General features: G+C 43.9%; 1 protein-coding gene across 1 annotated transcript; it reads left to right on the forward strand.

The window, feature by feature from the left end:
- The first annotated feature begins 5,145 nt into the window (after positions 1-5,145).
- Positions 5,146-44,549, forward strand: LOC113406167 (lanC-like protein 3). The gene is made up of 5 exons (XM_026649222.1): positions 5,146-5,691; positions 37,920-38,043; positions 38,696-38,893; positions 42,450-42,657; positions 44,390-44,549. The coding sequence occupies exons 1-5, from the start codon at positions 5,146-5,148 to the stop codon at positions 44,547-44,549; spliced, it is 1,236 nt and encodes a 411-aa protein (XP_026505007.1).
- Positions 44,550-66,058: the final 21,509 nt, after the last annotated feature.

The following is a 66,058-nucleotide window of genomic DNA, read 5'->3' on the forward strand; positions in this document are numbered from 1 at the left end:
GCGCTCGGCGGGGGGGCGGGGCGGCGCTCGGCGGGGGGGCTCGGGGGGCGGCGCTTTTTTTTTGCTGCTTGGGGCAGCAAAAAAGCTAGAGCCGGCCCTGGGGGGCAGGGCTGCGTACTCTGGTGTATCAAAGCAAGTTCGATATAACGCGGTTTCACCTATAACACGGTAAGATTTTTTGGCTCCCGAGGACAGCGTTATATGGGGGTGGAGGTCTATTTCATGTTATAGCAGTCCTGGATGATGACCCAGCACATGTTGTTCATTTTAAGAACAGTTTTTCACTGCAGATTTGACAAAACGCAAAGATTTGAGATTTCTAAAGATAGCTACAACACTCGACCCAAGGTTAAAGAATTTGAAGTGCCTTCCAAAATCTCAGAGGGCTGAGGTGTGGTGCATGCTTTCAGAAGTCTTAAAAGAGCAATACTCTGATGTGGAAACTACAGAACCTGAACCACCAAAAAAGAAAATCAACCTTCTGCTGGTGGCATCTGACTCAGATAATGAAAATGAACATGCATTGGTCTGCACTGCTTTGGATTGTTATCGAGCAGAACCTGTCATCAGCATGGACACATGTCCTCTGGAATGGTGATGAATCTTTAGCGCATCTGGCAGGTAAATATCTTGCTACGCCAGCTACAACAGTGCAATGTGAATGTATCTTTTAGAAAAATATCCAATTTTGATTTAAAAATCACGAGTGATAGAGAATCCACCACGACTCATGGTAAACTGTTCCTGTGGCTAATTATCCTCCCTGTCAAAAATTTACACCTTATTTCCGGTTTGAATTTGTCTAGCTTCAACTCCCAGCCACTGGATCGTATTATGCCTTTCTCTGCTGGATTGAAGAGCTGATTATTAAACGTTTGTTCTGGATGTAGCTATTTATAGACGGTAATCAAGTTACCCCTCAACCTTCTCTTTGTTAAGCTAAATAAATTGAGCACCTTGAGTCTGTTATTCTAAGGCATGTTTTCAAATCCTTTAATCATTCTTGTGGCTCTTGTCTGAACCCTCTCCAATTTATCAACAACTTTCTCAAACTGGGGACACCAGAACTGGACATGGTATTCCAGCACCCATGGCATCAGCGCTAAATGCAGAGATAAAATAACCTGCTATCAAGATTCTCCTGTTTATACAGCCAAGGTTGCATTAGACTTTTTGGCCACAACATTGCACTGGGAGTTCAACGTTCAACTGATTCACCAGGACCCCCTCCCATCCTGCAAGTATGGCCTATGTTCTTTGTTCCTAGACATACACAATTTCATTTAGCTATATTAAAACAGCTTGCTTGCTTGCACCCAGTTTATCAAGTAAAAACAATGAGGAGTCCTTGTGGCCCCTTAGAGACTAACAAATTTATTTGGGCATAAGCTTTCGTGGGCTAGAACCCATTTCATCAGATGCATGGAGTGAAAAATACAGGAGCAGGTATAAATACATGAAAGGATGGGGGTGCTTTACCAAGTGTGAGGTCAGTCAATCTGTTTCTTCACTTCACCAGGTGGGTATTGTAGTTTTAAGAATGCTTGATAGAGATCCTGTAGGGACAAAGCTTGAAAAGGTGAAGCAAGTACAGCCGAAAGTCTCAGAAACCAGAAGACAATTTAAAAAAAAAAACCTACACATTTTATTTTTTAAAAAGAATTCATGCTATTTAAGCCAATCTCGTGATTTTTTAATGCTTGAGGTTGGCAATACTGAGACTATTTATATTTAGGAATTGCAGTAAGTACATATAAACAAAAGTCTAGTAAAGCTAAAAGCAGCATGAACCATGTACTATCAGAACAATATAATTTCTGTTTTCAGAAATGACATTCAGAACAAGTGTCTTTATTAGCTTATATTAGTATGTGATTGATGTCACCTTTTGTGGTCATCATACTTACCAAAAATGAATCTAAAAGAGATGACCCACTACAAAATATACTCTGATTTGTATGTTATTAGTTGATATCTGAATTATGAAAATCTCCATGAACTTTGGAGAATGAATAAACCTTAAAAAACTTAGTGAGATTTAAAACAAACTCTTGTTGGTAAATGTTAGAAGCCAAATAACTTTGGCATTGTCCTTTCCTGATAGGATATTTTAAAAAAAGAAAAAAAGACACGGGCCCTGATTCTGCTTCACTATACCTTATACGTTCCCCTCTTCAGCCAGCAGAAATTATGCTGGAAAAACCTGCATTGGTTAACATAGCTTTGATCACCAATAACTTAGGTTACATACGCTGAACCTCATAAAAGGACTTGCAGAATGCAGCAAATGACAACATGACAGCATCTGAGGCAGCCTTGCTACCAGTGCCAGGAATGAAACCCTTAGAGCAGTGGTGCCAATTCACTTAATCAACCACTTAATCTTAACCACCCCGCTTTCTTGGCAGGGGGAGGAAATTCCCTCCCCAGCCAGCCCTTCACCCTAACTGGCACCACTGCAAGAATGTGATGGCAGTAAACGACATGTTAATTCCGCGATTTGGGGTGGTGGTGGTTGGTTTGGCTAGTGGGGGATCAGCTAAATGTAAATAAAAGGGAAGGAAAAGGGGGCATGTAAGAGGAGAAGGGTGAGAGGGACAGGGCAGGTGAGAAGAGGGGCAGATGTGGAGTGAAACTGAGATGAGGAGACTGTGAGGGAGGAGTATGGGGAGGGTTGTAGGAAAAGGCCAATCCGCACAGGGTAGAGAAATTCCCATAAAAACGGTAGGAAGTTCTTTGAATGTGTGAAAGTCCCTGCTTTGGCTGCTTCTGCAGGCCCCATGGCAGGAGGGAAGGGAGATACCATCCAGGCTGTAGCTTCCCCAGCGCATGTGTGTGTGGGGGTAGGGGGGTCTCCCCTGCACAGTTCTGGGTCCAAGAGTGGTGAGGGCTGGGGTGGCCCCAGCGGGGCTCCATTTTACACTGTCTTCCTAATGCAACAGTCTTTCCTTTGGCTGCTTCTGCAGCTGCTCTTATCTCAGGCCTGGTCTACACATAAAACTTCAGTTAATATAGCTACAGCACTCAGGGGTGTGAAAAATCCATGCCCCTGAGTGCCACAGCTATGTCTGGCTACCATTGCTTGGGTAGGTGGAGTTCCTACAGCAATGGAAAAACCCCTGTCACTGTAGTCCGTGTCTATGCTACGGGGTTATAGCAACATTGGTATGCTGCTGTAGTAGTGCCCATACTGAAGTAGACATAGGCTCGGCTTTCCGTGTGGAACAGAGACCACAGACTACGATCATTCCATGCCATCACTAGCCCCACCTTCTGCATGGGAGATCAATAGGAGGACAGAAGTCACGTATCATTGAAGGTAAGTGCATTCATGTTGTGCAACTTTACATAGGAAGGGAAAGATATGGCCCTGACCATATATAGTATTTGGTACTACAGCTGTTGAGAGCTATATTTTTAAAACTTGGAATCTCTACAGTATTGGTGTAAATCAGGATGAGTTACTCCATTGAAAATAGGTCAACATCTCAAACTCTGCATGGTGCAGGAATGAGGAAATGAGTGTCAATGGGGGCTTTTGCCACATTTGCATCTCCTCTCTACCTTCTGTTCTGATGGATGCCTGCTTGGCTTCCAATATGCTCTAATTTATGTTTGGCTGCAATGGCCCCTTAAGGGCTGTTCCACAGCCAAGAACAGCTGCAGCCAGGGGTGAAAGTAACTTACAGAACTTAGGGGTACTGTGGAGTCCTGAGGGGGGGCGTGGTCTCATCCGGAAAAGGCGGGGCCTCAACCGGAAGAGGTGGCACCTCTCAAGATTTAAAGGCCCTGGGGCACCGGCTGTGGCTGGGAGCCTCAGGGCCTTTACATCAACCCGGGGCTCCCAGCTGCAGAGGTGGCTGGGAGCCCCCGGGGCTCATGAGCAAATTAAAGGGCCCAGGGCTCCGGCTGCTGCGGAGCTCCGGGCCCTTTAAATCCCCACTGCAGCTCCAGCTGGGATTTAAAGGGCTCGGGGCTCCCGCAGCTGCGGGGAGCCCCGAGCCTTGCCAGGCTGGGGCCGGGATTTAAAGGGCTCTTGGTTCTCCGCAGCGGCATGGAGCGCAGAGGCCTTTTAATCCCGGCCATGGAAGCCGGTGCGGTCCGGCACGGCGTACTGGCTCTTGCTGGTACACCGTACTGGACCGTACCGGCTTACTTTCACCTCTGGCTGCAGCTCAGTTGCACTCTGACCACTCACCCCTTCCTTGGCACACACCCCAAGGCTAGAGGTTATAAGGAAGGGTAATGGAGAGTGCAGGGAACCCCCTTAGGGGAATTCCCTGGGAGCTGTTTCTGCTGGCTTACAGCCCCTTTAGACAGCTGCAGTGGGCAAAGAACAGAGCCCGGCCCAGAACCTTCTTGCCCCTGCAGTACCACCATGAGGGAGATCCACCGTGCCTCTGCTAGGATTGCCAACCCTCCAGGATTGTCCTATGGTCTCCAGGAATTAAAGATTAACCTTTAATTAAAGATTATGTCATTTGATGAAACCTCCAGGAATAGGTCCAAACCCGAGTTGGCAACCATCGTCTCTGCGGGCGGAGACACAAGGGAAAACACCAGGATTATCCACAGGCCTGTTGGGAGCAGGAAAGAAGAAAAGAATGGCCATCCTCCTGCATTTGTGTTAGCCAGGCTGTAGGGCTGGATCAATCCAAGCCACGCTCGCGCTCCCCTTTCTTTGCCGGTCGTGGGGAAGCGCTGAGCGGGACCAGCTAGGGGCTGCAGCCTTCCACTGGCCTCCCTCCTCTCTCCTCGCCCGCCCTCCGCTAGGGGTGCGGAGCGAGGCTTCGGCAGGTGATGCGCCCTCCCGCTTGACAGCCGCATCTGCAGCCAAGGACGACAGCAGGTTGGCGGGGCCGGGGCGAGGCGGCCTCCTGCTAGCGCAGATTCTCTCTCTGGGCGAGCAGCAGCAGTAGGCAGCGGCGGGGTTTCTCTGAGCCATTTAAACCAAGGCTGGAGCCAGCCTCGGCAATCGGCTCGCGAAGGGAGCAACGCTAAGCTGCGGGGACGGGCTTTTACTCTTAATCAAAGCCCCGCTCCGATTTCGGTGCAGCCGCCGGGGGCTGCTCGCCCAGCTCCTCCAAGGCACTGAAGCGGAAGCCGCGTCCCTGCGCCCCCTTTGCAGCCCGGCCCGGCGGGGGCATGGAGAGCAAGCGCTGCTTCGCCAACCGCTTCGATGACTTCGCGGGCAGCCTGCCGGCCGGGCAGCGCCACGAGGCGGTGGTGCCCTGGGTCGCCTCCACCATCGAGCGCATCCTGCAGCAGGTGCCCCCGCTGGAGGGCGGCGCGGCGGCGGGGGGCGGCCTGTACGGCGGGCTGGCCGGGGTGGCCTACATGCTGTACCACGCCGCGCGCTGCCCGCTCCTGGCCCCGGCCCGGGACACCTACCTGCGGGCGGCCCGGCGCCTCATCGACGCCTGCGTGCGCTACGAGGAGGAGTGGGGCGAGCCGGACGCCGACACGCGGGCCGCCTTCCTGCTCGGTGGGGCCGGGGTCTACGCGGTGGCCGCGCTCGTCTACCAAGCCCTGGGGCTGCCCGACTTCGGCCGGCTGCTGGGCCGGTTCCGGGAGCTGAGCCAGATCTGCGCCCCCGTCACCTTCCTGGAGTGCGGCTCCGACGAGCTCTTCGTGGGCCGGGCCGGCTACCTGTGCGCCGCCCTGGTGCTCAAGCAGAAGCTGGGCATGGAGGTAAAGGCAGCCGGGTCGCTGGCTCCCGCGCGTCGCTGTCCCCTTCCCCGGCGGGCCCCTGGGCTTAGCCCGGGCAGGGCGCTGGCGGGGGAAGCGGGGGGCTCGCACTAGCGCTGGGCTCTGGCTGTTGTTGGGCCGGGTCCTCCTAGCCAGGGAACCCCCCGATGTCAGGCTTGGTCCCTCCCCGAGTGAAGGTGCCTGTCTGTCAGCCTGCTCCACGGCCACTTCAGTCAGCGTCCCTTGCAGGCAGGGTCTGGAGCTACCAACAGGACCCTCTCCCACCAGGCCTGGGGCTGTAGATGGGAGTCCCTAGTTTCCTGTCCAGGATGCCAAAGTCAATTGGTTTTTACTGAATGGCTGTTGGACTGTCACCCAAGACTCCGAATCTTTTCCAAAGTGAGGGCATGGGCTATATCTCAGGAGCCTTTGCCCTTTGTGTCCCTGGTTTAAAGGCAGCCTAGAATAAGGATGCAGCGTTCTGGAAAACTAACTGGAAAGAGAGACCGCTGAGGACCAAAGCAGGTAGAATATGGTCTTTCTCCTTATAAGGCAAATAAATCTCAAGGCCTTCACAGTGCAGGTCCTGATCATTTGCGGGGAGGGGAATTCCTGGGTGTTGAATGAACTGCAGGAATTACTTTGGGCTTCTCAGGGAAGGTATTCATAATATGAAGCAGATATTAAAACAGTATGTTGGTTGATATGGAATAATAATAGTTATGATAATTAGCAATGATATACTTTGGATTGGCTGGGCCAGATTTTCAAAAACACTCAGAATTGAAAAGGCTTAGTCGCTCCAATTGTGAGACTTTTCCAAAGAGCTCAGAATCCAATTTGCAAATGCTGGCAATTTATTTTGGTGCCAAAATGGGAGATGAGTTTTTGAAAAGCTAGGGTGTAATTGTGATTGTCTTTGCCATTGACTTGAATAGAAATAGCATTTTACCTCCGGGCAGATCCTCTACTGGTGTAAAAGGTCATGACAATTTGGTGGGCCTTGGACCTTATCCTGACCACTGCTGAGCACTCACAGCTGCCACTGAATAAATAATAATAATTCCCATTTGCAATAAAGCTTGTCAGAGAGTAGTCAGTATTGTATCTAAACAGATATTCGATAATTCTTTTTCCAGTCCTCTTGTGAGGTCCGATTTTTGTTTTTGTTTTTTTCTATGCTCTGGCTTTTTTTCTCTTGGGAGAGGAAACAACTACTGCGAAATAGAATGTAAACATGAGCAATCCTGCCTTATCCTATACCAGTCACTGCAGTGGCAGTTCAAGGAAATTCACACAATGGAGGATTCAAGGGACATCAGCATAATTAAGCAGCCATTAAAGGCAACAAGAATGTTAAGCCAATTGAATTTTTTGGTTGAAAATTCTTGCAATAAGAGACACGTACTGTAGTATACTGTACATGTTTAAATGTTTTTTGTTCTTGTACAGCTTATTAACCAGAGATATTTAACAACAATAATACTGTGCACTTCTATAGCACCTTCCATCTGAGGATGCCATATACAGGGCCAAAGGGTGGTTTGTAGGCACAGCACAATACTGGGTGCAGCACAGGGCAGTACCACGCTGGGGGAACCCAGGAGGGATCGTGCCTCAGAAAGGTACAAGCCATTCTGGAGCTTCAGGGTGCACAATGGGAGTGTGCACGCTGCTCATACCTGTGCTTATGATGGTATAGGGCAGGGGTCGGCAACGTTCGGCACGCGGCTCACCATGGTAAGCACCCTGGCGGGCCGGGCCAGTTTTATTTACCTGCTGACGCGGCAGGTTCGGCCGAAAGCAGCCCCCACTGGCCGCGGTTCACCGTCCCAGGCCAATGGGGGTGGTGGGAAGCGGCGCGGGCGAGCGATGTGCTTCTCGGTATGGGAACTAGCAGTCCCCTCCTTGCAGCTAGAGTATAGACTGCAGTTGCTCCTGCCATTCACCGTGTTTAGTTCAGCACTCGCTGTCCTGTTCTTTCCCAGGGGCTACGCCAGGGTTAACCAACCAGCCTTCATAAAGCAAAGTATTTTATTTAGAACAAAAGCACTCCAAAGAAAACATATCTTGAAAACAATAAACAGCTTATATGCAAGTGCCTTTCCAGGTGTCATTTTCCACATGAAAACCCTGGTAGGTTTCAAAGTCCTTCAAACCCCTTTTGTAAGGTCGGTCCTACTTGGTCCCAGAGTCAAATCAGTACTTGTATAGAGTGAGAGTGACCCCATCTCTGTAGCAGGCTGCCCATTTTATACAAGTCTTAGTTCTGTGTTTGTTGGGCCTTTTGAACCTGGTGAAAACCAGGATATGCAATTTCCCCCTTGGGGCAGTACTTTTATTTGCCTGTCTAGTGATTTACATTAATTGCCTACTAGTGATGTTAGTTCTTGATAGTTTATCCTTAGTGACTTCCCCTCAGTCATTGCATTGCTTGTCTTGTTTCAAGAAAAAAAATAATTCCTTCCCACCTGGCAGGTAACATACCAGGTGAGAAGACATACTGAGTCTCATGTTTTTTTCATAAAAATAAATCAGTTTTTCCAATTCTGCACACTTTTTATGCTTCTTCAGTAGTTAGATATCCCACAGAATGCATGTGTCCCCACAGATGCCCATGGAAACAGTGGTAAAAGTCCATTAAACTGTTAAAAGAACAGGAGTACTTGTGGCACCTTAGAGACTAACAAATTTATTAGAGCATAAGCTTTCGTGGGCTACAGCCCACTTCTTCGGATGCATTAAACTGTTGTTTGTATTCCTTCTATTAATGATATAACATTTTCCCCTCCTTTCCTTTTATTGTGGTGATGTTTCTGTCCATTTCCCTATTTAGGAGGCATGCCACTAGCTGATCTGGCTTATTCCCCTATACCTTCTTTTAGTGGTGTTATTGTCACTATCAGAAGATAGAAGAAAGGACAAAGAAATACAGATTGTTGTGTTACCAACCCCTTGAGATTTTTACAGCCTTTTAAAATAGGTTGAGGTTTTCTCTCAATAATCTGTACACTTGTAACATCTACTGACTTGATTAACCTACACTGGCAGTGGGGGGTACCGGAAGTGACAGTAGCGACCTATAGCAGTATGTTATGGGAGAAAACAAGCAGGGTTTGTGCTTTTGCCCTCTCCCGAGGTTTCCACAATGGGGTGGTGGCTTTAAACTGCTTTTGAGGCACCATAGGAATCCCATGGGAAGAGGCTTAATCAGCATTTGCTCTGAGCAACATAGCCACATCACTTCCCTGGTCTGAACCATCCATTTCTGGGGCTGGTTTGGCTGGCCAGAGGTCCCCAAGTGGTGCAGAGGTTGCAGAAGTCTCTTGCTTCCTCAAACCCATATCTGGGTGAACTTTCTGCTGCTGAGGCAGAGTCCAGTGTACTCCATGAATGAATCAAACTGCATGTTATATGATCTGAAATAATACCTCACTCTTATATAGTGCTTTTCATGAGTAGACCTCAAAGTGGTTTACAAAGGTGTCAGTGTAGTGAAAAAGCTGTTTCTGCTGCTCTTCTCCAATTCCCCAGGCATCTCTTGCTGGTCTACCTCCTTCCACGGACTCTTTGTGTACCCAGAATTTAAAAGAGCTTCTGTTTGCACCCTTCTGTTCACATCTTTCATTCTCTCCCCCCCCATCCCCCACTCCTTTTTGCTCTGTTCTTAAACATTCCTGGGATCCACAGGTCTATGACAGTTAAAAATTAAATACAAATGTGTTTATAGTGAATGTAAGGATTTTGAAAGATCTTGGATGGATCACTCTGGAGTCTGTCATCATCCATTTGTCTTCATAAGAGATACAGAATGGGCCCCTGTTGTGCAGACCTTCCCCACACTGCTCTTCTAATGTAACTCAATTCTGATCTAACTAATTTTGAGGTCAGGGGTTGATTCAATTTCCATGCTCATTCAATATTTACTCTTTGCTTAGACTGCTAAGTACTGTAAAGTATTGTGGTGGTTTTCTGGACACCTGTTGTAACAATACTTCAATCATCACTCATTTCATACAGGCTACTACACACCTTTGATGTCGATTTTTGGTCACATGGACTAGGATTGGTTTTAAAGCAGGTACCTACAGAGGTGAAGGGCTTTCCCTCCCACACTAGTCCCCTGAAACATATGCTCTCCCCTCTCCCTGATTTTCCAGTGCACCTATTTAGACTAGATTTTAAATTTAAATGTTTTTTAATAGTGAAGTTAAACTGAGAGTTTAAAGTGGGAGGTCTAACATACAAATAGGCCTAAACAAATCCCCTGGATCTGAAGGGTGGGTGTTCAGATCAGAATGCAGTTAAGATCTGAGTTCAGACCTGATCCCTATCTCTATAATGGACCAAAACAAAGCCACACTTCTTCAAAATCAGGATGCAAATTCTGAGATTGGGATACATGTCTAATGTTAGATAAACTTCAAAAATCTCAGTGGTATCACAGGTGCAACTCAGCATGTATGAAAACTTCATTATCTGCTTTAAATATAAAAGGCAGAATTTTGTTTTGATAATGTTGATCTTCAAATCTATTCCTACCAGTGAAATGCTTTTGTCATACACGGATCTCACAGCACAGTCATTCAGGATTGGATATTTGATTGGCACACAAGGTTGTAAGGCACACAGACAATCACACATCCAGTAGTAATAAGGATTTTGATAGCTGATATCTTGAATAATGATAGTAATCTGACAGTTGTTTATTACAGAAACAGGGTCAGTGAGGTAGTATCTTTCATTGGACAGACTTCTGTTGGTCCAATATTACCTCATCCACCTTGTCTGTCTGATATCCTGGGGCATACATTCTTGTATTATAAAAGGAGAATCTCACACAAAAGTGATGTCAGGTGTCTATATATTTCTTTATGCTGTTGAAAAAAATGTCTGTACTCCACTGTCTTTTAGCTGAAGAAGCAACTGAGTTTATGAATAATCCAAATTACAAAGTCATATTTAACAGATAGTTACTGTTTTCCCCCCAAAAGAAGTCTCCTGTATCCAGAGTGGAGCCCTACATTTCCATCCCTCTTCTTTTAACTCCACATCTTGGAGGGCCTATGCTATGGATACTGTTCCTCTGAGTCTAGCACACTGTCACTCAACAAATACATCATCATGGAGAACTGTTCTGTCTCTCTTTAAAATCAGCCAGTGTCACTCCTTAAACTGCTAGAGGGGCGGCTGTTGCATGCAAAGTATTCCTCTCCTCTGCATAGCTGAGTGTTATGTTCCCAGCCTAGGGGATGGAGCGGAACAACAATGGCTGTGAGCTTGCCTGCCTTCTCCCCCCCCCCTCCATGGGAAACAGTGCAGAGGGAGCAGAGATCCATCTGACAGAATGCATCAGAAAGGGTTGGAGGAAGATGTGCTGTATTGTTACATGTAATACAAAGGCAAACCTTAGTCCTGGAATAATCAGTGGGCAAGGCTAAAAAGTCCTTTTAAAATGAGCATTACCTATAACATGTCATCTTTAATGGCAAGCCACTGTGCAAACACTTAGAGACATTGCAGGCATGTGGGGTCAGGGCATGGGTCTGAACCCGTCTCTGGAGACTGTTACATGTATGCCTGAGTGGTAAGCAGTCCCTGTATGCATCCAGAGCCAACAAAACATTTGAATCCAAGGAACTTTGACTCAAGGTAGTCTGAGGTGTGCATACTACTGTTGTTCAGATTATCAGAAATTTATGATCACTTTGATGCAGTAATTTAAGCAGTTTCTTAGGGAGCAACATACAAAGTAATTGTCTCCAATTTCCCAAATTCTTATGACAATTTTTTGTAAGAAAGTCCTTTGCCATTATAATACTTCTTTATATACCTATATTTGTTACCCCTATGTACCGCTCCTTGTTAAACACTAATGTGAATGCAGTGTTTTGGCCTGATTTTCCTCGCTACATGAAGTTTCATCCTGTCTTACAGGGGACAGAATGGGTCCAAGGTTAGGAAATTAAACAGTGCAAATGAGTATGGGTGTGTGTGTGTGTGTGTGTGTGTGTGTGTGTGTGTGTGAGAGAGAGCGAGAATGTAGCAGAGAGTGTGAAAGAGAGATGGGAGGGAGAACTGGGAGGTGAGAAGAAGGGCGGGGGTTGATGGAATGATAGAGTGGGGAGAAGAAAAGAGCAGAGAAAAAGTGAGAAAGAAAGACAGAGAGCAAAACAGGATAAATATATAAGAACCAATATCCCACATGGAGTAGAATTCAGAGAGAAAGAGAATAAGAGCAAGAAATAAAATAGAACTTGGAGCAGGGTACAGTTTAAATAAATGAAAGCAGGTCCTCTTGCAAGCTTCTTAGCTGGTGTGAGTTGGCATAAGTCCACTGGTGGCAGTGAGGGCTATGCTAATTCACATCAGTTAAGAATCTAGCCCAGAGGCTAGAAAATACAGTATAAGGGCTGGGACTGTGAGAGCCCCCCCCCCCCCCCAGAGGTACAGTTAGAGAGGTAAATCCTAGAGCTGCTTGAAAAATATTTTTTGACAAAAACAGGGTCAAATTTTAAATGAAAATGTTAATGAAAAATGTCCCATTTTTCAGTCAGCTCTAGCAAACATTGTTTTCTCCAACTCTACCCTTTGTTTTAACTTTATCTGTCCAGGATTTTATTGAGAAAGAGGTGATGGTTGGGTAGGAAGGAGGGTTGCTTGTTTGAAGAAGAGGAGAAGGAGTAGACCTCTTTCTCTCCCACCCCCCCAAGCTCCAAAACCCTTCTATCCCCCCACTGAACCCACCTCCACTAAAGCTCTCATTCTTTTTCTCCCCCCACAAGGAAAGGTGTCCTGTTTTCTCACTTTGCAAATCTGATCACCCTAGGCCATTGTTGCTGAACTTCATCCTTTGGTCTAATTACTAGCTCACAGGTCCAAAACCTCAATGGTTTCCTTACACACAATGTTCGTGTGGATCCCCAGGGCAATTTACAGTCTGTGTTTTACTGCCTCTTCAATTGTCTCCATTGGTTCTTTTTTCTCTTTGCTTGTTTGTCCTCCTGTCACCATTTTCTCTTCACACAAATACACAGATACACATGGAGAAGTCACTATTATTGTCAGCATTTACACACACTGGTATCTGAGCAGCCACAGATTCTGCTTACAGGAAATAACTATGATAACTCTGGTGTCAGTTGGCAAATATTGACTTTTTAATGGTGATCACTATACTCCTTCTAACATTGACATTTTTCATGTTACGTACCTGCTACATTATATATAATGTACTAACCCCTCTCGAGGCACTCAAGGTGTTGCTTGAATAATTTAAAGTACAATGCAGTTAAAAACCATCACAAACCAAGCCATATAAATGAGGATTAAAAAGCCAAAGGATGTGCTGCCAGTAAAAAAGGGAGCAGGAAGGGACTGGTGTCTGCCATAGGGGCCAACAGTGAATACAAACAAAAACATTTTCTGAAAAAGTAACACTTTCAGATGTTTTAAAAGTGAGAAGAGATGAATTGAGCCAGGTATTCCAGGGGACTGAGTACTGTACATGAAGAGTTGTTATAGGAATCTAAGATTCAACATTAGAACCCTTGAACTATGGGTGGATCTGAGCACAGATATGTACCATGACTAGGGTTCCGTATCTGTCATGGAGGTCACGGAAGTCACTTCCATGACTTCTGCAGGGGCCAGGGTGGCTGACTCCACAGATGCCCAAGCAGCTGGATCCGGGGCCAGCTGCTCACGTGGCTCCCAGGACAGCCATACCAGCCACTGCTGGAGCGGCCCTGGGGACAGCCACACCAGCTGCTGCTCCGGCAGCGGTCACAGCGTGGCTGGAGCAGCTGCAGTCCGTGGCCCTGGGCAGTGGTCCCTGGCCATCCAGCCCCAGACAGCCCCCCCAGCAGTGCCCCCCTAGATTTCCCCTCTCAGCAGTATCCCCCCCCCATGGCCCTCCAGTGCAACCCCCCTCCAAGATTTAATCACAGGTATTTTTAGTACAAGTCATGGACAGGTCACAGGCCATGATTTTTTGTTTATTGCCCGTGACCTGTCCATGACTTGTACTAAAAATACCCATGACTAAATCATAGCCTTAACCATGACTAGGAGGTCTCAGATATAGAGATTCCTCCCTATTAGATCAACAGGGCCAGCTTCCTCTCTGTTAATTCAACAGGGCTGGCTTAAAATCAATCCCACTGTATAGGCAGCTAGTATAAAGAATGCAGATTTACTTCTGGGGGAATTCTGTGCCATTGCGCACATGCAGAATTCATGTTCCCCCACAGATTTTTTTTCTCTGTAGAAAATACATTCTGCCAGAGAGACACTGCAGTTATGCCTTTTGTCCACCAGGGGCTGCTGTGGCACCTGAACAGATGGCAGCCATCTCACAGCCTGGAGCAGCCAGCCGCTGATAGGGAGGAGAGGCTGTGTTCCTCACAACACCCTGCCCGCAGGGCGAGGTGAGGAGGCACACGATATGGGGGAGACAGAGCGGGGCATACGGGGCTGCTGGAGGGTCACATAGACTGTGGGTCAGAAGGGCTAGTGGGGGGATAGACTGGGGCAGGGGCTGAATGGGAATTGGGGTGCAGGGCCATATGTGGGTAGGGAGGGGCAAGGCCACATGGGGACAGGGGAGTTGGCTGAGTGGGGGTACAGGGACACATGGGGATGAGGAGAGGGGGTGAAGGTACATATGGGGACAGGGTCTGAATGGGGGAGGCTCCCCAACTCCCTAACAATCATTTCCCCCCCCATCTCTCCCCAAAAAAACCCTGTTCCATACTTCTCCCACCCACAACCAACAAGCCTCCAGGTTCACTCCCAGGCTCCTTCTCAGCAATTACTTCCCTGTCCCTCAGCTCCTCCATTAAACCTGATTCCCCCAAGCCTTTGTCAGAAATACGGTTCTGTATTGTAGTTTAAATAAATTATTACTCAAAGTTCTGTATTAATATGCCTAGTAAGGAACCTATTTGTCAAAAAACATTTCCCAAATCTTTTTTGTTGTCTACATTGGTACAGACATACTTGCTGACAGGTATTTTGAAACAAATTACCAAAATAATTGAAACTGGTGTGATTATATTGTATTATTCTGACAAATGAAAAATGCAGAATTTTAAAATATTGTATGCAGAATTTTTAATTTGTTGGCAGAGAATTTTTATTTTTTTGGCCAGAATTCCCCCAGGAGTAAGAGCAGGTGCAGTGTGCTCACGGCTCCTCACTCCAGCGAACAGGGATGCTGCTGAGTTCAGCACTATCTGCAAGTGGTGGAGGTGGTGTGCTGGAAGCAACTGGGAGGGATTTCAAATAGTTAAGTCTCCTGATTCCATGGGCCTACATTGCTGTTGTGAGGTTATTGCAACAGATGAGGTATGTAGTCACATTGTTTAAGGCATCCACCATAAATTGGGAGCTTGTTTTCCAGCTGATTTGAATATAACTTTTTGTATCAGAATAACGGTGTATTCAATCAGGTGACAATTTCTGATGCAGCTGTACGTCAAATTGCCTTTTCACCTGCATCTGTCACGAGATACTTTGAATGTTGATGGGAATGGGACGTAACATTGTGTGGTGAGACATAACTTCAAGTCCAGTCCAGCAAGATGGAATACAATTAAAATATTCCCCCAAAGGCAGTTATTTCATATCTGTAGTGTAAGATTATTTTCAGGTAGTAACTACTGAACTGATTATTTTTCATCTGAGTAGCAGTGGCAAAAGAATTGGAATAGCTGTTTCAGTGTAGACAAATATATCATAAAGTATCTTAATAGCAATCCAAGCTGTTGCTGAGTCATTTGCTGTTTCTCAGGTCAGAATACTCTGGTGTATGAGAGAAGAAGTGTAAATTAATTCTTCTTGCAGTTGCTCAGCATCCCTGATATTAATGGTTTAGTATCTCTTGCTGAAGAGCAATGCATTGTGAACAAGATTAACTGACTGTCAGATAGCATTTCTGACCAACAAAAATAAAAAGTTTGAATCATGACAGTGAATTTTAAATACACCCTCTAGCTGTTCAAGGCATTTAGCCATCTGGTATGGCTGATTTATCTCTTCATGTCTTCCCTCGCTAACTCAGTGGCTTTACATGTCAGGGGTTTAATTGTAACTAGTACACTTGAGGGTAGTGATTCAGTCCCTAGTGCACTGCAGTCAGGAAATGTAAGCATGATCATGCTTAGATTTTGATGCACAGGAAGTAGAAGCCATTCTTAAGAATATTTGGGCCTGGGGATAGAAAAAACATAAAGAGATTATTTAGTCAGTGCATCATTTAGTGGCAAATGGTAGGTGTTCAGTGTTCTGCACTGGTGGTATTCTGCAGTTTACTTCCCTAATACTAGTAGTTAAAATTGTGCCATCTAAGTACCCCACTTACAAGTAAGTGATGCTGGGCAAATATATGAAGTATAACAAGGGAATCATTACCAGAAGAGCTGTGGACTGGTATCCAAAATTACAGTTTACCAACTTCTACAACTCAAGAAGCTTCTTTTCAAATAGGCCAAATAATCAATCTCCTTACTTTTTGTTTCCTGAATGCTCATGTAAGCTTCTTTATTTCTTGATTTGGCAAAGCTGATTGATTAAGAGCCTGTCTACCGTACAATGCTAACCGAGCCAATCCAGGTTTGTCCGGCGCAATTCAGGGCATCTGTGTTGTAACACTTTACTTTCTTGGTAGTAAGATGGGACAACATATTTTATAGAACTTCATTGGAGTACTGTATCACGACAGTTTGTCATGATATGTCATCCTGGCCCCACTATAAACTAAAACAGGAGGTAAACAAGTGGAGTTCCTCCCAGGCCTCAGTGTAAGCACTCCCCAGACCCATTGTTTATATGGTTTGTTCTGGAGGACCCTTCTGTTCCTGCCTCTAGGTCCTTCTCCCTCAAAGAGGGATGCCCTGTATATCCTGGATAAACTAGTAGGACCCACCTGCCAGCATGAGTCAGCAGAAATAATTCTATCTTTTTGAAAGTGTCTAGCAACATAGTCCAGCATAATCAGAGGTAGTATTAGGGTCATTAGAATTGTGTTCTCATAGAAGCAAGGATGATCTTGTTGTAAAGGCACTGGACTGAAACTCAGGAGATGTGGGTTTAATTATTGACTTTGCTACAGATGCATGTGACCTTGAACAAGTCATCTATGCTCCAGTTTTAATTAATGGGAGCATCAGTGCCCAGCACCTTTGAAAGGCTAGTCCTTAATCTTTGTATGCTTAGGCTTCCCATCTATAAAATGGGAATTATACTGCTTTCTTGTCTCAGGAGCTAATCACTTGTAGTTGCATTTGTAGTGTTGATGGGGGCCTAATATGCATATGGCAAATTCAATATTTTAAATTCAAATCAGATGCAAGATCTTCAAGTACAAAAGCATCTGAAAAATTCTTAACTGACAAAACAGCAAAAAAGACTTTCCTCAGCGTCTTGAACTAAGTATTGATTTTGTTTTTTCCTGTTCTTAGAGAGCTGAATCAATATTAATTTTGATCTAGAGCTTTCTCAAACTGGCCCATCACTGTTTGGACAGTGGTGAGGATATCATCAAAGATATCTGTGAATAATATTTGTTTAACTGCTACAGAACCAGAAGACAAAACCTAAATGGGGTTATACTAGGGATGACTTTGTAGTATTTTTGATCTATAAGTATTACAAAAGTGGTCATTTATTTTTTAAAATTTACTATTTAGTGGTAGAGTTAAAAAAATAAAAACACATAGCAAATAGTTAGGGTCAAATTCAGAGTTAAGTCTAAGGGAATCTAAAATACTGAAACTTGCACCTTTTGGCTGATCAATTTAGACTCTTGACATACACCCATTACATGTGACCCCTGAATTTCTTCCCCAGAGTCTAAGGGATTCTAAGTTACTGTGACTTGAACTCCAAGGAGGGCCAAAAGAAGGGGTAGATTATACTAAATTAAACTCTCTAAGCCCCACTCACATCCTTCCCCATGTCTACGAACCCTTTCTCCAAACTCATCTCACTCTCTCCTTCTCACCTCCAAGCTCTTCATTCTCTCCTCACTTTCCCTGGTGCCCCTTCCCAAATTCCTCCAATCTCTTCTCCTTTTTCAAATGTACTCTACTTTTTTCTTTTCTCCCTCTTTCCAAACCCTGTCTCTCATATCTCCTTCCAGAATCCTTCCCTGCCAATAGTGTTCGTTCTCTCTCGCCTCAAAATTCCCCTCCTCCAGCTTCCCAAACACAACTTATTCTCTTAGGCCTGGTCTACACTAGGAACTTACAGCTGTATAGCTACATCTCTTAGGGGTGTGAAAAGTCCACTCCCCTGAAAGATGTAGCTATACTGACCTAACCCCCAGCGTAGACAGTGCTAGGTCAATGGAAGAATTCTTGCGTCGATCTAGCTACCGCCTCTCGGAGAACCCCTCTCGTTGACATAGGTACTGTCTGCGCTGAAGCGCTACAGTGGCGCAGCTACTGTAGCATTTTAAGTGTAGACATAGCCTTATCTTCCTTTCTCCAAATCTCCCAGTCTATTCCCTCCCTCCCTCAAATCTTCTCCTCTATGTTTATTAGTTGTAGTACACAAGAAATCAGCACATGAATTATTTGCAATAAAAGGGGCATTGTCACAGGGTGAGATGGGCCTTTAAATAAATAAATAAATTAATGGAGATATCCTATCTCCTAGAACTGGAAGGGACCTTGAAAGGTCATCAAGTCCAGCCCCCTGCCTTCACTAGCAGGACCAAGTACTGATTTTGCCCCAAATCCCTAGGTGGCCCCCTCAAGGATTGAACTCACAACCCTGGGTTTAGCAGGCCAATGCTCAAACCACTGAGCTATCCCTCCCCCCAGGAGTGAAGGTGCAGGGTCCCACCTGCGATGAGTTTTGTCCCTTGGCATTTGACTGGGAAGGACCATGTGACTGACCATGTGAACCGCATTCAAGCCTGCGGGGGAGGGTGTATTGAAGAGACAGGCTGTTGCTCACTTTGGGAGAGATGAGACCTGCGTGGTAGCTTGCCTCAGAAGCTTAGGTAGCAGCCTGGTCGGAATGGAGTCTGTGAAGGACTTTACCTGAGAAACTAAGAAGAGAAAACTACAAGGACAACAGACCCAGGCCCTGCTTCAGGGCTGTAGCCTCTGATACAAGAGGAGAGGAAAATCCCAGGGTTTTCCCCTCAGTGCACTTGGAAGGGCCAAAGGGCCTAGAACTATGGAGTCTTGGGGAGGGCTGCAAGACTTTTGTTTGGGTTGGACTGTAAGTTGTATGATAATAAACAAGGTGAGGAGACTTTTTCTTTTCTTTTCTTTCTGAGCACTAAGCATGTGACTGATAGAAAGGGACAACTAGGGTTATGGAGACTGCACGGCTATCTAACATTCTAACTGCATAGGGCAAATGCAGGGAAGGGGGAAACAATGACATTAACTGGAGACTAGGTGCTGCCAAGACACACTAACGTATATTTACACACACATACTCTTCTTTCTATTTTATTCATAAATTGTTCTTCCTCTTCTTTGTGGTCCTGGAAAAAAAAGAACAAATTTTGCTTTGTCTCTGTGTGATTTGTGAATCTGTCTGTCTGTCTGTCTTGTCTGGCTGGAGCAGCATTTCCCTCCTGGTTCTGATTGATCCATTTTCCTCTTGTTTGCACTTCCACACCATGCCTGGCCTGGTGCCTCATGCATTTTTCATTTGTTTTTTTCTGTACCTCTCTTTTTCTCCTTTATCAATCTCTAGCCTCTGCTTCCTTCCCATTTGTGATAATCTTTCTCATTCCCTGGTCAAGGTTTTCCTTTGCATAGCTCCAGTCCACTCTGGTGACTGTGCAGCAGATCTGCAAATTGAAATTGACCAGACTTTTTGGTAAGTTTCACTTGGCAACGGACAGTGTGCAAAAAAGGATGATGCTGAGCAGCCATGCTAGTGCTTGCTGTGGTTTGCTTCTTTCCCTTTGTGCTGTGTGTGCACCATGTGCTGCAAAGTGAAAACCTAAGAGCTTAATACATTTCACATGACAGGCAAGGGGTACAGAAAATGGGACTGCTCACAAGTTCAACTGTGCTCAAGTGCTTTCCTGGACTGGGGCCACTTTGCTGAGCATCACAACTGATCAGAAAATGGTAAATATTCTCTCTGAGAAACTCTGAAAGAAATAATTTCATGTGGTTTGCAACTTTGTGGAAAATATTCAGGTATGTGTGTGGGATTTTTTTTTTATTTTTTTTACCAAAATTTTTCAAGTAACAGTTTTTGTTTTGTCAACAAGAGAAGAATTTTACCAAAAACAGATAATTTAGAATTAAATAGCAATTTTCCTTGTGGAAAAAGGGCCATTTTTTGTGGCGACGACACAGGAAAGGAAATAGAACACCAGGTTTCTGGTAGCTAGAGAGCTTTAAAAGCCTGAAGCAAAAAGCCTCCCAGGAAAACTTTTCCTGGGGTTTTTATTCTTCTCCTTACTTTGTTTACAACTCTTCTTAGTGGTTACATTTCTGCGCATAGAGAAGCCAGGCAATATACATGCACACAAGATAACGGACCCATCTCTTGAGCGCGTGAACACCAGCTGCGAGGGTGATGTCAGGTTGCCAATAAGTTTCCCAAATACAGACACTGGGACAAGGTCACTCCTGCCTCGTTGCCAAGGGAACAGTTTGCCGTTCTCGTGGGCATACGATTCGGGAACAACACATTCCTACAATTTTTAATAAAAAAGAAATGTTGATGGAAAACTTTTAAACAGATCTACTTGGCACGCTTTAGGACTGAGCCAATAGAGCAGATATTCAGGCCTGCATGTCATGTGGTGCTGTCTGAAACTGTGATTTTTTTTCCCCCCCTGTAGAGCACAGGCTTCAGAGGGCATCAAAACATTAATATGTAGGCATTGGAATGTTTAGAAGAGTCATAATGGAAATGTCTTAAATGAACAGTTGTAGTGTGGCTCACCTGAAGTGACTCAGAAAACACAAATGTCATCATCATGTCCATAAGTGGCTGGAAAAGCCTTCTTCCTCCCAACTACGAACCCACTGGAGGTGGAGCAGAGAATTTAGTGCTACCGGGACAATTAGTACCATGCAATCAGTAGGCAGAGATGATGGTAGCACTTCTAGATTCTGAGATGACAGGTCATCTATAAATGCAGTGGGTTATTATGTATTAGTGCTGGTGGTGCTGTGACTTGTTCTGGGGCTGGTACTTTCCCCCCCTTCTTTCCTTGTAAAATATGAGAGGTTTGTTTATGGAAACCTGACACAGCGGTCTCATTTTCCCAAGGTGTACTTAGCTTCTGTGCCCTAACAACTGAGAGTGAGTTGCAAAAAGCAAAGAATTACAAGGCTTTCACCTTGTCTGTATGCAAGGTTCAAACATTTCACAAGGAGAAACCACCCTTCCAGTTTGTTTTACTACTCCATATTAACTAATTTATGTTTAAAAAGGTGTCACCCACTCTTCTTCCTCAATTGAATCCCTGATCCTAATGATGTCTGAATTGTCTTTATTTGAGACTGACTTGAATTATATTTATATTAATGAACACAGTTGTAGTCTTCTTGCCACAGAAGACTCTCTCTTGTTGCTCTGTTATGTTTCAGAATTGTCTTTGTGTCAGTATCACTTATGCATAGGAAAAGCTTAGCTCTAGCATCCGGTCAAAATTTCTACCATGGTTTAGAGCAGGGATTGGCAATTTTGGCACGTGGCCTGCCAGGGTAAGCCCCCTGGTGGGCCAGGCCGGTTTGTTTACCTGCCCCGTCTGCAGGTTCGGCCGATCGCGGCTCCCACTGGCAGCTGTTGGCCGCTTCACGCCAATGGGGGCGGCGGGAAGCAGCGCGGGCCGAGGGATGTGGGAGCCGCGGTCGGCCGGACCTGTGGACGCGGCAGGTAAACAAACCGGCCCGGCCCGCTAGGGGGCTTATCCTGGCGGGCCGCGTGCCAAAGGTTGCCAATCCCTGGTTTAGAGTGAAATAGTAGCCTAAAATTCACATGATTTAGAGGACTGTATAACCTTCATCTAATCTTTCCCCCTTACCCTATCAGCATTCTTTCCCTAGCTTCTGATGGTATTTCTACTCAATTGCTTATATGCATGGCACAAATTGCAAATCAGTAAGCAAAATAAAAATGGCATAGTGCGCAATGTGGAGTTATCTTCTATTGTTTTTGCTTCGTATTGCTGACACCACCTGAAAATGATTCACTTAAGATTTTATTACTTTTGAATGAGTTTATTTTGTGGCTTACCTCATTTAACCAGACCTTTTTGGGGGGTATCCTCTTCCTCATCAGTGACTACTTAGATATACTGCTAGATGTCATTCTTTCCATAAATATCAAAAGAATAATAGAACTGTGAATATAAAGCAGCATGACTTACATAGATACATAAATATTGCAAGACAAACTTTAACTTTTTGTTAACAGAATTAGTAACGGATGGAAAAGCAGTAGATGTTCCCTGTTTAGATTTTAATAAAGCTTTTGATGCCATGTCAAATGTAATCTTCCTTGAAAACTGAATCCAAGCTGATTTGGACATGAGCATTGTCATGTGGATTGGAAATTGGCTGAAAGACCATATTCAAAAGTAATGATAAATGTAATATGTAAAGTTGAGAGATGATCTCTAATGGGCTCCTGTAGATTGATGTTGGGTCTGGTCTAATTTGTCGTCATATTAGTGATCCAGAAGAGGCAGTAAGCAGGATGAGACTTGCATTGGCGTCTAAGCTGAGACAAGCAACAAATACCCATAAGGACAGAGGGAAAAGTACAACGAGATCAGAAGAGATTAAAAATAGAGATAAAATAAGATTCAATTTTGAAAAGTGCTGATTATATCTGGGGAAAATACACACTATCTGTGTTGCAGATTAAGGGCAAAACCTATGTCCAAGTAATGCTGGAAAAGCCCTTCTGAATACATACTGGAACCTCATTTGCCGGTGCCTTATACCTTGTGTAGTCACTTGCACCTGTGCCAGGTAGGTATAAAAATGTGTCTATGAAATCTACGCTCTCTTATACCAGTGCTGATGTTTCACAGGTGCTTTGCACTCAGTCTGGGTAGGAGTGAATAATTATAGTAGATGCAAGATTGTGGAGAATCAGGCCAATAGGCGTGAGTTTGCAGTGCAGTATGGCATCAAGAAGGCCAATGCTACCTTGGGCTACATATACAGATATGTCATGCAGTACAGTGATCATGATCACACTGTATATGACTCATAGGAACACTGACATTGCCCCTACAGAAATGCCATAATAGATTAGACCATTGGTTCATCTAGTCCAGTATCCTGTCTCTGACAGTGTGGCCAGATGCTTCAGAGGAAGGTGCAAGAAACTCTGCAGAAGGTTGTCATGGAATGCATTGTCCATAAGGAAAGCTTCTTCCTAAACCCCGTTACTTAGGGCATGTCTGCACTACGAAATTCGGTCAATTTTATAGAAGTCGATCTTTAGCATCCGATTTTATGCAGTCGATCGTGCATGTCCCCACTAAGCGCATTAGGTCGGTGGAGTGTGTCGTCAATACCGTGGCTAGCATCGACTCACGGAGTGGTGTACTGTGGGTAGCTATCCCACAGTCCTCGCTGCCCATTGGAATTCTGGGTTAAGCTCCCAATGCCTGATGGGTCAAAAACATTGTCGCGGGGGTTTTGGGTACATGTCGTCAGTCTCCCCTCCCTCCTTGAAAACAACGGCAAACAATCATTTCTCACCTTTATTCCTGGGTTATCCATGCAGACGCCATAGCATGGAGCCCACTCAGCTGCACACTGCTTTTGTGAGCATTGTAAACACCTCGTGCATTATCCTGCAGTATGTGCAGAGCCTAGCTAGGAGCCGCCAGCACGAGGAAGATAGGAGGACATGGACACAGATGTTCCTGAAAGCATGGGATGTGGCAATTGGGATATCATGGCGGCATTGGGCATGTTGATACAGTGGAATGCCGATTCTGGGCCCAGCAAACAAGCACAGACTGGTGGGACCGCATAGTGTTGCAGGTATGGGATGATTCCTTGTGGCTGCAAAACTTTCACATGCATAAGGCCACTTTCCCCACCCTGAAGCGCAGGAATACCAAGATGAGACCTGCCCTGACAGTTGAGAAGCGAGTGGTGATAGCCCTTTGGAAGCTTGCAACGCCTGACTGTTACTGGTCAATCAGGAATCAATTTGGAGTGGGCAACTCTACCGAGGGGGCTGCTGTGATCCAAGTAGCCAAGGCAATCAATAACCTTCTGCTAAGAAGGGAAGTGACTCTGGGAAATGTGCAGGCCATAGTGGATGGCTTTGCTGCAATAGGGTTTCCTAACTGTGGTGGGGCGATAGACGGAACCCATATCTCTATCTTGGCACCGGAGTACCTTGCCAAACAGTACATAAACCGCAAGGGGTACTTCTCAATGGGGTTGCAAGCACTGGTGGATCACAAGGGACATTTCACCGACATCAACGTGGGATGGCCGGGAAAGGTGCATGACGCTCACATCTTTCGGAACTCCAGGCTGTTCAAAAAGCTGCAAGGAGGGACTTTCTTCCCAGACCAGTTCAACTATAGGCGAGCAAGTGCAGAATGGTGGTAGAATGTGCCTTTGGACATTTAAAGGGGCACTGGCGCTGTTTGCTGAGTAGGTTAGACCTCAGCAAAAACAATATTCCGATTGATATTGCTGCTTGCTGTGTGCTCCACAATATCTGTGAGAGTAAGGGTGAGACACGTATGGTGGGGCGGGAGTTTGAGGCAGATCGCCTGTTGGCCAATTTTGAACAGCCAGACACCAGGGCAATTAGAAGAGCACGCATCAGAGAGGCTTTGAAAAACAGTTTCATGACTGACCAGGTTATGGTGTGACAGTCGTGTGTTTATCCTTGATGCAAAGCCACCCCCTTTGGTGAATGTACTTCCCTGTAAGCCAATCCCCCTACCCCCCTTTGACCACAGCTGGCACAGGAAATAAAGTCACTATTGTTCTGAATCGATTGATCCTTTATTTATTAAAAAAACCTTGAGATCACTGACAACGCTGACTAGTAAAAGATAGCCCGGGTGGGGTGGGGGAGGAGGGAAGGGCAAGGCCACATTGCTTATTGTAGCAACACTACAAATCAAAGCTGTTTGAATGACAGCCTGCTGTTGTTTGGACCATCCCCTGGAGTTGAGTGGCTGGGTGCCCGGAGGCTGCCCCCCACGTTCTTGGGCGTCTGGGTGAGGAGGATATGGAACTTGGTGAGGAGGGCAGGTGGTTATACAATGGCTGCAGCGGCGGTCTGTGCTCTTGTTGCCTTCCCTGCAGCTCCACCAGACACTTGATCATGTCCATTTGCTCCCCCATTAGCTTCAGCATCTCCTCCTACGTGTTCCGATCACACTCACTGAATGCTTTCCTGGCCTCTGCCACCGAATGCCTCCAAGCATTCAGCTGTGCCCTATCAGTGCAGGAGGACTGCATGAGCTCTGAAAACATGTCATCACGAGTGTGGTTTTTTTCACCTTCTAATCTGCGATAACCTCATGGACAGAGTTGATACGGGGAGCATAGAAACATTTGCAGCTGCAGGGGGGGAAAAAGGAGAGTAGAATTTAAGAAGATACATTTCTGAGAACAAAAGGGAGACTCTTTCACAGTGAATCAAGCAATTCACAGCAGACCGCACATGTGTTATAGGTACAAGGTCGCATTTTGCCTTTTATATTGAGCGCCTGCCAGTATGGTGACACATCACACATGGCTGGGCAACAGAATTCGGTTTCCAGGCAGCCATGGTAAGCCAAAGGGTACGTGGGGTCAGGGCCGGCTCCAGGGTTTTGGCTGCCCCAAGCAGCCAAACAAAAAACAAAAACAAAACAAACAAAAAAATCTGCGATTGCGATCTGCGGCGGCAATTCGGCGGGAGGTCCTTCGCTCCGAGCAGGAGTGAGGGACCGTCCGCCGAATTGCCACCGAACAGCTGGACGTGCCGCCCCTCTCCAAAGTGGCCGCCCCAAGCACCTGCTTGGTAAGCTGGTGCCTGGAGCCGGCCCTGCGTGGGGTTGGCTTCTTCCGCGTTCATAACATGTGGGAATGGTTTCAAACTGCAGCGCCCTCCATTCCCATAGCAACCAATGCCGGTTGGGTTTGCTGTTTAAAAGGAGGGGCTGTGGTTTTGGGGTGGATGTGCAGCGCGCGCGCACACACACACCCCTCCAGGATGATCCCTTTTAGCCAAGCGCAAACAGCCCAGCATGACCGGGGTCTAATGTGCCAGGAATCACCAAACGGAGTGGATTACTGTTCCCTTACACAAATTTCCCTATTTCAACCAGGTGACCATGAATGATATCACTCTCCTGAGGCTGACACAGAAAGATAAAGACCGAATGTTGCATGAATGCGACCAAAACCCAGGACCAATTGCTGCCATGCTTTGTACTGCAATGATTCCAGACTACTTGCTACTGGCTTGGCATGGTAAAGTCTCCTACCATGGAGGACGAAATAAGGCAGCCCTCCCCAGAAACCTTCTGCAAAGGCTTTCAGAGTGCCTCCAGGAGAGCTTCATGGAGATGTCCCTGGAGGATTCCCACTCCATCCCCAGACACGTTAACAGACTTTTCCAGTAGCTGTACTGGCCGTGAATGCATCCCAATTGTTTAGGGTAAATCAAACATTAAACACAATTGCTTTTAACCCCTGTAGTGTAGTTACAAATGTGCACTCACCAGAAGTGCTTTCTCCACCTTCAGGGTCCGGGAACAATTCGCCCTGGGAGGGTATTGGCTCCAGGGTGAGGAAAAGGTCCTGGCTGCCGGGGAGAATGGATTCTATGCTTGCTTGCTGCACATTCTCCTCCTCCTTCCTCATTCACAAAATCCTCCTCCGTGTTGCGTGAGGCTGCCACCTTGCAGGTGTCCACGGACAGTGGTGGGGAGTGGTAGGGTCCCACCCTACCACTGGCATTCAGCTGATCATAGAAGCGGCATGTCTGGGGCTCTGACCCTGAGTGACTGTTTGCCTCCTTTGTCTTTTGGTAGGCTTGCCTGAGCTCCTTAATTTTCATGCGGCACTGCTGTGTGTCCCTGGTATAGCCTCTGTCCACCATGCCCTGTGCGATTTTGGCATATATATCAGCATTTCTTCTACTGGATCGGAGTTCTGCCTCCACAGATTCTTCTCCCCATACAGAAATCAGATCCAGTGTCTCCTGTTCGCTCTGTATGGGGAGACTTTGGCAAACGAGTAAAGTGCCTGAAACCACTATGACTTATTGTTAAAGACAGCCTAGTCAGCAAGATGTTAAAAGCAAGTCTTAACCAAGGCAGGAGGGGGTTTTGGCGTGCCACAGAAAGGGCAGCTTGGCCCCGCGTCCTTCCTGATAAGAATTGTGTTGAAGTTGCTGATACATGCGTTTTAAAAGAGTAGGATATGCCTCAGGAATGTCTATTGAGGTCTCAAGGATGCAGGCTCTGGAAAAACCCACACCTGGTTAATCAATAATCAGAAGGAACCTCTTGCTCGATCATTAAAACTGCTTACTTAATAAGGTTTCTGTAAGGGACGTGTCATTGTATTACTAATGTATAAATAAGGGGAAAAAGCTTGAGATAGGGGGACTCCTTTGTGGGGGGGACTCTTCGGGACTGGTCTCTCCCTCTGGATGCATCTTGTGTTCCCCGCTGGCAGACGGGCTGCCACTGTGCCACTCAAGAGCCACACTCAGCTTTGGTAATTATCAAGGGTTGGGTGTTTTACTAATGCTGTTGCGGACGTGTGTAAGTGCTTGAGACTAGTAAAGTTTCGCTTTAAGTGAAAGCACTCTTGTGTTGTCCTGTTTGTGCCAGCCATCTATCAGTCAGATGGCCGTGTCTCCCCTGATTTATTTCCTGACACCTCCTCGCACAGAGTAAAGTTACCAAGAGTTTTGGGTTGAAAGAACCCCAGGTAACAGCTCCATGCTGGAGCTCGTTTGCGATTCTGGGACTGCATGGTCACCTGTTCTGCTGAGCTCGCCATGCTGACCAAACAAGAAATGAAATTCAAAAGTTCCCGGTGCTTTTCCTGTGTACCTTGCTAGTGCATCGGCGTTGAAAGTGCTGTCCAGAGCGGTCACATTGGAGCACTCTGGGATAGCTCCTGGAGGCCAATGCCATCAAATTGCACAGTGCTGCGACCAGGAAGGTCGATTTTAGCACTACTCCCCTCATCGAGGAGTACAGCAGTCGATTTTAAGAGCCCTTTAGGTCAGCGGAATGGGATTGGTTGCGTAGACGCATTCCTTATAAAATCGACCTAATGCAGCTAAATTCAACCTAACCTCATAATGTAAACCAGGCCTTAGAGAGACTGTCTTATGCCCTGAGGCACAAGGGTTTACATTCATTCCAAAATTTTCAGAGCTGATTGGGAGATTTAACTCCACAACTTCCATTGAGATTAAGGAGAGTTTGGCTAAATTCCCAATGGCAAGACATAGAACTGCAGAAATTTAGAAGGATCAAATGATTGAATTGAATAGTAACGCTATTTTGTTAATTTGGTTAAAGAAGTTTCACTTTGGAGATTACCAAGCAAATTATTTGTCAACTCATAGGAGCCAGTGGAGTTACTCCAGATTTACATCAGCGTTTGTGAGGTCAGAATCTGGCCTGTGAAGTTGAAATATTTTTGCAGCAGGTGTATATGTTCCTCTGAAGAGTTGCAGTGTGAATGTTTTAACATAAGTGCTGAAGTAGGTTACATAGTGTTTGCCAGCACTAAGGGACCAAATCCTGATCCAGTTAAAGTCACTGAGAGTTTTGACATTGACTCTAATGAAACCAGGTGTTGGCTCCAAATCCCTAATTTTGGTCAGTATTATCAGTCTAAATTGACCTATGAATAGAGATTGTATGGGGTGCAATATCTTCCCCAAATAATGCTATTAGTTGAGCCATGAGTGTATTAAGCAGATATTCCTAAAGAAGTATCAACAAAACCTTAGCACTCCTCACCTATCGTATTCATTATGTCACTTTATTTTCTTCCAACTTAATCCTTTCTAAAATAGTCCCTCTGTTTGTCCCCTTTTGAACTATCATGGTTGTTATGAGGAAAAATGATGGGCAAAGCTTAATGACATACACAATTGCTGTGTAAAGTTGATGTATACAATAAGCTGGAACTATGTTCAGTAAATTGGATTATTGTATAATTTTTATAGAGTATTTCAGCAGGCACTTAGATACCATAGTGATTGGTGCAGTACTGTACAAAAACACATTCATATATACCTATGTGCTCTGAGAAATATAGATGTTTGAATTATTATTGTCCATGTATCTGGTATAAATTAAACTTTTTGTTGGGTAAATAGTGAAACTCCTAGGACTTTAATAGCTCTTCCCTGTATTTCTCTGCAGAGATGGAGTAAATCAGATTCCATCAATTACATTTGAAAAAGCAAGTATGTAATCTGCTAACAAGTCATCCTAAAAGCTACCTTGATTTAAAAATGATCCCTAGTGGGGATTTTATCTTTAGAGTGTGTTATTACTGCTCTTTATCTTGGAGCTTTATCTTCAGAAATTATCTTTTCATTTGGTTTTGTTTAGTAGTTATAACACAACACTACTGTTGTCTGTATAAAGCGTTCTCTTTAGTTCACAAGCTGACAAATTCTGAAGGTGAAGTCCTGTCAATTATGTGGCTATTTTTTAAAATCCTGCTTAAGTGTAACTCCTTAGAGCACAAAAGACTACCACATTATATAACATCATAAAACAACCCCGCCATCCTCCCCTGTTCGGTGTTAAGTTGGCAATTCACAATACCATGGTAATTTACCATCTGCTAGCATATGGTCTGTTGCTGTTTTCTTTACATTTGCAGTTAACAATAGCATCCTGTTTGTTGTTGGAAAATGTAGGCGTACTTGAGCAGAGGTGCTGGAACAATTTGTATAGTGGGGATGCTGAGAGCCATTGAACCACACTGTAAACCCTGTATATAATGGAAACCACTTCAAGCCAGGGGGTGGAGCAGCACCCACAGTACCCCTAGTTCAAGCACTTATGTACTTGAGTATGACAAAAAATTAAAGAGCTGCTTATCTCCTAGGTTTAATATGTTCACTTGTTTTCTGGACTCTGTCTTTTATTTCCCTGGAGAGATGAGAAGAAGAAAAGATGAAAAGTATGCTACAAATCAGGCATATGAAAAGAGTACACAATATTTTGTCCCATTGCTTTTCCCAACCAAATGTCATCTTGGAAGAATGTTGAGAGCATTATCATTTGTCTAATAGATGGCTAGAATTCCATGTTAAATCCCTTAGAGATCAAATGCATGTACACATGATAAAATATATTATACTTCCTCTTTTGTTCCTGTTCCTTGACGACAATTTTCCAATGCCTAATTTTACTCTTATACTTTATTTAGTGGTACCTTTGAATTTAAGTGTGTATTTGTGAAATAGTCAGTAGTCTAGGGCAGTTCCTTTACAGAAGCGTACATTCTTCTTTGTATGAAAATTTCTCTGAAAACATTTATACTCTACATAACCAAACAGCATATATTTATATCTCATTGGACCTGGTCCTGTGAGATGCTGAGCAGGGGTGAAAATAAAATTGAACTCTTACAGGTATGGGTGCTGGCTCTGCCTCTCCCCCGACCCATCCCCCGGAAGGGGCGGGGCCTCAGGTGGAAGGGGCGGGGATGGGAGGGGTCAGCGTCCCCCAGCCATCCCATCAGCGCTGCCCAGGGCTCCAGCGACGATTTAAAGGGCCCAGGGCTCTGGCCCCAACCCCCCTATATCCACCTTCCCTCAGTGGCTACTCCCAGTCTTCATCGAGCCTCTTTACTCAGAAGCAAACTGGCCACTCATCATTGGCTAGGGGGTTGGACCTGCTGCCTTTTCCTGTAGCTGCAGAACCTCCTTAGGCCTTCCTGCCAGGCCTCAGCCTGGGAGGTAGCCAGGGCTGAGCTCCCCAGCTCAGCCTGCCCCTTCCCCAGCACTGCTCTGTCGAAGGTACCTTTTTCTCCTTCAGGCAGCCAGGTCCATCTCTCTCCAAAGCTGGAGAGAGACTGACTGCCATCTGGCCCTGCAGCCCTTTTATAGGGCCCAGCCTGGCCCTGATTGGCTGCCTCCCAGCCTTCTCTGATTGGCTGTCAGCCCCAGCCCTCTCCAAGGCCTAACTTTTAACTATTTCAGGGCCAGAGTGGGGCTGACTGCCCCGCTACACAAGGCTATAGCTGTGTCTCTGTTAATTTGCAAATCTTCCATGCTTGCTATTTTTAGACATGCTTTTTCATCCATCCCAGAATATTTTAATTTGGGAGCGTTCTCAACCATATGTAGTTAAAATTGAGCTCTGGATTATATTCCTGATCAGTGCTCTGTTGTAGCATTTTCTGCAGGAAAAACACTGGGTAGGTATGGTATTTGGAGATGGTTAGTCTGAGACTACACGGCTCTATTAATTAAAGCCTATAGCATCGGGGCGTGACAGAGGGATAGAAGCCAACTCCAGAGCCCAGAGGCACCTCACACCTCCGGGCTGCTCCATTTGCAGCATCATTTCCCAGCCCCAGTAGAAGAACTGGGAGCTATGCTTTGCCACTTCCCTTGGTTAGGAAGGGAAGCTGGAGCTGCTGGGACCTTCTATTCCCTTCTTTAGGCCTAGGGAGTGCATTGTTAGAGCTGGGTGGCTACAGGCAGCCATAGGAGGAAGTTGCGGGGCAGTAGAACAAGAGTATTCTGGATCTGGCCTTCGTCTAAGTGGAGGACTGTGTGAGGAACGGAATGGCCTAGGAGAGGGGAGGCTGGAGGAGCCAATGATGTTTGTTCTCTCTCCCTTAGGATGATCCAGGATAAGGGGAGTTTGGAACAAGGTGACTGTAATTTTTCCTTTACTTGCTCAAGTGTTGAACTCTGAGGCAGAGTAAATGGATGGAGGCCATCCCTATAGGCCCAACTCACTACTCTCACACTCTCACCCCATGGCGTGTAGCCATGGCATTAGTTATGCTCCTTTCATGTTTTTAAGGCTTTGTTTGCAGCCCTAGGTCCTGGAAATTTACTTTTTGTTTTTCTTTAAAGGGCAAGTTTGAGTGCAGAAGATGATGACTTTGGTGCTCTTTGCCCCAGGCAAGTGAGATATGCTATCATAGCATGCTAGCAGTTATGAGAGTGTTGGACTGTCTTCTTCAGCAATTATCTGGTTCCCTCACCAGGGATAAAGTGCAGCCTGTGGTTTCAGGTTGGAATCAGGATTAGTGTCTCATAAAAGAGAGTGGCCCTCTTGTTGTTGTATTGTTGCCAAGACAAGGGACGTGAGTCAGAAGAAAAGAAAAAAGGGATCTGACATTTTTTTAAAGAAAAAAGTAATGTTGCCCCTTTTCAACCTAAGCAGCTAGTCAAATTGTGGGGCTCTGGGGATTTTCCAGATAGAAATAGAAATTGATAGTCGGTTACTCTCTTTGATGCAGTCTTGTTTATTTACAAGAAGTGCACAAAGTTCTGCTTCTCTGAATACAGGAGAAATCAAGAACAAAAAGAGTCGTATCTGAGCTTTCAGCCTCTGTAATCAGCAGACCCAGAAACTCTCTCTTTAGCTTTTTCCAGGGTCATACTGTGCTCACAGGCTATTGCTTGGCTTTCTTGTTTTTTTGCCTCTCCCTCTCTTTGTCTGTTATCAGTTTGTGTGTTCTGCCTTTCTCTTCTTAGTGATGTTACAGCATCAGCCAATCTGCATTAGCAACAGTGCAGTGCCATTCTAGACGGTATCACTTGAGAATCAGTACTTCTGGGAATGGTGTCAAAAATGTGATGTGCCTGCCACTGTTTGGAAGGGATGCAGATAGCAAAATACTTCTACTGCACTAAAATAGTTGTATACCAATCAAACGGAAGTAACATTGTGGAGAATTAGGCCCTTGCCATCTTTGTAACGGTGAAGCCTTCCAATCCAGACAGGAGGCCTCTGGTTTCCTTGGAGAACCCACATCTCACACCCTTTCAATTATGGCTTCTGTTTTGGGATCACCTGAAAGACAAAGAGTGAGCAGTACATTCCATGAAAAGGTTCGTGAAACATTCACAGCTGCTGCTGGCCTGGCAGTAAGAGACAGGGCTTACGAGGCTTGAGAACTGAATGTTGGTGTTCTGCAATGCAGCACACTGTCATTAGACTACTGGGCTGGCCCCAGCCCATCTTTATGCTGGAGTCAGCTGGCCTCCTTCATACAAAAATGTTCTTCATTTTACAGCTAGTGTGCATGCGATAGCTGCGTCAAAAGCTCCTTCTGCTGGGTGTTCAGAATACTTCATGATGAGATTTCAAAACAAAGCCTTTTGATAGTACGGCTCAAATTTCAATTGCTATTTTTGACATATTTCAAGAAATATATGGTTGAAATCATTTAGATCCCTTTATTAGAGTAACATCAGGGAGAGATTTGATCTGTTAAGTCTATAGCCAGTAACTTTTACATGCATAAAACAAGGCTTCTGGTATCATGCAATAAATGCAAATGTTACATTCTAGAACAGTGGTTTTCAACCTTTTTTCATTTGCAGACCCCTAAAAATTTTTGAATGAGGTGCGAACCCCTTTGAAAATCTTAGACATAGTCTGCAAACACCTAATGGCCCATGAACCACAGGTTGAAAATCACCATTCTAGAACTATGATCACACAAATTATTAAATAATAATACTTGGCACTTACATAGTACTTTTTGTCATAGATGTACACAATGCAGTACAACAATATAGTTGTAACAAAACAAATCAGGCAGCAGGTATGGTACACAGTACTATATAGTAGTGTTTCTCAAGGGGGGAGTCAGAACCCCTAAATGCAGTCATAAAGGTCATGAGTTGTTGAAAAGTGTATTATAATCTTAAGCAAAGCAAATCTCTCTCCCCCACTCCCCACACACCCTTACCCTTCAAGGTAAGTATTCTCTATCAAACTCTATGCGCGTGCAAGCGCACACACACAAATGAGATAGGCTTAACATTGTCCTCACTGATACTTTTTTTTTTTTTTTACTCTTTTATGGTAAATGTATAAAAGAATCATGAAAATGTTTGACTTTGAATAAAGGGTGTCCAACCTGAAAAGGATGAGCAATTCTACCATGTGGTAATGAACAGCCAGAAGGGTTAAATGGTCATTATAGACCAAACACTTCCCGGTGGGTTTTTTAGTAAGGTTTTATTTATTTACTGAATGAGATGCTTGGCTTAAATTAGTTGGGAACCTGTTGCTAAACACAGGGGGTGTCTTCATGAAAGGAGACAGGTACTCTGGACTGACAAAATAGACAAATGGAGAGACTATGGACCGAGCGTAGTTAAGTCCTTAAATGGTGTATTTAAGGGTGATTGAGAAAGTAAGAGCTCTAGGAGATCACTTCATCCATCACCAGAAAACAGTAGCTGTTTAACACCACACAGCAACATTACTCAATGTTTCAGAAGAGAAAAAAAGCCTTTCCTACTCAACTGAAATTGCAGGGAAAATGTAGGCAGGCAGATTGTAATGATCTGCATTGAAATGTAGTGAGGATATTAAGATTAACACGTCTACTGTTATTAAAGATCCCATAGAACTTTTTATATCCACATAAATCTAATCTGAAAAATAGCACTTGCAGAAGTGCAATGCTTCTCACTGCCATTCAGCTATTGCCTTAAAGGGAATAATGCCACCTACTGAATGACCAACGTGTATTAAATCTGACAGCCTTTGAAGTGGCCTGGGAAAAAACAGTTTACCAGAATTACAGCTACCTGAAAGACAAGGATTTGTATGGATTACGAGAGCATTTCCCTACTGGCCTTATTTTTTTCACCATCAAACATCTCACAGATGGTTTGGAGTTGGTTGGAGTTGGTATACAGTTTATCCTTCTTAACAATTTGCAGTTGGTGCTTCTGTCTATTTTTTTGATGGCTCAAAGGAAAATCACAAATAAAATGCAATACTACAGTAATTTCCAGGGAAAAAAATATTAAAATGGAGTTAAGATTGAGAGCATATATCAATAATTTAGGATAAAAACATTACAGAGAAGTCATTTTCCCAGGCAACTGTGAGCCGAGATTAAATTTAAAAGAAATCCAAGTGTGTTTATGGAAATGCACATTAAATAACCCAAGCATGCTTAATTCTGCCCTGTAATAATACCATGCAATGATCATATGGTTGTGTTTGAGGTCCAGGATTAAATGACACTGTTTTTTTGTTTCTTTTTGTTTTTTTAAAGACACTGTGATGGAGGATCTGAGGACAAGCCCCTAATTCATATTTCTTTTCAAAAGAAAAATTGTTTAGGATTCTTAACACAAGCCTAACTGAAACTAAGAGTAGTTATCAATGGTTTACTGTTGAACTTGGAGGACATATCCAATGGGCTCCACAGGGGTCAGTTCTGGGTCCAGTACTATTCAATATTTTCATTAATGACGTGGATAATGCAGTGGAGAGTATGCTTATGAAATCTGCAGATGATGCCAAGCTGGGAGGGGTTGTAAGCACTTTGGAGGACAGGATTAGAATTCAAACCTTGACAAATTGGAGAATTGATCTGAAATAAACAAGATGAAATTCAGTAAAGCCGAGTGCAAAGTACTTCACCTAGGAAGAAAAAAATCAAATGAGCAGCTGCAAAATGGGGAATACATGGCTAGGCAGTAATACTGCTGAAAAGGATCTGGGGCAGGGGTAATCAATTAGTTTTTGTCAAAGTCCAGATTTCTTGGTGAAGGCCTAGATTCCAGAGAAAATAATAAAAAACCCCAACAATAATAAGTAAATTTAAAAGATTTTTGGGGTCCGTTCAAAAGGGTCTGGCAGTCCAGATTGGGCCCGCGGTCCACCTATTGACTACTCCTCATCTGGGGGTTATAGTGGATTACAAATTGAACATGAGTCAACAGTGTGATGCAGTTGTGAAAAAGACTCATATAATTTTGGGGTATTTTAACCAGGGTGTCAGGGTGTTAGACCAGGGAGGTAATTATCTTGCTCTACACTGCACTGGTGAGGCTTCAGCTGGAGTACTGTGTACAGTTCTGGGCATGACAGTTTAAGAAAGATGTGGACAAATTGGAGAGAGTCCGGAGGAGAGCAACAAAAATGATAAGAGGTTTAGAAAAGCTGACCTCTGAGGAAAAGTTAAAAAACCTGGGCATATTTAGTCTTGAGAAAAGAAGACTGAGAGGGGGAGCTAATAATCTTCAAATATGTTAATGGCTGTTACAAAGAGTACTCTGTGTCTACTGAAGGCAGGACAAGATGAAATCTGCTTAATCTATAGTAAGAGAGATTTAGGTTAGAGATATTAGAAAAAGCTTTCTAACTATAAGCATAGTTAAGCTCTAGAATGGTCTTCCAATGGTGTTTGTGGAATCCCTGTCATTGGAGGTTTTTAAGAACAGGTTAGACAAACACCTGTCAGGGATGGTTTATGTATACCTGGTCCCGCCTCATTTCAGGGGGCTGGACTAGATGACCTCTTGAGGTCTCTTCCAGCCCTCCATTTCTATGATTGTATGATAATCACAAAACTGAAAAGAATTCAGAGCCATTGGTGCAAACGCAGTGAACCTAAGGTGACTAGACTAAGGTGATACTAGCAATAAATGAGTGAAGTCTATGATTATTAATAACCTTATTCGTTTGTATTGCAGTAACACTAAAAAACTCTGATCAGGGTTCTGTTGTGCAAGGGGGTGTACAAATATCACAGTCACTTTGAGCAGTTTGTAGCAGAGAACACTTTATTTGGGTATAAGTGAGGTAACAGAGAGAGATTTTCCAACCGTTTTCTTCCTGTCAAGGCCTAAATAACACCAACTACATTCGCCTCATTTTGCTCATCCGACAAGGGTGCATAACTTTTCAAGAACATTGCCTGCATACTTGACAGTTCAAAAAACATTCTTTAAAATGAAGAGCTCATTATAAGTCCTATAGCACAAGTAGTTTATTTGAGACTGTTTGAAAGGAGCAATGGTAAGGTTATCATTAATTTTTATTTCTGTTACTAGTCCTGTCAGGATTCATTATATTCCTTTTTTATTTCTCTGCCTCCTGATGTCACTTTTCTCTTCTATTTCTCTCTTCACAAGAGGGGAAAAGGGATTATTTGTGAAATGCTTTTTTCCTACAGACTACACCTGAATTAATGATTCAGGCAATTAAAATGCCTAGAAATGAACCTCTCTCAGCTTCCTTAGTGAAGGTCAGCCAGTAACAGATGTGAGTGGTAGAGAGGAAATTGCTAATGAACACAGGAAAGTGCATATCATTAGAGCCCTAATTAAGAAAATGTAAAACAGATTCCTAATTGACTACTGAGATACAAAGTCTGTTCTTGAAAAAGTACATCTCCTATGAAACAAATTAATAGGTAGCCACCTTTTCCTTCTAATGCTGTAAGGTGGGCCATCATCCAATTATTTACCAATCAATAATCACAAAGGCAGCTTTGACCTGTTTGTGGTGATAAAGCATTGCAAACAGCTACCCTCTAACCAGCTGTACAACCACTAACCACTTTATTTTCAGAAATGTTGCCTTGAGATAAGAGGTATGCACCCAGACATGTAGTGTGATAGGCTGTTCCTTAACCCAAGTGTCTCCTATACCAACACTTAATCCTCAGCTACAACTACAAATGAAACAAACAAGAAAATGTAATGCGCCTTCCTCCAATTTAATACCTTCTCCCTTTCTTCTCGTGTTATGTTGCTTAAAAGCTCCTTACATGTTGTTCCTTATGCCTGGAACAGCCTGTCAGCATTCATCCACCAAGCCCCCGGCTCCTCCTTACAATCCACTTTTTCTAAGAATCTCTCCTTTCTCCTTGTCATTAGTAACTGCACACTCTCCATTCCCTGAGCTGTTGTCTTGTCTCTCATCTTCTGCTTGTTTATCACATTTCACTTAGACTGTAAAATCTGTGGAAGAGAGAGCATCTCTCTTTCATTGGGCCTTACTCTGATCCCATTGAAATCAATGGGAATTTTGTCACTGACTTAGTTGAAGCAGGATTTAGGCCTGTATGTGTGAGACGTTGTGTAATCCTACCACACTATATAAATGATTGTTATTGTTAATAACATTACAGCATACATTCTAGCATGCACACAGAGGCAATGCTCTAATATATGTGCCAGGATGAAAAAGAGGGAGCTGTATAACTTTTAAAAGGGAAAATTGTTATAACAATCTGTCTCTTTTGGTGTTTTCTGCTTAGATGTTGACCCCAGTGCAGATCAGATCAATTTGCCAGGCTATATTAGAATCTGGGAAGCAGTATGCTGTGAAGAAGAGGAAACCATGCCCACTCATGTACTCTTATTATGGAACAGAATACCTTGGTGAGTAGAACATACCAACCACTTAGAAACCAAGGCATTGCTTTGACACCAAGATAATAGACCACTTAGAAACAAGACATTGGCAGGCAAACAATGTGTATAGTCTGCTTTTCCTAACAAACAAATGGTCATACAGGTAAATGGACAGATATTGTTTGTGGGCCATCTAAAATGAATGCAATGATTAGTGCTAGTTATACACTGCATATTCCACTAGGCTCCAATATTTCCCTTCTGCAGAAAAACTTGTAATAAGGGAAAAATCCATAAACTTTGTGAGACTCCTCACTGGGTTGGGGCCTTTGCCTCTTTGAAGCGAGGAGTTTGCAGCTGTTATGTATTTGTGAAATGCAGTAGAGAAATCTTTTATCTGCGCTTTAATTTTCATTATTCTCAAATGTTGCCACTCTATAGTGAGAATGAGTGAATTCATACTGAGTTTTTCTTTAAATGTAGGAATCTGAAAGATGTAAGTGGTAACAAATCTTTGAGTTGCATGTATAAGACCTTTACTCAACACAATATTATAACTGTCAAAACAAGACAGAACACCCATTTGCACCACACAGAAATTATTTGCAGTAGAAAGAGGCAGTGTGATGGATCTGTGATCAAAAATAATAATTCTTTTAACCATTTCTATTCTTTACAGGTGCAGCCCATGGCCTTTCATCCATCCTTCAGATGCTGCTGTCCTATTACGAGTACCTTCAGCCTGCAGATCAGGAGCTTGTATGGCAGAGCATTGACTTTCTTATGGACCAAGAACAGAACAGCAACTGGCCTCCTGAACTGGGAGAGACAATTGAGCGGGAGAATGAGCTTGTGCACTGGTGTCATGGAGCTCCAGGTCCTTTTCAAATTGATGCTGTCAAGTAGCCAGATGTTACCAATTACATGCTTTTCACACTAAATGATTCCATTGAGAAAATAACGTCAGGTCAAATTTTACTGATTTTACCATTTATGTCAAGCAGGAAAATTGTTCATGCTTTTTTCAGTTAAGCTTTTTTGTTTATTACTGAAGTAGGTGGAAGATCAGGCAATGAAGGAAGTTCCCAAAACTCTTTGAGGTACTTTCAAATATGTTGTTACAAAAGCCATTAAAATCCAATAGTACAATATGTCACCTGATGACCTAGCTGTAGTGCCCTGTACTCTGATACAAGGAGCCCAAGTATGATCTCTCTATTCCAAGCCCTTGCTCCCATGCATAGCAGGGACTTCAGTGCATGATATATACGAGTTACAAGGCAAGTCCTGGTTGGCTGGAGGATGAAGGTAGCCTTAGTGTACTGAAAGGGGCACAGCCAATACCAGACTTTAGTATTTATGGGTGGGCCTGGAAAAGTTTTTTGCCTCTTCCCCTCAAACATAGCCTATTTCTGTTATTGCTATTGTACACTTATGCACAGATCTGACCTAAGGATTTTTTTATGGGAAGGGAAGTAGCAAATATGTCCAGTGGCTGGAGATGGAACACCTACATGGGGAGGGCTCTGAGTTGCTCTAGAGAATTCTTTCCCAGGTATCTGCCTGGTGGGTCTTGCCCACATGCTCAGGATCTAACTGATCACTGTATTTGGGGTTGGGAAAGAATTGGCAGAGACCTGGCCGGGGGGTGTGGGGGGTGTTCACCTTCCTCTGCAGCATGGGGCACGGGTCACTTGCAGCTTTACACTAGTGTAAATGGTGGATTCTCTGTAACTTGAAGTCTTTGAACCATGATTTTAGGACTTCAGTAACTCAGCCAGAGGTTAGGGGTCTATTACAGGAGTAGGTGGGTGAGATTCTGTGGCCTGCAATGTGCAGGAGGTCAGACTAGATCGGTGGTTCCCAAACTTTAATAACTTGTGAACCCCTTTCAATAAAATGTCAAGTCTCGCGAACCCCCTCCTAAAAATGAATATTTCCAGGGATTTTCTCCTTCATCTGAGTATAAATTATAAAAGCAGTGATCTTGGAAATATAAAATGTGTTTTTATGACATGCTTATTACACACTATTAATTATTAATTATTATTTATCATTACAGAATTTGTATTACATTATGAAAATGGCAACACTCTTCCAAGATCTCACTTTCGTAGCTTGTATCACTTTGAATAAGCCTGTTATAAGACAAGGCTCCTATGTTTCATCAAGGAGTATCAGATGTGAAACAGCATGAACGTATTTAAGAAGACAGCTCAAAGAGTTCCTCCTACACAAGCATTCAGGTCTTGAGCAGTCCAGGCAAACAACGCACGTTACAACAAAGCTTAAACTTGTTCTTCATAATAATTTTAAAAACCATACTAGCTGCCTATTTAATTTTAAAAACAGCAAAAAATATCCACCTCCCTTTCCATTTCTTATAAGGAATCTTGACGTTTAAATCTCCTCAGTGTGATAGAAATGCTTGCTTTGATCGTCTTAGCTCTTGGATGTTCAGGGGCTTCGGGCAGCTGGCCCTGTGCTGTCTGGGGTCCCTAGGGACAGCTCTGTCCGCCATTAGGGAGTTTTTTCCCGAGAACCCCCTGTAACATTTCGTGAACCCCCAGGGGTTCACGAACCCCAGTTTGGGAACCACTGGACTAGATGATCATGATGGTCCCTTCTGGCCTTAAAGTCTATGATCTAGGAGTATGCACTAGCAAAATGTTAATTGTGGAATTTCCCCAAATTTAAGAGCTCTGGGGAGGAGGGGAAGCTTCTGTCTGAGTTCCATGCTGACTCCAGTTGAGGCTCTCACTCTTGCTTTAGCAGTGTTGCTTGTGCTGTTATATATTGAAATTACTTCCCACCAGGACATAGTGGCTAACTGTTCTTACTGGCTTTGTAACCTAAACCTAGGAGATAGCAGCAAAAATTGACACAGTGCTCCAGTACCATTCATTTTGTTAAACAAAGTTCAGGAGCAGAGATCCATGTATTTTAAATATCTTTTTTTCAAAATTGCAAATAGTGCAACATGATTAGAGCCCTTAACTGTGCATTCTGCGGAAGCTTTATCTTTTTCCTGACGTGTAGGGAGTGAAGGTCCCTCTTTCCTGATCCTTCCCTGTGGGTGAAGGGAAGTGAAACCAGCTTTGTTCAGTTAATTTCTCTCTTGGAAAGAAAGAAATTTAGACTCCAATGGGAGTTTGGCCCACTGTGTGTGTGCTGGTGATATCTGTGTGGCAGAGGCCCCTTTGGTAGGCTCACCTGCCCTCTGCCCACATCTCCCGGCCAGTACTTCTAACACTATAAACCATGAAGAAATTTCAAACGGCCACAATCTCTCATTACGGAACAGCCGACTGGATGAAAGTTTCTTGCTTCCTCCTCAAAGGCGAATATTTCCCCACAAAATTATACGAGTTTGTGGTGCAGGATGGGCAGTATTTAGTCCTGTCCCAGGGATCGATTGATAGTCTGCTACCTCACAACACAGCAGGGCTAGAGCTGGATGATTTATACCATTAGAAAACAGGGGCTTTCCAGTGGGATACAGCACTTACTCTTAGCCCTCGGAGCACCAAGATATCAAGTGGTTAAAATTGGGATGTTTAATGGAAAGTTATTTGAGGTAATTTTTAGAGCCTTCTAAATATTCTGATTTTCCTTTCCCTGCGAGTCCTCTATGTTGTGCGCTTCATCAATCATGAGTAATGCAGCCATTACTCAATACCACACCACTATATAGTTTGTATATGTCACTGAGAGCTATTTTTAAGTTTTTTTGAGAACTTGAATTTTTTTTAAAAATTCAGGCTGTATTTGTATCTCTTCTCATGTAGCATCTGTCTTTTAGTTACTGTGAATCCAACCGCACAGTGATCACATGGAGATTATAACTAATAAAACTGAACCCCCTCTAAAAATTACTTAAAATGGCTTTTTCATACATAAAAAGGACATTACTGACAGCCAGCATCTCAGGATCTGCCAGGGCTAGAATAAAGTGCAATGTGTCCCATTGGAAAGGGGGTTCGTTCTCATTTCTAGCTCTGTAGAATTGAGAACTACTGGGTCTTAAACCGGTCATTGTTGCAAGACTGATTATTGCCCATCCTTGATCTTGGGTCAATGTGATTTGGTGGGGGAACTCCACATCTTTGGGAGAGAAGAAAATGTCTTGTCTTGTGGCTGGCTGATTTAAACACAAAAATGTGGCTGCTGTTTTAAGCTGCTCGGGGGTTTGGAATGTTAGTCCTGGAATGAGATCAGCTAGTGGGGTGATTGCATGTGAGACTTTTAAAGGTGCATGATAAATGCAACTTATCACATGACTCTGCTACCACCCTCACATATGTGGTGTGTACACTCAGGTGAATATATATCATAGATGAGAATATCCATATTATTATGTATTGATCATATAACATTATACCAGCTGGACTGTACTTATAAAAACAAAACTGATTTCTCTGCTGTTTCCCTAGGTATTGCATACCTGTTTGCTAAAGCTTATCTGATTTCCAAGAAGCCCCAGTATCTAGACACTTGTATCCGCTGTGGGGAACTGACATGGCAGAAGGGCCTGCTGAAGAAGGGACCTGGAATTTGCCATGGAGTGGCTGGTAGTGCCTATGTGTTCCTACTTCTATATAGGCTTACTGGGAACTCTAAATACATCTACAGAGCACAAAGGTTAGTATTCTCACCATTCAGCAACACCTCACTTTGGCTTTGGAGTTTATTATTATTATTGAGTTTGGTGAAATACAAAGAACACTCTCAGAACCTTGCATAGTCTATGGCCACAATTCCTTCAAGTAGCTTAAATCTTTAAACATCCAAAACAGAACTAAAAATGCCCAGAGCCAGCAGAACACAAAACAATTTAAACAGGGACATTCTGTCTCTAGAGCCGAACATGCTAACAGATTTTACATTCTAACAACCTATTTCTTCCTCAGACTAGTCCAAACTCTTTTTAGGATCTGCATCCAAATAGGGCCATGAGCAATTGATTACATTAACTGATGAGGTGCTTGTAGTGGGACTCCGCAACCCTTTACTGGGATTAAACTCAAAAGGGTCCATGCTACTTATTGACTTTTTGTACCCCCCCCCCTATGGTTGCCATGGGGGGTGAGGGCTAGAGGAATGGCTCTAGATGGCACTGAAGTTCTGAATACTCAGAGTCCCCAAATATGGTTTGGATAAACACCCGCTAAGTATGGGACTAAGATCATAACTCATCTAACATAGACTATTGAGTAGGTGTCATGTTATTGACTTTTAGCCATTACCAGCATGGGTTGGGCCTGTTCAGAAATACAGCAGTGAAGATCTCCATAGCCTATGAACAAATACCTGAGAATTCTAGCTCTTGCTACACAGCTGAGTGAAATGAACTGCTGGTTTCATTATATTGATTCTCTCTGGTTTTCACAACATGTGACACTGTCTGTCAGTACATAGAAGTGCAACTAAGCCAGGATCTTGCTTCTCCACATCTTTTACACATACACAGGCCTCATTCTGCTCTCAGTTTTACATCAGTGTAACTCCATCAACTTCCTATTTATACTGGTTTAAAAGGGATGAGGTCTATGTAGAGTTATAGCAGGGAGCAGTTATTTTTAGTTCAGATTTTTTTCTGACATATTGTAGCTCTTTTAAATGATGATATGTTTGTTTCCGTTTTCCTTAGCAAGCAGGAAATGGTTCCGGAATCACAATGACTTATTTTCAATGCTGCTCATTTTATAGTATTTTGAGAGTATTTCACCTGCTTAATCATGTCTGTAATACAGGGCTTTTCACATCCATCCAGAAAGCACTGCTGTTCTGTGTCCTGCTGGGTCCTGATGAAACAAAGACCAATATAAAAACACTTTTTAAAAAAACCCTTCCATTTATACACTTATAAATGTTATACAGAGACACAAAAAAGCTTGTAGATCTCAGATGGGCACCAAGCATGTCAAATATATAAATACAGATTGGAACATTTCTGTTCTTGATCAAATGGACCTCAGTTTAGTGAGGGGAAAAAGGTGTAAACAGATTTGCAGATAATGTCAGATAACTAGCAGACGTGAAACTACACCTCTACCCTGATATAACGCTGTCCTCGGGAGCCAAAAAATCTTACCGCGTTATAGGTGAAACCGTGTTATATCGAACTTGCTTTGATCCGCCGGAGTGCACAGCCCCGCTCCTCCCGGAGCACTGCTTTACCGTAATATCCGAATTTGTGTTATATCGGGTCGCGTTATATCGGGGTAGAGGTGTATTAATATTCTTCCTATTGAATGTGTTGACGTGAAGCCTTCTAATGACAAATGAACAGATACACAAGAATGGCACCAAAGCCAGTTGCATAAAGAGAGAGGTAATAAAGACTTCTTTTTTTGTCTTTACTGTTTCTTAGGTTTGCAGAGTTCTTATTTACAGAAGAATTTAAGGCTGGTTCCCGGGCATTAGAAAACATATATAGTCTGTATGAAGGCTTCTCAGGGACTGTGTGTTTCCTGATTGACTTGCTGCAGCCCAACCAGGCCGAGTTCCCTCTCTTCAGTGTCTTTGTCTAGAGAAGGGTGTTCTCCAGTGCCACATTGGAACAGCCATGCACAGGGCACCTGCAGTTTCACTTATCTGTAAAGGGAGGCTATTTACAAAATAAGCCACATTCAGTGGTACCACTAATGCTAGCCTTAATTTTGCTGGGGGGGTCAGGAAAAAGCCTAAATATACTGGGGTTTGGGGAGGGAAGTATGTGGTTTTTAAAAAATTAACAGTTTAAAAATAAAAGGGGAGAATGAAGTGGTTTTTCAAAATTGAAGTAAAGTCTTCTGATTATTCAAATGAGAGTGAAAGAGGCATTAACAATCTTTAACGTGATGGTTATACAGAAAAACAAAATGGAAATCTGAACAGTAGGGACATGCAAGGGAAATAAAATGATTAATCCAATGGGTTTTAAAAGAGACCCATAAAATAGGACATTATACATCTATGCTCTTGTAGGTGACACAGACAGGTCACTAAAGTATGAAAAGGCAAAATCTGAGATTTCTTAATTAAACATTTCCTAGTACTAGTACCACCTTCCCTAGAAGTACCTATATCTTGGAATCTTTTCATTGCCATATGCATATAATAGCAGTTATACAGCTACATTCTGTCTTTAATTGCACATGTACCATATTACTGTTGCAGTCAGTGGGGTTTCATGTATGTATTCATAAATTTGACCATGAGTTTCAAAACTCTGTGTGTGCTAAGAAACACTAATCCCTGTCACCACCTTATGGTAGTAGTAGTAGTACTCCATCTTTTTATCAATATCTCTTCTTTCATGAAGAAGATCAACAGAAGCCATGTAGAAGACTTGGATCACTAAATTCTGTAGCAAAGGTCTTACAGAGACAAGGTGGGTGAGGTAATGTTTTTTATTAGACCAACTTCAGGTCAGACTTGAAGAAGAGCTCTGTGTAAGCTCAAAAACTTGTGTCTCTCACCAACAGAACTTGGTCCAATAAAAGATATTATCTCATCCACCTCATCTCTCTAATATCCTGGGGCCAACATGGCTACAACAACCTGCAAATAGAAAGGGTATAGAAGTCAAGTGCTAGTCTCACAGTATCAGATACTAGGTAATATTTCTTATTGCCAGTCATCGAAAAAACTGCCTTTAATCCATTATTTGAACTGTAGCATATATATGGAGATTGACAAAGTGATTGACAAAATAATTTCCTGATGAATTGGGGTGATACACTTTAGAGATACAAATTGTATGCAGACCTTTGATGGAACCCCAAATACTGGGCTTAGGAGAAGGCTGATAAAAAGTTTAAAACTAAAGCCACTTATTTCTCTGGTTAACACAGTAATGTTGCTAATGTACCACACAAGGTATTGTATATGCCCAAATGATTTGTGGCTATTGAGATCTATGGTCAGTCCAGTAACACTGCACTAGCATGGATAGGTAGAAATTGTATTTTATTTAGAGAGAGAGAGACTATTTGAGACCTAAACAAAATGCAAATGTAGATTTGTTAAAATACTGTAGCAGCAAATGCCTGTATTTACAATATATCACACCAATATATTTCTTTATACTGGAATACAGTAATATGATTGAATTTAAGGGGAGAGTGGGAAGGCTGATAGGTCAAAAATTACACCCAATGGCTTCACGTGTACAAACTGACACGTGCATAACCCTATCCCAGTACTCTGCTGATCTGCCATTCCCCTTGCGTTTTTACCTGGAAAAGATTCAGCTTTTCTTAGGGCCTGATCCTTTAAGGATTCCCATTGACTTCCATGGCTTTGGATCAGGCTATAGGATGGACTCAGACGCTGCAGCCCTTATATATGTTATTAATCCTTACTCACTCCCACAAGCCCCTTTCACATAAATTTATTTAATGGGATGACTTGGATGAGTAAGGGCTGAAGAATCAGACCCCTGTTGTATGGTGGTGTGGTGCAGTGTTAAGTAGTTATTTCACCCCAGAAGTAGCTGCATTTTGAGTAATGCATTTCAGTGGTGTATAAAGCAATCTATTTTTGTATCAGTCTGTCAAGCACTTTGGGATCCTTGGAGGAAAGGGAATGTCAGAATGTACAGTACTATCAAAATGCAAAGTGTATCATTACTTGCTTCATTGTTGTGTGCAGAGGCAGTACATCTCACATGTATGTACCTATTGTGCTGAAACCTGAAATCAGTGGGAGAACAAGGATAAGTAATATGAATGGGATTTGTCTCAGCATGTTCAGATGTGTGCCCAAGATTGGAGGTCAGCCCAATATCCCAGATCTGTTGCTAGTCGATCACTCAGCTGAGAAGTTGGGATCTTTTTCTAGGTTGCACCCCGTGTTTTGGATGGCTAACAGATTTTTCAGAATTTGGACCTTTTTAAATGTGTTTAGGAAAGGTGAAATTTTTGACCTGTCAGTTTTATCCTTGTAATCTGATATTTAGGGCCCTACCAAATTCACAGTCCATTTTGGTCAATTTCATGGTCATAGGATTTTAAAAATCATAAATTTCATGATTTCAGCTATTTAAATCTGAAATTCCACTGTGTTGTAATTGTAGGGGTCCTGACCCAAAAAGGAGTTGGGGAGGTCGCAAGGTTATTGTAGGGGAGTTGTGATACTGCTACTCTTGCTTCTGTGCTGTGGTGGTGGCACTGCCTTCAGAGCTGGGCAGCTGGAGAGCGGTGGTTGCCAGCCGGGGGCCCAGCTTTGACGACAAAGCCACCACCAGCACCAGTGCAGAAGTAAGGATGGCATGGTATGGTATTGCCACCCTTACTTCTATGCTGCTGTCTGCAGAGCTGGGCCGTCAATCAGCAGCCACCACTCTCTGGACGTCCAGCTCTGAAGGCAGCGCAGAAGTAAGGGTGACAATACTGCGCCCCCCCTAAAATAACCTTGCGACCCCCCCTGCAACTCCTTTTTGGGTCAGAACCCCCAATTTGAGAAACGCTGGTTTCCCCCCGTTAAATCTGTATAATACAGGGTAAAAGTACACAAAAGACCAGATTTCAGGGGGCGAGACCAGATTTCATGTTCCGTGATGTGTTTTTCATGACCATGAATTTGGTAGGGCCCTACTGATATTATTTAATTCTAAACTTATTTTGTACATAGTATTCACGCAGTTAAAATATAAAAGTAATAATATCCATGTTGCAGTATTTAGAAAGCTCCTCTAATTGCTTTTTATTCTATTGTGAAAAACAATCTTGGAAATACTTTTTTTTTCTTAAATTAAAACAGAGAATTGGATTCTGCTATCATCTGGACTCAGGGCTGTTTTAATCCTGCAGTTATTACCTTCAGCCTTATTTACAGATGCAGACTGAAAAAACAGTGTTTTTGGTATATAAAACCTAAGAACCACAATGCACCCAATTCAGTCAAAAGCAAAAAACCTAGAACTTAAAATCTATTTATATAGCAGCAGAGTAATCATCACATTTTAATTTTTTCTTCATTATCTCCGGCACCACAAAACCTAATTGTAACCAACTAGCTATGTCTCAGGAGTTTTCACTGCAGATGGAGATCTGTGTCAAAACCCCAAACAAATCTAGAAAATGGAATAATTACAAAAATTCAGATCCTAAACAAAAATTGAGATTGTTACAAGACTCTAAGTTTTCAAATAGGAACTCGGTGACAATGTTTTAAATATTTGGAAAAAAGTAAAAATATTCCGTAAAGGCAATGAATTAGATAACTCTTATTTTGCTATTCTATTATGTTTAATTTCCAATAGGTATAGTTTTATTGATCTTTTTAACTTGTCCTTATAAATGGCAGGAATTGCAAGTGTTAAGTATTCATCATCTGTTCTCTGATGGCTTTCTATCTCTATCCTTTTGCAGAGTTCATTCTTTCTGATTTACATTCAGTAAGGAATCTCTCTTCTAATTTGCCATATATTCTAAAAGCAACCGAAAACAAGTTTACAGGCTTTTCTTGTGACCCTTGCTCGTGAAGGTAATCTTTAGCCAGCTGGGACTAATTGTGAGAGTATCAACTACTTGTGTAAGGGTTGCACTGTGTTTATTATCCATTCTGCTATAAGAAAACAGATATAACCACTCTCCGTTTTCAAAAGCCTCAGGCCCATCCTGTTCTTTTGAAGTCAAAAGGAGTTTTGCCATTGACTTCAGTATGAGCAGGGTGAGAACTCTTGTTTATTTCAGCATTTGTAAAATAAAAAATATATTAGAGTCTCTTGGAACTTAATTGTTTATCATTTTAATCCTGCATTACCTTTTAAGAAAACCGCCTTACACTGCTTTAACAGTCAAGTCCCCTTGTTTCTTCCCCCCCCAAAAAATAAACAAAAATTGGAAAACAATTCAATTTAATTCTTAATAAAATGCTTGTGGTGCAGTTGCATTAATTTAGACGTGGCTCTGCCTCAAGGATTGAAAAAACTCAGCACATATTTTCAAAGTTTCTTTAGTAGCAAAACAATTAATGAATTGATAGTAATGTACAGTTAGATATGTAGGGTTTGATTTCAAAACTGTATAAAGGAGTTAGACACCTCATTTCCTCTGGGAGTTGGGTGCCTAACTCACTTAGGCACTTCTGAAAATGCTAGCCATAATGTAAATCTGGAATTTCAGCTCTTTCCTCCTCTTAACTCACATCCACTTGCAAATTCCCCTCATACTTACCCCTGTTGCAAACTTTATTGTAGCTTTTAAGAGGTAGACAAATAAACAACTTGTCTGCAGATGTCCGTGTTTCTGTGAATGAGATACAACAAAGTGAAAAGTTTTCCTATGTTCCATCCTTACTGCCTTCAGAGACTAACTGTGTCACCCCCAGGCTGAGACAAAACGTCTAGCAGAAGTTACCCCTTCCTGCTCCAGAACCAGAATCTCACAATTTGAAACATCATAATCCTGTGCAGATTCTGCCACCATGCTGTGATAATAGTATATGTTAGGAGAACCTCACCCACTTACCAAAAGTAGAACACGAAATGGCAGAATCTCTTTTACACATTAAAGTAAAATCCCTTAATGTGTTTGGTTGCTGAAGTATAGGCCATAGGAATTTAAGTGGTATAAAAATGTTTCTGATAATGCTTTTTTAAAGCAAAGGGGTTACGCTTTGCCATACATTGTGTGTTGTTGCTTATTTATGGTGTGTGCGTATCCTGTTATTGTGTAAAGTGGTAGAATAGATATCCGCCTACGGCGTATATACTATTTATGACTGTTGGCAAATCATCTGCAAATGGTTACTGTTGAATAATTTATTCTATTTGGTGATAGAACTAGATCTGAAATATTGAGGTTTAGTGATTTTAGGATTCATAGAGCCAGGTACAATGTGTAATTTTCAGCAACAGAAATATGAGTTCTATCAGATACTTACTTACTGTTTTTTTTTTTCTAGCACTCAGGCTTTCAGCATCAGGAATATACTTATTTTATGCCATTGTTTTAAATCTCAGCTTTGTCTACATGGTTCCCCCCCCCCCCCCCTTTCCCCCCCTCCACCCATGTTATGAATCACTTCAGAAGGCTAGATTAGCAGCCCAACTCCTTTGTTTTTGAAAACAAAGCACACTACTGTAGGGCTGTCTATTTTAATGTAAAAGGAGATTGTCCACATATTAGTATTATGTTACTTTCTCACTCCCTGCTGGCCTCTGCTCATTGGCTCTGCCACTTCCCTGATGCTAAATATAATCATTGGACTGTATATTGATTGTCACTGACTTTTCAAATCCGCGAATGTAACAAAAATGAATTTGTAGAGAATATTTCCAGTTCTACCGTAATTCATTTCTACTAAGACAGTCACAAGAGGGTGGGTAGAATGGACTAGTGTTCCAAAATATACACCTAAATTATCCTTGGAAATATGCAAAAATGAACAAAGACACTGGTTACCCTTAAAGACTTTTCAGTTACCTTTGTAATAAATAATGTCACTTTCATATTCCTGATACTAAATATATAGAAATGCCATGGATAACAGGAGAACATTGATTATTTTCAAAGGTCACATTGTTAAGTTTTAAGTGTGACCACTGTAAGTGTGTGCAAAATATAGAGTTGCAGGTGCAAATGGGATAATTCTCCAGGCAGAGACCCATCTGCACATGTAGTTACAGGGTTTGCAAACATAATTGCATGTTTTATGCATGTAGTTATCTGTTTTGACCCATGCATGCATCACTGAGAGTACATCTTAGTTGCCCATTTTTTAAAATTTGACCAGTAACATTTATGGACAAAATGTCTCTCTCAGATCTATAGAGCAGATCTCAACTCTTATGGTCAACTCCACCTACCTGTCCTGAACGTCTATTGACATAATATCAATGGGTTTTCTCCTCCTATACAAAGATCACAATATCAGAGATGAGAATTGCTGTACAGATTTAAGAGATGAATCTTGCTGTCATGAACCACATGGATGAACAACCATTGGCTAACACCACTGGTTTGCATTGCTGTGAGAAGAAATTTGAGTTTGTATTTAAATATTCTGGATTGAGTAGAAAGTAGCATTAAGGCTAAACTGAAAAGAAATGAGCAAACGTCCAAAAAATACATTACTAAGGGAACAACATACTGCAAAGCCATAAGCCAGAAAAACTCAGGGCCCACAAAACAATACTGCATTTTTGGGATGTGAATAGGCATTTTCCAAGAAAATAGCACAGATTTTGCTTTGTTGCACAAATATTGTACAGTATGCACTGTACTTAACAGATTTCTGCTGCCTTGAATCAATGCCAATTATAGCAAAGTCATCACAGGTATACTCACTGAAAACATTCTGTCCATATAGGAATTGTCTGTAATTGTATCTAGTGCTATCCATTCATATAGATTAATTTAATAAATGGAATTGTGAAGAAATGCTCAATATGTGTGCGTATTCCAAAAAAGGGGTTGAAGTACACAAACTTTTTGAACTAATAAAATTCCTGCCTAATTTATATCCAATGGTTATCATTGTCATTACTAGTTCTGTATTCTGTTTGTAACATTGCCAGTCATGTTCTGAGAAATCAATACATCAATAAGAGACGGATTTATCCTAAAGGAGTAAAGGCTCTAGTCTCTTATTAACAAATATAGAGAGCCCACTGACGTTTTTCATGTGATGATTCAAAGAGAAAGCTAAGGCAATTAGGTTCAAATACAGCAATACAAATAATATGGCAGAAAACTACTTTTAATTAAAACATATTTTGCATAGCAATGTGTTGATAGTTGTATAAAAGATATTTTATAATACAATGATATTCCTACACAATGTTGCGTATCATGTACCAAAAAACATTTTATATAGAAATCCTGGGGTCAGTTGTATACTATATATAGGGAGACAGGAAATCTTAAATATTTCTGTTTCATATCAGGCAAGAATACTATATGAATTAAAATTAAGTTGTGCTTCAGTCTTCATTACCATATAAATATGTCTGTTGGGGGAAAGGTTTGCACTAACAATGGGCCTGATTTTTCTACTGTGTTCAACTTTGTGTAGTCATTTAGGGCCTCATCCAACTCATTGAAATCAATGATAAAACTCCTGTTGATGTCAGTGGTGCAGGATAAGATCATTACATCTATGTGAAGTAGGTGTGAAACTACCATTCTGGGCCCCAAGCCTGCAAACCCTTATGCATGCATTTAAGTTTAGTCACATGAGTCGCACATTGACATCAAGACTCACCGAAGTCAAGAATATTCACGTAAGAACAATTCAGCACATGCTTGTTTGCATGATCAAGGCCCAGTTAGATAGCATTTTACACCTGCTTTGGCCCGATTTATCTAAAAATATACGTAAGTGAGTACCAGCAAGTGTACAAGGGAAAGTAAATTACATTGCTAACATAGATATTATTTCATATCTAGTGATCGTTTGCTATACACTGATCATTTGCTATATTCCAGCATATGATATATGGTATTCATTTCTTGTGTTAATAAGCAAGTGCAGTATCCTAGCTTCATTTTTATTCTGTGACACCCACACACAGCCATAGCATGGTGCAGTTCCTTTAGAACTAAGATTGATTTTACCCTTGTAGAAATGCACCTTATTGGTTTAAAACACCCTGATGTTACAATGTTGGAAACACTGTGATCTTTCAAGATGTGTTTATTGTATTAGTTTTGCATTGTAGATTATACATGCACTAATAGAAGTGCTAGAATTATAGCATTTTAAAGCAGTGTTAATAATATTGGCTTAGAAGTGATAGAGAAAATCTATGTTATACCCACATTGTTAATATAAAAGCTGTGGTTATCTTTTGCCTTACAATAAAAGCCTAAACTTAAATGTTATGGATATTTGTATTAATTGATTAATTACTCATGAGAACACTTGCTGTAGGTACCACTTTTCCCTCCAAATCAGTGCTGACTCAACGTCCCAGTACTATTCTTGGTGGCACTGTGCTGCTGGAGCAGAGGTCTTTCGGATGAGAAGTAAAACTAAGGTCTGGACCACCTGTGGTCATTAGAGATCCCACGGCAGACTTCATAATAGTAGAGAGATGTTACCCTTGTTGTGTTGGTCAGTTTTCAATTCAGGCAAATATTTTCAGCCTACCTAAATTTCACACACACATGTCCTCCCTCCCCCATTTGAAGGGCCCTATCCTCAGAGCACCTTCAGTTCTCCTCTGAAGAACATTTAGGTGGCACAGTAGTAAAATACAACTGAGCCCTCTCTTCACTATAGTGTCTGACTGTGCTACCACCCGTGGAATAACAAATTATGGAGCTGTGGTGAATTGTGGGCTCCAGATTTGCCAGTGCAGATGCAGATCCAGAAATGTCCCAAACAAAAGGCAGTTATCACTTTTTCTCCTAATACTTGTTGCAGATCTGGAGCTGATACATAATAATGTTATGAATACTGCTATACAATAATTTTAAGAAAACTGACCTGGTCAGTAAATGTAAGTTATTGGACATTGGGGTTACTGGAATGTTTATTATACTATAATAAGGCTCAAGGTCAGTGGTTCTGTACAGGTAGGTGACACAATAGCTTTTCCTGTAAGAGCACCCAACCACCACTCGAAAGACAGTGGTATCCTTCGAGGGTGTAAGCCGAAGTGACACCACTTTTTGTGGTGGGAGATGAGAGATCAAAGGATGTTAAACAATTAAAAAAGTGTATTGATCCCTGTGAAGAGTGATGAGTCTCTGCAGCTGCCCAGAGCGTGTCGTGAGCTTTGAGAGGGAGGCTCTGTGGAAGAGTCTATAGGGAGCTAGTCCTTCTAGGGTCCCCGTGTGGAAGACAGTTAAAGACCCAGTAAGCTAGATGTGTGTAGTGCGTTTTTTATTGTTTTTAAGATATGTTTTCTCTGAAGTGCTTTAAGAAGGCCGGTTGGTCACTGATTACTATCGTTGTCACCCAGGAGAGGAAAGAACTGCAGGGTTTGGACATACCTCAGACCTGCTGAGGTAAATCACGGTTGCAACCCAGGGCCCAGTCTGAGAGTGCAACAATCACATGATTCCACCTTGAAAGACTGGTGATGCCTCGAGGCTTGAGAGCTAGAGGGGGCGAGCTTGGACAGATCAGGAAAAGTCAGAGGTGCAGTTTGCCCAGTAACTGAGACAATTCCAATTGCTCTTTCTGTGTGTTAGATAATATTCTTTAAAGCCATCATATCGATAAGGATGTGTCCACATTGCCTTTATAACCTTCAAACTTCATTCATCTGTTAGAAAGTATGTGCCACCATCCAATAGCAGTGGGTGTCTCTGCCACATAGGAGACCAACTAAGAATTAATGATTTTAACCTTTAAAGCATCATTTCACTTTGGGCATTTGAAATATTTGAATTACTAGATGGGTTCATTAAACTGTTACATTATTAGTGTGGCATCAGGTTGGCAGAGAGCACAATGAAAGCCATAAAACACCCTTTTTCCTTCTCAACATGAACTTTGTTAATGATTGTCTATGCTAGCAGAGACAACACCTTATAATTGCTATGCACTAATTTAAATGACGTCTCCACCATCAAGGGGACTGATATCTGTGGAGTCTTCTCAGGATGGAGGGTTTTTTAACCATGTGAAAGCAAACAAAGCGTCAGGCCTACTGGGGCTTCTGCAGAGGAGGGTTGTGGTGAGACATATATCTAATAATCTATGAAAGCTGGCGTTTTGGTTTGAGAAAATGGATGGGGTCTTTTCTGAAGCAGTTTGCCCATCCCTGCTGAGAACACGATCAGTGATGACTACTATTATGTTAATTTCCAATAGTGCTCCAGTCAGGATAAGAGACCCATTGTGCAAGGTGCTGTACAAACACATAAGACATAGGCCCTGTAGTTGGAAAAATAATCATTTGAGGAGGCATAGGCTCTGACACTGGGAAGCTACACTTCTCTACCCATCTGCTGGTGTTTGTTGCTCTGAAAACTCAGAACTGTAATCCACTACCTTAGGCTAGGTCTACACTACAGCGGGGTTCCGACCTAAGATACGCAACTTCAGCTACGTGAATACCGTAGCTGAAGTTGCGTATTTTAGGTCGGCTTACCTGGCGGTGAGGACGGGGGAAAGTCGACCGCTGCCGCGCTGCCGCCGACTCCGCTGCCGCCTCTTGCCGAGGTGGATTTCCAGAGTCGACGGCAGAGCGATCAGGGATCGATTTTACCGCGTCCTCACGAGACACGGTAAGTCGATCCCCGATAGACCGATTGCTACCCGCCGGATCGGCGGGTAGTGAAGACATACCCTTAGGGTTTGGCAGCAAGGTCCTGAGCCTGTCCACCCTACAGCTTTCACCATTTCTACCACTAGTATTGCTGAACTGTGAATTATGGCTCTGTTTATTTTTCCAAAAGGAGATGAAGCCGAGGTTGCAGCCCCCAAAGCTGTCAAAAGCAGGACAAGAGGTCAGAAATCTATTCCCATTTCATCTTAATCTTTTTCTAAAATAGATTTCCTCAGCAACTGGTCTCCAGGTTCCACAAGTACCCATAAACCATAGTTAAAGTTTCTGCAGTGTTTTATTGAAGCCCTATGGACACGCCATAAGGGATTCAGGAATTCAGTGCTTAATTTGTAATGAAAGAGGTACCAGGGCTCAAGCAATTTTTTGACATTCATAACTGAAGTAGCAAGTGGGGTGCCGGGGCTATGAACCGCCAAACCTAGAGATGCCAGGGCTCAGCCCTGCCACAAATTAAGCACTGCAGGAATTTGTATGCACATGGTAAGCTATGAAAAGTGGCTGAATGGGGAGATCAGTGTTACATTATGAGAGAGATTAAACTAGGGAAACCTTGGTTAAAACTTTCAAAAGTGGCTACAGCTTTCAGGTGCCAATTTAAAACACCTTGGGCCTGATTTTTCAGAAAAGCAGAGTGCCCACAACGCCAACTGCATTCAAGTGTCTCAAGTTGGGCACCTGAAAATTGTCATACAAAATCAGAGGCTGCTTTTGTTCTTGCACTTAGGCCATCAATCTGATTTCCCGGTGTTGCTAGCAGTTCAGCCCAAGTCAGCCTAGATGAACCTGCCATCTCTGATTTATTTCACCCAAACAATCCTTGCAGGTTGACTCTTGGAACTGGGTCCAACCCCCTTCCCTCTGAAGGCTGATGAGGACTGAAGTGGGTGGTCAAAGCTAACACAACCTTCCATTTCCCCCATGGGAATGCGCCACCATTATGTTAAGTTCACAGCACTGTGCAAGACACCTGCCGAAGGCTGTCCTTGTCCCTGCCTACTTACAGTCTGGCAAACCACATGGGGAAATGGTGCAGTGGGAAATGGAGAATGAGGATCAGCTTTGAACTTCAGAAACTCTCACCCAATTAGGGTTCCCAACCTCCCAGGATTGCCCTGGAGTCTCTAGAGGCTTGTCTACACTACCCGTCGGATTGGCGGGCAGCAAGCAATCCAGCAGGGGTCATAGTATAGATGCAATAAATCAACCGCTGAGCGCTCTCCTGAGCGCTCGACTCCAGTACTCCACCACAACGAGAAGCGCAAGCAGAGTCGACAGGAGAGCGCCAGCTGTTGACCTACCGCAGTGAAGACTCTACTGTAAGTGAATCGAACAGGGGCTGCTAACAGGGAGTTTCGCAAGGGAGTTCTCCAGGTGAAGGAGGAGCAATACAGCACCCTTTTGGGGTAAGTGACTGTCTGCAGTGTGTGTTTGTTTGTGTTTGGGGGTTACTTGCTGTGTGCTGAGCTTGTGTTTGGCAGTCTGTTTGTTTGTTTGGTTGTTTGAAGGACCGTGTGCTGTGGCTGACAGTTGGAAGCTGTGAGCTTCAAAGGAAGGTTTGAAACCAGGAAGCCTCTGGTAATTGGCTGAGCCTTACTCAGTGGGCGGGGCATTCATACAGGCCAGGGCTTTATAAAGCAGCGCACAAGCGACCAGGGAGCGTTTGCGAACAGGGGCTGCTAACAGGGAGTTTCGCAAGGGAGTTTGGAAGGGGAGTGGGAAGGGGCGAGGGTCCCTTGCCAGTTCTATCTGTTTTCCCTTTATTCCCCTTAAAACTTTAAACTTCTTGCTTAAACAACCCTTTCAGCGGACAGGGGGCTGCAGACGGGAGTTTGACAGAGGGAGGCTTACGATGGTTAGGAAGACCCGCAACACCTGTGCCAGCACTGCTTCTGTCTCCTCCACCTGCGCCTGTAGCCAGACAGAGCGCCTGAGCATGGATGCTTCTACCCAGATCCTGGTGTGGTTTTGCAGAGACTGTAACTTGCAATTTCCACTTACTGATATCCAGGCTGAGGGGACCATCCAATGTGAAAGGTGCCTGCTGGTGGAATCTCTCAGGCAGCAGGTGGGAGAGCTACAGGAGGAGGTGGCTAGGTTGAGAAGCATCCGAATCCACGAGCAATTCCTGGACAGTGTCCATGTGGAGACAGCTGAGGTAGCTGTCCCAGGACACAGGACTGCTGATACACCACTGGTGGAGGAGGAGATGGCTCAGGGTGGACACTGGCAGCTGGTTACTTCTGGCAGCAGGCAGTGCTCCACCCCTGCTCCGAACCCTCCCGCTGTGGTAATAGGTAACCGTTATGCTCTTCTTGATACAGGAAAGAAGGCATCACCCCCTACAGTAAAGGAGGAGAAGCCTCGTACCCCTAAGGCTGGGAGGTCTGCTGCCACCACTGCGAATAGGAAACGTAGGGTAGTGGTGGTCGGAGACTCTCTGCTGAGGGGGACGGAGGCGCCCATCTGTCGCCCTGACATTTCATCTCGGGAGGTATGCTGCCTGCCGGGAGCCCGTATCCGAGACGTTACGGAGGCATTGTCGAGGATTATCCAGCCCTCTGACTACTACCCCATGCTACTCATCCATGTGGGCACAAATGATACTGCGCGGTGTGACACTGAGCGGATCAAGAGTGACTACAGGGCTCTGGGAGTACGGGTGAAGGAGTTTGGAGCGCAGGTGGTATTCTCTTCGATTCTTCCTGTCAAAGGTAGGGGCCCGGGCAGAGACAGATGCATCATGGAGGTGAATGCCTGGCTGCGAAGATGGTGTCGCCAGGAGGGCTTTGGCTTCCTAGACCACGGGATGCTATTTGAGGAAGGACTGCTAGGCAGAGATGGTGTTCACCTTTCGAGGAGGGGAAAGACCCTATTTGGACACAGACTGGCTAACCTAGTGAGGAGGGCTTTAAACTAGGTTCGACGGGGACAGGTGAGCAAAGCCCGCAGGTAAGTGGGGAACATGGAGACCTGGGAGATGGGTCGGAGACGAGAGGGAGTGTGGGCTATATTGGCAGAGAGAAAGGAGGGTCAGGACGAAACCGGGAGGAAAGATCAAACCAGTATCTTAGATGCCTATATACAAATGCGAGAAGTATGGGTAATAAGCAGGAAGAACTGGAAGTGCTAATAAATAAATACAACTATGACATTGTTGGCATCACTGAAACTTGGTGGGATAATACACATGATTGGAATGTTGGTGTGGATGGATACAGCTTGCTCAGGAAGGATAGACAGGGGAAAAAGGGAGGAGGTGTTGCCTTATATATTAAAAATGTACACACTTGGACTGAGGTAGAGATGGACATAGGAGACGGAAGTGTTGAGAGTCTCTGGGTTAGGCTAAAAGGGGTAAAAAACAAGGGTGATGTCATGCTAGGAGTCTACTACAGGCCACCTAACCAGGTGGAAGAGGTGGATGAGGCTTTTTTTAAACAACTAACAAAATCATCCAAAGCCCAAGATTTGGTGGTGATGGGGGACTTCAACTATCCGGATATATGTTGGGAAAATAACACAGCGGGGCACAGACTATCCAACAAATTCTTGGACTGCATTGCAGACAACTTTTTATTTCAGAAGGTTGAAAAAGCTACTAGGGGTGAAGCTGTTCTAGACTTGATTTTAACAAATAGGGAGGAACTCGTTGAGAATTTGAAAGTAGAAGGCAGCTTGGGTGAAAGTGATCATGAAATCATAGAGTTTGCAATTCTAAGGAAGGGTAGAAGGGAGAACAGCAAAATAGAGACAATGGATTTCAGGAAGGCGGATTTTGGTAAGCTCAGAGAGCTGATAGGTAAGGTCCCATGGGAATCAAGACTGAGGGGAAAAACAACTGAGGAGAGTTGGCAGTTTTTCAAAGGGACACTATTAAGGGCCCAAAAGCAAGCTATTCCGCTGGTTAGGAAAGATAGAAAATGTGGCAAAAGACCACCTTGGCTTAACCACGAGATCTTGCATGATCTAAAAAATAAAAAGGAGTCATATAAAAAATGGAAACTAGGACAGATTACAAAGGATGAATATAGGCAAACAACACAGGAATGCAGGGGCAAGATTAGAAAGGCAAAGGCACAAAATGAGCTCAAACTAGCTAAGGGAATAAAGGGGAACAAGAAGACTTTTTATCAATACATTAGAAGCAAGAGGAAGACCAAAGACAGGGTAGGCCCACTGCTTAGTGAAGAGGGAGAAACAGTAACAGGAAACTTGGAAATGGCAGAGATGCTTAATGACTTCTTTGTTTCGGTCTTCACCGAGAAGTCTGAAGGAATGCCTATCCTAGTGAATGCTAATGGGAAGGGGGTAGGTTTAGCAGATAAAATAAAAAAAGAACAAGTTAAAAATCACTTAGAAAAGTTAGATGCCTGCAAGTCACCAGGGCCTGATGAAATGCATCCTAGAATACTCAAGGAGCTAATAGAGGAGGTATCTGAGCCTCTAGCTATTATCTTTGGAAAATCATGGGAGACGGGAGAGATTCCAGAAGACTGGAAAAGGGCAAATATAGTGCCCATCTATAAAAAGGGAAATAAAAACAACCCAGGAAACTACAGACCAGTTAGTTTAACTTCTGTGCCAGGGAAGATAATGGAGCAAGTAATTAAGGAAATCATCTGCAAACGCTTGGAAGGTGGTAAGGTGATAGGGAACAGCCAGCATGGATTTGTAAAGAACAAATCATGTCAAACCAATCTGATAGCTTTCTTCGATAGGATAACGAGTCTTGTGGATAAGGGAGAAGCTGTGGATGCGGTATACCTAGACTTTAGTAAGGCATTTGATACGGTCTCGCATGATATTCTTATCGACAAACTAGGCAAATACAATTTAGATGGGGCTACTATAAGGTGGGTGCATAACTGGCTGGATAACCGTACTCAGAGAGTTGTTATTAATGGTTCCCAATCCTGCTGGAAAGGCATAACGAGTGGGGTTCCGCAGGGGTCTGTTTTGGGACCGGCTCTGTTCAATATCTTCATTAACGACTTAGATATTGGTATAGAAAGTACGATTATTAAGTTTGCGGATGATACCAAACTGGGAGGGATTGCAACTGCTTTGGAGGACAGGGTCATAATTCAAAATGATCTGGACAAATTGGAGAAATGGTCTGAGTTAAACAGGATGAAGTTTAACAAAGACAAATGCAAAGTGCTCCACTTAGGAAGAAAAAATCAGTTTCACACATACAGAATGGGAAGAGACTGTCTAGGAAGGAGTACGGCAGAAAGGGATCTGGGGGTTATAGTGGACCACAAGCTAAATATGAGTCAACAGTGTGATGCTGTTGCAAAAAAAGCAAACGTGATTCTGGGATGTATTAACAGGTGTGTTGTGAGCAAGACACGAGAAGTCATTCTTCCGCTCTACTCTGCTCTGGTTAGGCCTCAGCTGGAGTATTGTGTCCAGTTCTGGGCACCGCATTTCAAGAAAGATGTGGAGAAATTGGAAAGGGTCCAGAGAAGAGCAACAAGAATGATTAAAGGTCTTGAGAACATGACCTATGAAGCAAGGCTGAAAGAATTGGGTTTGTTTAGTTTAGAAAAGAGAAGACTGAGAGGGGACATGATAGCAGTTTTCAGGTATCTAAAAGGGTGTCATAAGGAGGAGGGAGAAAACTTGTTCACCTTAGCCTCTGAGGATAGAACAAGAAGCAATGGGCTTAAACTGCAGCAAGGGAGGTCTAGGTTGGACATTAGGAAAAAGTTCCTAACTGTCAGGGTGGTTAAACACTGGAATAAATTGCCTAGGGAGGTTGTGGAATCTCCATCTCTGGAGATATTTAAGAGTAGGTTAGATAAATGTCTATCAGGGATGGTCTAGACAGTATTTGGTCCTGCCATGCGGGCAGGGGACTGGACTCGATGACCTCTCGAGGTCCCTTCCAGTCCTAGAATCTATGAATCTATGAATCTAAGTACGCCAACTTCAGCTACGCTATTCACGTAGCTGAAGTTGCGTATCTTAGATCGACCCCGTGCGGTAGTGTAGACAAGCCCTAGGAATTAAAGATTAATCTTTCATTAAAGATTGTCATGTGATGAAACCTCCAGGAATAGGTCCAACCAAAATTGACAACCCTATCACCCAATGATCTTTAACCAACTGTGTAGGGGCATCGGTGCTGGAACTAGGGGTGTGGGGGGTGCTGCTGCACCCTCTGGTTTGAAGTGGTTTCTATCATATACAGCAGCAGTTCTCAAACTGTGGGTCAGGACCCCAAAGTGGGTCACAGCCCCATTTTAATGGGGTCGCCAGGGCTGGCATTAGACTTGCTAGGGCCCAGGGGCCTAAGCCTGAGTCCCACCGCCAGAGGACAAAGCTCAAGGGCTTCAGCCCTGGGTGGTGGGGCTCAGGTTCCAAGTGCCCTGCCTGGGGCTGAAACCCTTGGGCTTTGCCCCCCGCTGCCTGGGGTGGTGGAGCTCAGGCAGGCTCAGGCTTCGGTCCCCCCTCCTGGGCTCATGTAGTAATTGTTGTTGTCAGAAGGGGGTTGTGCTGCAATGAATTTGAGAACCCCTGAGCGGGTCTACAGTGGGGATGGGGCACCCCCACTACACAAATTGTCCCAGCACCCCTATGTAGGGGGCTGCAGAGGTAACTACAATAAAGCTCCGGGGGGGGGGCTGCCCCTCTTTCCCGCGCCCCACCCCCACAAGCAGCGCTGCGCCGCAGAGGAAGAGGTGGGTTCCCCTCCGCTGGGGCTGACCCAAGCCCCTTTGCCATTGCGGCAGCTGCTCTCCGCCCTGCCGTACCGGGCAGGCTCTGCCCACGCGGGTGCCTCTCCCAGCGCCCCGAGCCCGCTCTCACGTCCGGCCGCGGCAGAGCTCCCCGGGAGCTGAGGGGGGCCAGGCAGGCCCCTGTCGGGGCGAGGGGACAAGAACCCGACGCAGGTGCCTGGGCAGCGGCAGCAAGCGGCCGCTCGCCCTGGGGACTCCCCCTAGCGGGCAGCGCTCTCCCCGCACGCACCCCGCGGCAGCCCGGCCCGAGCCCCGCGGCAGAGGGCGATGGGCGGAGCGGGGGCCCTGCCCAGCCGGCTGCCGCAGACAGATAACTCGCCCGGCGCGCGGGCCGCCTGCACGGGAGGAGATGAAATTCCCAGGCTCCGTTCTCGTCTCCCTGCTCCTCTTCGTAGCCGAGACGGGCACCGCGCTGTACCTGAGCAGCACCTACCGCTCGGCGGGGGACCGCATCTGGCAGGCGCTGACCCTGCTCTTCGCCCTCCTGCCCTGCGTGCTGGTGCAGTTCAACCTGGTCTTTATCCACCGGGACCTGAGCCGGGACAGACCCCTGGTGCTGCTGCTGCACATCCTGCAGCTGGGACCCATTGTCAGGTGGGTGGCGGGCTGCTAGCCTGGGTGGGGCGAGTCCTGCCCTCCCTATTTACTTCATTAAAAAGCATCACCACGCCCTCCCAGCCACCTCCACTGCTGGCTCTCCCGGGGGGCTGCCCAGAGCGGACGAGTGCGCGAGTCCATCGAGCGGAGCTATTCCTCTCGCGCTCTGGAGAGTGGGTCTTATTTCCTGCATCTTTTTCTTTTTGAGTAGGCTAGCGAGCTCTCGGCGTTGTGCACAATACACGCGTGTACAGCTGTGTGTACGTTTGCAATGTACAGCACATATTGGTATGTGTTACATTTGCCTAGTCTTCAGATTTGTGTTTTAGATACAGCTGTGTTCCTGAGATGGAAGCACAGTCGCCTTTCTGTATAAGAGACACAAATAGATACATTCTCTCTCTTTACACATCTCTGTTGTGTATATATAGATATGCGTATGTGTGCTGATAGGTACAGCCATGTTTAGAACTAGATCTGTGCATGTTGTGTGTTTCTTTTCACAATCTACCCCCTCCAAAACAGCCAAAACATTAGTCTGTTGTATTTCTATAGCTATTCTATCATAGGTGCTGGAACTGGAGTTGCAGGGGGAGTTCCATTATATACAGGGTTTACAGTTTGGTTCAGTGGTTCTCAGCACCTACCCACCCCCATAAAAATTGTTCAATCCTCCCTGTATTCTATTGGTATGAAGCTGACTGAGGCTGCTTTGTGCTTATGCACCTGCATTAATCAAAGTAACACTAATGCTGTACAATATGCATTACTTTTTATTTTTTCAGTCTCTCAGGAACGGTCATGTTGCCGCCCTGAAAGCAAACATAGGGAAAGGGTGTGGTATTTGCTAACCTTCAGAATCCACAATCTTAACACTTAGCACTGAAGAAAATAGGTTGTGAGGTTCCCCCACAGAGGATGGAAATAAAAAAGGAAGGTGGCAAGCAAACAGTTGTTTTCTCTCCTATACAGTGAGATCCTTACTGAGGCTATTTGTTTGGATGGAATCTAGAAGCTGTTTTCTGTTTGTACAGTCAGGGCCCATTTCTCTAAAGTTGCTTGACTCTTTGTGAATGAGATAAGCAGTTTGATAGTTGTAGTGACTGGGTAAGTTATATCTTACTGCAAATTTCTGCATAGTAACATAGATCAAAATGACTTCACAGGAGCAAAGGGAAACTCCTAGAGTGGCTTAATTTAAACGTTTTATGGTAATGATTCCAGTCATATTGTAGTATTTATAATTCTCAAGGCTTTCACTTCTTCCAGAACATGTTCTGTTTGACAGGAGAGCCGAAAATCCCACTTGAGATATTGAGTTGAAAGTGCCCTTTGAAACAATATTAGAAAGAAAAATATTTAGATCATTTGATATAAGCCCATAACAAAATATTTGCTGTTTTTCTTTTATTTGTGTGACTTTTTACAATGTTATTATCTGTGTAATACATGTGCACATCATTTTTCAAAAATCAACAAAAAAGAAAGACAGAAAAAGAAAAAATATTTCTGTATGGGGACTAGAAAGGGTTTCCTCAAAAATTTTAAAACTTGTTGAAAACTTTTCTGTAAATTTGGTTGATTTTTTTTGTTTACTTGTTGATTTGATTTGTATTTTAACGAGAAACTGTCAATTTAAACTTGGCCCAAAATTTAAATTTTCTTATGCTAGATTTTCTAAAACCTAAAACCAATAGAAATATTTCCACAATTAAAAAAATTGTCAATGAAATCAAAGTGAAAATGACTATGAACAGAAACTAATCTGACTTCATCCATTTTCATTCCCTAAGCTGAGACATGCAAAAAGAAAAAAAAAGCTTAAACAGTGACATGTAAATCAAAATTTTAAAAATTCTGTGGGTGAAATCTTGGCCCTATTGAAGTCAATGGGAATTTTGCTATTGACTTCAAAGGGGTCAGGATTCCTCCCCCCTCTTTTAATCATCTTTAAGTGTTTTAATAATATAGCTAAAGAAATGTTTGTTTACAACATGTGAGTCTTAAATTATATTATGTGGTATGCATTCTGTGATGTGTCATCAACACCAAAATGCAAGTAATTAGCATGGACCTATAGAAGTATTGTCCTTTCCATGGAGGTTGCAGTGTTCATATATGTCATCATTGCTACACTTTGGAACTAGATCACCAGTTTAAAGACAATCTAGAAATTTTGCAGCATGCTTTTATCATGTATTTCATCATTTACATAGAACAAATTGATAACCTCTACATTCTCTAGAGCAGGGGTCGGCAACCTTTCAGAAGTGGTGTGCCGAGTCTTCATTTATTCACTCTAATTTAAGGTTTCGCGTGCCAGTCATACATTTTAACGTTTTTAGAAGGTCTCTCTCTAATAGTCTATATTATATAACTAAACTATTGTTGTATGTAAAGTAAACAAGGTTTTTAAAATGTTTAAGAAGCTTCATTTAAAATTAAATTAAAATGCAGATTTTATCAGTTTAGTGCAGTGGTTCTTAACCAGGGGCTGCTCCAGGCACTAGCGCACCAAGTGCGTGCCTGGGGCGGCAAGCTGCGGGGGGCGGCCTGCCGGTCGCCGTGAGGGCAGCAATCAGGCTGCCTTCGGCAGCATGCCTGCGGGAGTTCCGCCTGTCCCGCGGCTTCAGTGGCGGGTATGCCGAAGGCGCGGGACTGGCGGACCTCCCGCAGGCATGCCGCCAAATCCGCGTTACCAGTGGACCTCCCACAGGCATGCCACTGAAGGCTGCCTCACTGCCGTGCTTGGGGCGGCAAAATACATAGGGCCGCCCCTGTTCTTAACCTGGGGTGCATACACCCCCTGGGGGTGCAAGATGCCCTTTCTGGGGGTGCGAGACGTGAGTTTTTTTTAGAAGCTGGGGGAGGCTGCAGAGCGCTGGGCCCAGGCCAGGAGCAGAGCCCTGGGCTGGCTGCCGGTACCCCAGGCCAGCAGCGGGCAGAGCAGGGCCGGAGGCCCAGACCCAGACTGGCAGGGGGCCAGGCAGCTGGAACCCCAGACCAGCAGTGAGGTGAGCAGGGTGGTGGACAGAACCCCAGACCGGCAGCAGCTCACCCGCTGATGGTCTGGGGTTCCGGTCTGGCCACCGGCCCTGCTCAGCCTGCTGCCAGCCGGGGGTTCCATTCAGCCAGGTCGGCAGTGGGCTGAGTGGGCCCGGCAGCCGAGACCCTGGCTGGCAAGGGGCCAGCGGCCGGAACTCCAGACCGTCAGCAGGCTGAGTGGGGCTGGTGGACAGAACCGCAGACCGGCAGTGGGCTGAGCGGCTCAGCCCGCTTCTGGTCTGGGGTTCCGTCCGCCAGCTCCTGCTAGCCGGGGTCCCGGCCACTGGCCCCGCTCAGCCTGCTGCTGGCCAAGGGTTCCGTTCACCCAGGCAGGCAGTGAGCTGAGCGGGGCCGGCGGCCGGAACCCCAGCTGGCAGCAGCGTGCCAGTAAAAATCAGCTCGCATGCCACCTTTGGCACAC

The sequence above is a fragment of the Terrapene carolina genome, unplaced genomic scaffold (assembly GCF_002925995.2).
Source record: "Terrapene carolina triunguis isolate 2854851 unplaced genomic scaffold, T_m_triunguis-2.0 Scaffold23, whole genome shotgun sequence".
Taxonomy (NCBI): domain Eukaryota; kingdom Metazoa; phylum Chordata; order Testudines; family Emydidae; genus Terrapene; species Terrapene triunguis.

Bases quoted from the DNA above. Each gene is read 5' to 3' on its own strand.
- LOC113406167 (XM_026649222.1), top strand. From the start codon at position 5,146: ATGGAGAGCAAGCGCTGCTTCGCCAACCGCTTCGATGACTTCGCGGGC. The intron at 38,894-42,449 runs GTCCTTTTCAAA...CTGTTTCCCTAG, and splicing joins CTGGTGTCATGGAGCTCCAG to GTATTGCATACCTGTTTGCT. The intron at 42,658-44,389 runs GTTAGTATTCTC...ACTGTTTCTTAG, and splicing joins TACATCTACAGAGCACAAAG to GTTTGCAGAGTTCTTATTTA.